We start from the raw sequence: 72,089 nt of genomic DNA, 5'->3' as shown, positions 1-72,089 counted from the left end.
CATGTCAAAGTATGTTCAAACTGGAAGGGCTTGGCAGGTCTGATATTCGTCAGCTCCCATTCGTTGCCCATGGAAGAGTATCTAGAATTTCTTAAGAGCTGAAAACCTGGTTGTTTTTCATACTCTAATTACTGGAGTGTTAAGTTGATATTTTAAGAAAAATTGCCCTTAACACATCTGAAAAAAATAAGCATGCTGGAACCCCTGTTGGTATTGTATGACCTATAAAACAAGCACTAAGATAACACATTTTAATGCTTTTCTTGTTTGTGTCACTGTAAATACCATACATATTCAGTAATACTTTCAGAAACTGTCTGTTTGTGGGTAGGAACAGAATCAGCTCTAGCCTGGGTCCTCAATCTTTCACAGAAGTGATCAGATTCAGACTGATTAGCTCCTGCCTTTACAAGAAGAAAGTATCTCTTCTATGGCACTTTGGGTGGCCTATGATTCCCGGTACATTGACTGCCAAGCACCCCACACAGTGTTACCAGTCAAGTCCCTGGACCAAATATGCTATTTAGAAATACATTTGCATTTTTTGTGCCTTTGCTGAGCAAGTACAGGGCACGATTTATAAACAAAATTACTCTGATCAGAGAAAGATCATGTTATGGACACTCAGAACAGGAATCACAAAGTTACCAGGCTGAGATATTAGCCAGGATATTGGTGCCAAATTCCTTTTCAAAGACTGAACAACCAAGTGCCTCATCAGTGCCAGAAGTTAGTGTTGCAGGATGTTCCATGTGAAAGGAACATGGAAACTTTTTTAACCAAAAGAAAAAAAAAAAGGGAAAAAAAAAAAGGCAGGCTTTGAAATTGAGGCTCTATCTGGCTTTTTATTTATGTACTTAGTCTGTAGCGTATATATTTTGTTCGTTGTCTCTAAAAGTAGTCCTGTCATTGTGACAAGATGATTTGCCAAATTAATGTTACACAAAGAACATTGTCTTGTCCTGCCATTCCCTGTTTTTCCTTTTGTGTCTGCCTCTCTGTAGCTGGGCTCTTTCAGTTACCCAAATACTTGTGGTTCTGTTGAAAACCGGCCAGTGGGCTGTGCTGGCAATTAGCCTGGGGAAAGGCAGACTAATGGCCCAGTGATCATTAGAAAGGCAGCTGAGGAAAATTGGGACTAGCAGCTATTTGGAAGGCAATGTGTAAAAAGTGGCTTTTCAGATTTTAGCGGGGTGGTTCAGTGTGAAAGGAAGCAAAGGGGAATGGATTGATATCTTGAGGGCCAGGGAAACTATTCATATTAGGCTTTTGGGTGGGGTTGTTTTGGGGTTTTTTTTGAACTCTTTAAAGTTATGCTTGAAACAAAGCCAAATGCTGCTCTTTAATGGGAAAAAAAACCATAATGTTTTAATTAAATTAGACCCACTGCTCATGTCAGTCTGATGACAGGGATGTAAATATTAAGTAGCAAACTGACAACCTACTAGTATTAGTGTTTGTACTACAAGCAAACTGTAGGGTTTGGTGAAATGCTGACATGTTGATCTCCCCCAGTATGTATATAGGCTATGGTAATTTAATGCCTGAAAATGTAAGAAAGAGAAGGGTAGGAGAAAAGACTGAAGCATCCTGATACTTCCAAAAATGTATATCTGCGGTACCTCCTACCTAACCACTGGTCCTCTACAGGACATAAAAATGAATAGAACATAATTCACTTATTAAAAGTAGAAGACCTGTATTTTCTGATTAGAGAGATATTTTCTTTTAAAAAAACAATCTAATGATACAAGTCAAGAATTTCTATTTCATTAAGTCACCTATTACCTTTGAAGAATAGTCCTTAGCCACTAGGAAAGATACTCATAGGTGCACATGGATAGGATGCTCATTATTTTTATACATTATCTACAGTTTTTCCAGACTCTACAAAGCCTCAATAATACCTTTTCAGCAGGGCTGACTGGGATAGTGCACAATCTGTTAAGCAATTTGTAGACCAGATTTATTAGTCTCAAGATAAAACAAACATGCCTAAGCAACATATTACAAAAAAAAAAGTAGGATGTTGCATGTAAGTGAAAAATAGAAACTAGAATTCTAAAGATCATCGGTAGTAGATCCATTTCTATGGGAGCCAGCATATCTATTCCCATACAGCACCATAAAGCTTGAGCCATATAAAGCACTAAAAAGGTAACCAACAATCAAATATCTAATTCCAAAGTTGCTCCCTCTTTAACCCTTACTGTACGCGTGGTTCCAGAACTACCTCACTGGAGACAAAATTAGGCTTTGAGATATTTTCTGAAAAGATAAGATCAAATTTAGGGACACTCACTAGTTAGAAACTCAACACTTAAGGAGTCAGATGGAAAGCATGCAGGAAAGACCTTGATGCTTAAGGCAGTCAGCTGAAGCATGGAAAACGGGGTTTATGACTAACAATATTTTTCTTTAGACCACTTTTATTTTACCCAGCAACAGTTTATTATAAAACACACAGCCCGGTTCTCCTCCTTTCCAAGTGCAATTAGATTTTCTCTTATTTCCTCAAGACCAGGAAAAACTCTGCAGCTTTTGCTGCCATATTCTTTTATGAAAAGCTTCAGTCCTTTTCCACAGGGCTCGTGTTCTCAACAGGAAGACACACAGGCTTGAACTGTAGTGAAAGTAGCATCTTCTGTTTGTTCTCCTGGTACCAACAAGAAGAGTCAGGCTTGTGTCACTGCAATAACAAATTCCTCTGTGAGTCTCTCAACACTGATTTTATAAGGAACATAGGCACTTGCCTCTGTGAAAGAGACAGTGTGAAAGGTGCAATGACAAACTTTAGTACTTCAGAAGAAAACATAAGGAATTACTTGTATGCCTGCATTAGGAGTTCTTTAATAATCAGATAATGAAATACGAATCATATGAGAAAAAAAACCAAGGAAAATCTTGCTGAAATAAAAACATTACTAAAAACTTCACTAAAACTAAAGACTAAGGAATAGCAAAAGTATATGGGAACAAATAAAGAAAATATAACATGGAAAATGTATTACAATTATAAAAGCCACGGGAAAAGTTCTACAAAAACATTAGATAAAAGAGAAAAATAGAAGCAAGTATAATGAGAAAACCAAGCAATTAATGGACAGTAGTAGGAACCATGAAATGTTTAAAGCTTTCTCTGGTTCAGCCTTCACAAAAAGGCTAACTGTGACCAGATGCTTAACTTAATTATTATTAATGAGGAAATAGGAACACCAGCCTGAGAATGGAATAATCAATTAAATAAGTTGAATATATTCAAGTCATTAGGACTTGACAAGCATCACCCTGAAGTACCTACAGAGTTAGTCAAAGCAATTTGGGACCTTTCATTAGCGGTGCAGGAGAAATGAGGGAGTTTTGTGGAAGGTGGATAAGTTCTAGAAAGTCAGAGAACAAGCCTGGGAGAATAAAAGGGATACAGGGAACTACAGAAGAGTCAGCTTCTCTTTGATAGAAAGATAACTGAAGCAAATTATTAAACTATCAATTTGTATTCACCTAAAGACAAAACACAACCAACATGAATTTGTCAAGAATAACTCATGTCCATGTAATTCAATTTCTTTGACAGGATAACAAGATCTGTGAAAGTAATAGATGTCAGATTCACATGACACTCATAAACCAACTGGGAAAATATGGTCTGAGTGAAGCTACTGTAAAATCTTGCCCAGGAAACTTATTAATAGCTTGTTGGAGAATGGATAGGATATATTACATAATGCCCTTCGCAAGGCTGACTTGATATCATTCGATATTTCAACCAAAAATTTAGGTGTACTTAGAAAGTTTGTGAATGACAGCAACTTGTGAGGGATTTCATTTTGAAAGGCAGGATTGGAATTCAAGCAGATCTTGAGAAAATGGAGAAACCACAAAGACAGATCTGAATACAGAAATACATACAGGCCTAAAGATGGGAAGGACAAATCGAATGCACAAGGAAAGGATAGAAAATAATGTATTGGGCAGAGATATTCAGAAAGATGAGCTGCTGTGTCAAAAAAGGGGAGATATTACTTCTATGAACACTAATGATACATACAGCCACTTGTAAGACTTGAGAGTTAATTATGTCACTGTATTCTGTTATGGCATACTGAAATGGAGTCCACATCTAGTGTTGGTGCACCCAGTATAAGATGGATTCAGCACACTGGGATGCAGAAGAGAACTCCAGACATAGAGGAAAAAAGGCCAAAAAAATTCAAAAATTTATGAAGAATGACTGAAGGAAAGGGGTCTATAAAAGAGGGAACTGAAAGTGGAATATAGTATTAAAGAGGCAAGTAATCAGTCTTATTCACATTGAATCTGAGACAAGAAATAATTGCTTTCCTTCCAAGTAAGGCATATTTAAACTTCAGGTATAAAAAACTCTGCAATAACAGTTATGCAATGGAACAAGTTACATTGGAAGATGTTGAAACCAACATCACAGGAGGATTCTGAAAGATATGTATATCAAGGACGATCAAAAATAATTGTTGATTCCCATGCTCTGAGACAGAATGACTGCTAGATGTCACTTCCCCTCCACATTTCTTGGATTTCTTTAACCATATCAGGTGCTGCCCAGAGTCTAAGTTTCTTACTTTTTCAGTACTTATTTGTGATTTTATTTTCAGACAAGCAATGTAGCCAATTAGTCAACTAGCTGCCTGTGCAACCGGAGGTTATTAATAAGCATTCAGAAAACCTTGCCTACTTTTCAGACAATAGTCTGTTAATATATATGGCTAAGAAATGCTTACCTACAGGTTAGGTAATGCTGTGTTTTAAAATTTATGAAGTGCCATAGACGTAGAAGTGACATATATGTTGCATTCCTGAAGAGACTGCAATTTAACAACTCCATTGTACAGACAACAAAGAGGTTCTGAAGCTTGATTAAAGTGTATTCTGTGTCTTGAGTTCATCAATAATTTCCTATTATGTGCATGCAACAGGCCTCTAGTTCACTTATAACTGCACAAATTTTTAGGGAACGGTAAAAAACTTAAATTTAGCAAAATAAAACAAAAATCTTCACGTATCACAATAAAAAAGGAAATTAAACTGTCAAAACCTATTAAAAAGGTATAACCAAGATCAGCCAAAGCCAGTATATATAAAGTTAATGCTGAAACAACTTCCAATGGAGTAACGCCTAATAATATTTTAAAAACATTTGTGTGTGGTTTAATATATTTCACGTTTTTGTCAGATTTATGTGGTCTAAAATACGTTAGTTCAGGGTGGTCTGTAGATTTCAAGGAAATCAGTGTAGGAATAAGCACTACCCTCCTTATAATTCCCCAAATCTGGATTGAGCTGTTTTTGCTCTAAATGCCACTGGTCACTGTGCAGGGAAAGGAAAACATCTCAAAAAGGTGAATATAATCTCTCAGAAAGTTTTTGTCCTAGACCAATATCAACTCCATGAGTCACAACTATCATGCCTGTAATTCATCTTTATACAGAAGTCAATCACAGATTAAGTCAGACAGAAACTATCCAAATCAAGATTTTGTGGGGCTTTGCTCTAAAAGCCCTAGGATGCACTTCCAAAGAAAACAGATGAATTTAACCTGGATGAATTCTGGGTGAACAGATGAATTTCACCTGAAACCCTATGAAATGCACAACCTATCTAAAATACTACTTTTTCTCGTGTTTATCAGGCTACAGACTGTGCCTCACAGTCGTGTGCAGAGATACCATACAAAATGGTGCTGATCTGATGCCATACACAGTGCACATCCAGGCCTCCTGGAAAAACGGAATACTTCTGACTGGTAAGGAGCTATTTATGCAAGTGTAAATGAGATTTGCATTTTCATCGTTTGTGTGAGATTGCAAGGAATGCTGCAGGGAATAGTGAGTCAAATCCTACCCCTGTAACAGGCAGAATCTATTTATTCTCTATTTTTCTTTTATTCTCTATCTATTATTCTTCACAGGCAAGACTTCACCCTACAAATTAGTGACTTCAGTGACCTGTGTAAATTTAAGAGTGCCTTCAGGTCAGTAACCCTGCAAGTAGTAGACATATGTAAAGCACTGTTCATTCATGCCTAAAACTTGCAGTCTAAACCCGGATCCAATTAGTAATAGCTAAGAGGATTTACTTCTCCAGCATGTAAGGAAACCGGAACTGAATTTAAAAAATTAAGAGTAACAAGAGTAGTAAAAACACAAAATAAAACCCTCAGTTAATACTGTTCTTCAGGGTACAAATCAAGTAGGCAAAAAAATCAGGAAATTAGAAACATTTGGTGCAAATTCAGTTCAGCCCCCTTTTACATAAATCATGAATTATATACTGAGAGATTACTTTACTCAAAGGATTGCTGCCTCCAACAGTGGACCAGACTGGGGATCCTCACTTAATAAGTACTCTTTTAATATTTTGTTTTACTCTGATGCTGACTTATGGCCTATGATCTTCCTGTGTCCTATCCTGAATATAACAGTATTGAAGTATTAATGCTGTATTTCTTCCCCTACATAGCTCATCTATGTAATAGCAAGTAGCACTCTCTCCAAAAAGCAGGAATAGAGTGGATTCCCTTTTGCAACTATGTACATAAAGTACAGGGATATTATGATGTAAAGTATCAGCATAATCAGAAAATCTAGCATGCAGCACCTTGCTTGCACTCAGGGTGACCATAAAGAGGTTTGAAAACTTGCAGTCTACAGCAGTAGATTTCTGCAACTTAAATTAACTGTTAATCTGAATATACTAGGAAAATTAGCATGAAATATCACTCATACTTTGTCTGTTGGTGTAAGGTACATTTGGTGGCCATAGAGAAGGAGGCTTAGGAATTTCAGGTCCTCTTCCAAATTTCTCAAGACCTTGACCTCCAGGTTTCTACAAAGGAACACTAAAGATCCAGTCCCTTTACTCTAGGGAAATTGTTGTAATCAAAATGGACCAGACTTCACTCCATAGGAAGCTGCCCAACTCTTTTATCTGAATTTGTTGCTAGTGTTAATAATAATGAGGAAAATTAGCCTGAAGCAGACACCTGGTGTGGAAAATTCAAGTCCACGTTCTAGTTTGAACAAAAAATGATAAGCTATGAAAAACGGGATTTTATTGTAGGAAGAATCAGACTCTCTTAATAATTCTACCTTTTAAATATAACCAATGGAAAATAAGGTATTTAGGATGCAGTTATTATTGGACAAAATTTGGACCAGTTAGAAAAAAATCCCAGCTGAGTTTTCCTGTCTTTCTGCACCAAAGGTTTTTAAACCAAGAAGAGTGGATTCTATTTTAAATGTGAATGGGGGAAGCAGTTAGGTAAATATCTTTAGACCAACGGATCACAAACTGATTCAGTCTAAATTGAAGCATAAGTACAACTAGTCCTACAAGAAGCTTCACAATATGAAGGGGAAAACTCTAACGGGACATCACTAAGAAAGTAGGAATTTTGTTAGTAAAGTCAGCTAAAGATCTTGGGAGGAGACACTGTTATCTCTCAAAAACCAGGGTGCAAATGATCCCCAAATCATGGTTTCTATGCTGATTAAAGTTTTGCTGAAGGGCTCCAGGCCTACATGGATTAATTTATACTCCCAGTATATTTTTAGAATAGGGGGAAATTCTAGGAGAAATGGTAAAAAGGGGTTAACCAGCAAAGAAAGCTACATCTTGGGAGGCCAGAAAGTGAAGGGATAAAGAGAGAATTTCCAAAAGTCAAGCTGAGTTAGACCTTGCAAAGGAAATGAGAACAAGCAGTAAAAGGTTATTTAGCAATATAAATAAAACAAAAGAAGTTGAACTAGTAAGCAGTGCAAATGGATTTGAGCTTTAAGATTTAATAGGTACAGAACAGAAGCTAAATGAATATTTGACTTCAGGTTTCAGGAGGGTATCTATGACAAAACCAACATGGATAAGAGCTAAGAGAATTGGAAAAAGAAATTAACGTGAACTTGGAAGCAAAAATCAAATCAGAACATCAGATTATTTCTGTCACTAAATACTGAACACTGAAAAACCTCAAATCTGAAAACGCAAATATGATAACAAAACTATTGTCTTCAGTGGGAACAGAAATTTTACCCTGTCCTGTAGCAACTAAATTGAGGCATCAATTTTCAATTTATTTAGTTCAGGTCTCCAAAAAACTGTTAAAACATAAGACCTTTTCTTCTAACAAAACCCAAATGACTCAGTGTGGTGGAACAATATATTACAAATGTAGATTAGAAATTCTTTGTCTTTTTGTGCTTTACTGGACTGTATTATTCTTGAAATACAGCTTTAAGATGTGTTGAATTGAAATAAAATCAGATTCTTGTCTTGTTTCTTATTCATGGGAATTCTTTTTTAATGCTAGTGTCACTAATAGTACTTGAAAAGAATTATAACAAGGAATTGTAGCTGTGAAATATCAATGTCAAATGTTTTATTTTTTGAAACGAGTTGCATTTTCAATAGATATGAATTTGCCAAACCACTTGTAACACTACCAGTCATAATCTTTTGCTGGTGACCTTGGTGCCATGGGGACATTAATTAACCTAAGAAATTTGGAAAAAGTGACAGCTAATGATTACTAGTGGGTTTCATATTTGGAAGTGCAGAGAAGAATTATAATACTTCAAGTCCTATTGGTGTTGACAATGAGTCTTGGTGGTGAAAATGAAATGGTAGCAAAATGAATTTTCTACTGGAACCTAACAAAGATGAGACAGACTGAGAAGTGAGCCATATTTCATTGAAAAGTAGCTGAACATCAATACCATGAAATATAAAAAACAAAACCAGAACTTCTTACAGCACAGATCTACAAACAAGCAAACATTGGATGATGCTGCTGGAGTATTTTGTTTGAGAAACTTTCTCAATTCTCTTTTCCCAAACATCTTTTCTACAATCCCTCTTCTACAGAAAAAGATATTAAGTAAATTTTATAGCAAAACAAAAGAACGCCCAGAAACCACTATACTAGAGTTTAAGTAGAAAAAACAAAAGTAACCAGTAAAATTGCAGCTACAGGGAATTGTCTTGCTGTACAAAGGACTGTATTTAAAAGATAGTGAAAGGCAAGTTAAGCACATGTTGGTAGGCAAACTAGAAATGTAAAACTGCTTTCTGATGGAGACTTAGTTGCATGAAAGGTACAGTTAGTTCACTGAATTCCAACATCACACACCCCTGGTCAGGAATATATACACTTTCTCAGAAAAAAATACAACCAAAATCTTCTGGGAAGAGGAAGGAGTAATTACCACAATTTTCATTGACAAAATATCTCAAGTTCTTACAATGAACTGTAAGAAAGATAACACATTTCTGTTTATACTGGTATAAACAGAATGAAGTTACACTAGGCTAGAGTTGGAATAAGATTAAATCTATCCAGGAGTATATCTCAGCCTTACTCCAGCCATCTACTTCGCAAAATCAAAAAACGTGTACACACACAAACACACAAATGAATAAAAGTGTTTGATAAAAGAGTTGAAACCTCTATACTGTTCTGGAATATATTTGAGTCATTTTCAGGATCTAATTGGAGTCTCCTAGAATCAAAAAAAATTATTTTTATCTCAAATGAATCAGATACGACTATGCAAAATGGAGCACTGAATCTGCTGCTGCGTCAGATAAGAAAGATGCAGACGTGAATTCTGCTGGAGACAAACTGTTGTTGGTTTCAGACTGCCCCAGCTCCTAGAAATGAGGTGCATAAATGTTTGTAGGATCAGTGCCTCAGATAATGAGGTGAAAGATGTACAAACAAATCATTTGCAAATGTTACAGTAAACATGAAGCCAGAGCTAAACAAGCTTGTATGCTCCTCAATCGAACAGTATACACTGGCTGTTGAGAAGTCATTTCTTTCAGAAATTAGGATCTAAGCTCAGTAAAACTGGTTTATTGTTGTTGTTAAATACAGACCTGTTTGTTAAACAGTACACTTAATGCAGAAGTAATAACTCAGAAGCCAAGTATCTTTCTGTTACTAAGAAAGTAATAAATAAATCTAGATTGGCATAACTCTGTTGCCAGTCAAGGTTGTCTTTATTGCTGTGCCCAGGATGAAAAAGCATCTACAGCCCATATTTTGGCTTTCTTAAGACTTATCAGTGTAGTGTGAGTTCCAGAGAGAAACAGAGAAACAGTGTTGTGAAGCCTCCCCAAAGAGGACAAGTTTTCAAAGTAAAACCCTAAGGCAAAGCTTTTAGGGTAATGTTATGTAAATAAGCAATAAGACTTACTGAGGTTTCATCTGTAGTGCTCTGTGATTTTGCTTCAAAAGTTTTTGCTTTTTGGAGTTCACTGTAACATCATTATGTTTTGCTGGCACTTTCTCTAGGAGAAGCAACAGCTGCATAACACTGATAAACCTTAGGAAGGCTGAAATGTGTGACTGTGGTTGGTGCTCCAGTCTAAGTCGACCATATGTAAAAGCTCTCACCTGGCACCATTTGCTGTGGTTAAATCTCAAATTCTATCTTGCAATGTAAAATGTAGTTAAATAAGAGTCGTCCATAACAGTAAATCTCTAAAGAAAAAAAAATAATTATTTAAAAAGTGTATTATTCTTCAATTTGTTATACCACTATTATTATCATTACCTCTATCAATATTGACTGAATGTGAAATCATTGCAAGGAAGTTGAAAATCAAGCTCAGAAATATCTTTATGCGTTAATTATTATTTTTAACAGCCACAGAAATAAACAGATGGTGCTTCTAAAACTCCTTTGAATATGTAGCAATATATAAAAAATATATTGTGAAATGAAATATTTAATCATTGATTAAATCATTGGTAATCTTGATAACATTCAATTTTGAAATATACTATGCTTTTGCCAAATATATCATTCCAGGCCACAGTAGTCTTCTCTTACTTGAATGACTTAAACTAAAACACAAAAGATTTCTTTCTTGCTGATTCTGCAGATTATAAAAATCATCTTTTCCAATTGCTTTATCTTCCTAAATTTCTATGGAAAGAGAAGGAAGTCAAAAAGTCCAGTCATGCACTAGCATTGTCCTGTTAAAAATGCTTGGGTAGGTCCAGAATTTCTCCTAGTCTCAAGATAGAAGAATGTCCTGATTTTGTCTGGGATAGAGTTAATTTTCTTCCTAGTAGCTGGTACAGTACTGTGTTTTGGATTTAGTGTGAGAATAGTGTTGATAACACACTGATGTTTTAGTTGTTGCTAAGTAGCGCTTATCCTAAATTAAGGACTTTTCATTTTCCCATGCTCTGCCAGCAAGCAGGTGTGCAAGAAGCTGGGAGCGAGCACAGCCAGGACAGCTGACTCGAACTAGCCAAAGGGGTATTCCATACCATAGAACATCATGCTCAGTATATAAATGAGGGGGAGCTGGCCGGGAGGTGTGGATCGCGGCTGTGGCATCGGTCAGCGGGTGGTGAGCAATTGCATTGTGCATCACTTGTCTTTTCCTGGGTCTAATTTCTCTCTTTTTGCTATATTCCTTTTCATTACAATTATTATTATTAGATAGTATTGTATTTTATTTTACTTTAGTTATTAAACTGCTCTTATCTCAACCCACAAGTTTTACTTTTTTTCCCGACTCTCCTCCCCATCCCACTGGGAGGGAGGGAGGAGTGAGCGAGCGGCTGCATGGTGCTTAGTTTCTGGCTGGGGTTAAACCACGACAAAGAAAAATAAAAAAGGATGTGGAAAGAAATACAAAATTGAGAGACACAAAGTGATAAAATACCAAGCTTTCTCCGTATATGATTGGTCTGTGGAATTATTACACCATGCAACTCATTGGTTCTAAGAATTTAACAAAAGTGAAAGAGGGATTTTTCACATTGAATGATCATACAGAACTATGACTACAGAAAATAAATGTATAGGAAGGGACATGAAGCTCTGTGCCTCCAAATATAAACTAATTTCTAACTGAAAAAGACCACTTGCCTGTAGTTACAGTCCTGTCTGTAATCCTGCACCCACTATGAGAAGTATCCTTGTGAATAATATCAATAAGAGTAGGTGATTTTCAGAGGCACTCTTCACCTTTGAATAGAATCCACAGCAGCTGGGACCTTTGGACCTTTGCAAGATAGATCCTAATTGTACAAAAGTTTTGTACAGAAAAACTGGTGCCCATGTTATTTCATGTCAGCAAGAATGCCAGTTCTCAGACAGGACTGCTAAAGCTTTGTATTTGGATCATAAGAAGACATCCATAAAGACTTACTTTTACAGATCATGGATCTAGTTATGATTCTTAAAAATCTTGTGATAAAACCAGAAAAATTGATAAAAGTCTCAAGAGTATCTGCAAACATGTACTGAAGGCAGAGCTTGAAGGTGACCTTAACCCAAGTAAACTTGAGTTAGAAAAGATATTTGACCTACTGCAAAGAAAGCTTTCTTTAATTTCAGTTGAACTCAATAGGTCTTTTCTTTAAGTTAATTTCATTGCAGGGTTGCTGTCAAGTATTTCAGGTTTAGTGAATGCTTAACCTAAACTCTGGATGAAAAGGATAATTCCTATGTCATCAAGGTTTTGCTCTATGGTAGACAAGTGTGATATATAATTCCTTCCATACTCTGATCTCTTTTCCCGTTGTGTGAATCTTTTTTACTTTGTATTCATGGGCAAGCCTGGGGAAGCACAGTCACATAGTGCAGCATCTTGATTCCAGTAATCAATTCCAAATGCTCCAGAGAAGTCTTAGTTGGGAGATGCAGGAAGGCTCCCAAATTATGTGTTTTCAATTTCTCTGCAGCTTAGATATCAATCTAGAGCCAGAAAAAAACAAAATTTAACAAGTGTTACAAAATGTTGATCAGTCTCATGACCAATTTGGGTAGTTCTGAAATCCATACAAAGGCTCTCACTAAGTCTTTGGCCTAGCTAATAAACTGTCCGTAGCAGGGAATTCACCACTTAATTGCACGTTTTATATGAAAAAAAGCACTTCCTTTATCAGTCTTAAATGTCCAACTTCTTTAGTTTCAGTAAATGTCCCATTGATTTTAGGTTTCAGAACACAGTTTGCTACGCTTTACTGTATTTTTTTATCCCATTAGTTATTGAATTTCTTTCTAAAGTGTACAATTCCAACCATTTTATTTTCTTCCTTCTTCTGTGAAACCTGCTTATACTGCATACACAGGTTTTAGGACAGCTGTGTCTCCAGTCTTTCCTTCAGTCTTAGAGAGCCAACGCAGTACGAATTAGCAATAGTTTTATTTTCATAGAAAATAAACATGTGCTTTAATTCCGATAAAAGAATAAACTTAAGATATGAACTATTGTCATCCATGGGAACAAAATTTCTAAAACAATAAGAAGGTAGATGCTGGAAGTTCTGAATCTCATTTCCTTCCAAGAAAATATCCCAGAGACATATGTCTCTCCCTCGATGTCCTTTGCTAGTCACAGAACTGGCCTCCTGCATACTTCTGTTGCTTTTGAGACACTGAGTTCAGATATATTACAGACTTTAATTATTTAATGGTGCTAAAGTTTTCTGAAGATACAATTCTTTTACAAATTGCTAACTTTGAACATGAAAGAGACTTGTCCTAACCACTGTTAGATAGTGCACAATGAGATATCTACATACGCAATGATCTTCAAAGGATAAACATCCATCTCAAGGAAAATCTGATTGAGAAGGTTTTTTGGGGTGAATAAAGTGCATGAGGTTAATAAAATATGGAGACTTTCAAGTGGATTTGATTCAACAGAAATTTTTTTCAGTGCTACTAGCATTTTTGGATGTCAGTCTCCATTAAAAGAATGTAACTTGGGAGACAGACAAAGCTCACGTTTGCTAGATTTTTGACTGTAGTTGTTGAGATATTTTTGCTAGAGAAGTGCACTCATACTGAGTCTGAGGGTGTTTACGTGCTGTAATTTAGCATTGTGTAGATATCAGTGCCAGCTGTAAGTCTGCTGCCCATGGAACTGGAAGGAGGCTCCTGCTATGTCCTGGCTAGTTTTCAGATATCTCTACATCGCACTGCATTATGTAGTACAGACACCACTAAGAATACAAATAATGACCTTTTTTTCCTGTCTTTTGTAGCTTACATTTGAAGACTAAGACGAACCCAGGAAGAGGTGATTTAGGGGACTTTTTGATATTTCTGGTCTAATTATAAATAAGAACGGATTGTAGATACACGGGTTACTAGCTTTAATCTGAGTAGTGCTTCCTACACTCATTATGGTTAAAATAATATCACCCAAAGAAACTTTTTAAGGAACAAAAGTTGTTGTGATATTTTTATTTTATCATGGAATTCTCAACAAAATAAGTGGCAGTAAAAATATCAATTATTCAGAAACAAATTATTTACATAAATTGTCCTGCAAAAAAGTAGCATAATTTGTCTACTGTTTATTTGTTCAAATAATATTGTGTGGTCTTACACCTTTCTGTCATAAAAACCAAATTCTTTCATCAAGTTCTAAACTTCCTACAGACATATGTCAGTATTATTTCCTGATACATTTAAACATCATCTGAATACAATAATCAATTGCCTAACAACAGTTGAAAAGACAAGAGCTGGGGAAATGAGAATATGTTTTTATCATTGCAGGTTAAGAAAGTTATAGGTCTCCTACTTCGTAAATGTTGGATTATAATTACAATGATGCATACAACAAAATAACTCATTTCTATAAAAGATTTTAAAGTAATACAATAAATTCTCACTTGGATAGCAACATTTACAGGTATTATCACAAAAGAAAAAATGAAAGAGAAAAACCCACCCATATCTAAGCACAGTTTAGCTGGATAGATATGAATGTTGACTCACAATTGTCTGACAATAGCTGTTACCTGCTCTAGTTCAAGGACAAAAAAAATTAGCCACGGATCTTTTCTTCATTTTGAAAAGACCAGCAAGTAGTCCAAAGGTACCAAAGATTGCTTTTTTTGCATTGTAGCTAGACAGACGTACAGCTGAAAACTAAGGGTAAAAGTAGTAATGAGAGAAGGAAAACCCTTTTCTTTTTCATCAGGGATTTTCAGTTCATTAGAAATTGGATAAGTTTATTAAATCTGTGAACAGGTATGGAGAGCAAAATTTTTTCAAGCAAATCTAGCCTATACCTTATGAATTACTTAAACAATGTATCACAAATATTCTCTGTCATTTCCTGGCAAGTGATTTATATGGGAGGTGAGAGGGAGACAAGAAGGAGGCAAGATTAGTTATGTCATTTATTTAAAATGTTAAGACTGCAATTTAGCATGCAAGCTTCTTCTATAATTTGGAAGAAATATGAAAATCTGTGGTCTTTTCACTCTTGAAACACAACATAGCGGCACAAAGTCAAGCTGGAGGCCAATCAGTAGTAGTGTACCCCAGGGGCTGATACTGGGGCCAGTCCTGTTCAACATCTTCATTAACTATCTGGACAATGAGAGACAGTACACCATGAGCAAGTCCACAGATGATACAGAACTGGGAGGACTGGCTGATATACCAGATGGTTGTGCCACCATTCCAAGAGACCTTGACAGGCTGGAGAATTGAGCCAAGAGAAATCTCATGCAGTTCAGCAAGGGGAAATGCAAAGTCCTCCACCTGGGGAGGAATAATCCCAGGCACCAGTACACGCCAGTTGTCAACTGTCTGGAAAGCAGCTCTGCATAGAAGGACCTTAGGATCCTGGTGGACAAAAAGCTGACCATGAGCCAGCAACACGTTCTAGTAGCAAAGTCCAACAGTATCCAGGGCTGCATTAGGAAAATTGTTGCCAGTAGGTCAAAGAAGGTGATCTCCTCTGCTCACTGATGGGACACATCTGGAGTACTGTGTCCAGTTCTGGGCTTCTCAGTCCAAGAAAGTTATGGACATCCTGAAGCTAGTCCAGGGCAGGTCTACAAAGGATTAAGTGACTGGAACTTCTTATGAGAAGAGCTAGGGCTCTTCAGTCTGGAGAAGATAATGCTCAGGGGGGATCTTACTAATGTGTATCAATGTCTGATGGGAGGCAACGAAGAAGAATGAGTCAGACTCTTCTCAGTAGTGCCCAATGACAGGACAAGAGGCAATGGGCAAAAATTTCAAAATAGGAAATTCACAAGAAACACTAGAAAACACTTGGGCTACATGGCCTCCAGAGGGCCCTTCCAACTAACTTATTCTGCAATTCAGTGATTACAGTAGTGCAGAGTGCAGTAGTACAGAGCATGACAAGAGGATGAGATATACCTGTGAGCTTGTGCATCAGTGCCCTTTTGATAACTGGAAACCCCACCACACTTAGCGTCAAATATAGTCAGATTTGTCTGGTATAGCCCTGTAGAAATCATAATTTGATTTCATGGTAGAATGACTGTCAAGAACAAGACTGAATTACAAGATCTCTTCAAGTTCTTTAGCAGTGTTGCTATGATCATAGGTGGTTTTAGGGGATTTTAAATGGAAGTGGCTGTAGCTACATAGAGCTGTAGCTACCTTCTCTCTCTCAAGCCTTCTCCATATCCAAGCTAACACCACATTAAGTAATTTTAAAGCCAGTTTATTTAAACCACTGCAATGAAAACAGCCTAAGCTAAATCAACATATGCCCCTTCTCCAACTGCTTTAAGAATGTCTACACAAAAGATTACTTATGTGCCTGAGATTTCCACTTTTTACAACTGTATCAGTTAGCCTAATAAGATATTTTATTTCTCCCTAAAAACCTTGCAGGCTACTTAGCAGCAGCTTATATATAAGTTGCTCTGTGACCAATGTAGTTAATGAAGTATGTGTTCTGTACAGTTTGGATTTCAGAGTGATCTCATATGTGGATTCTCTGATATCTAATAAAGGCTGAATTCAAGCTCTGTTTCTTGTATCCAGCAGCCCACCTTTCTCAACACTGCTGGAATTTCATACATTTAAGACCTCTACCTCTTTCTCTAAATTTAGCTGCAATCTACAACCAAGCACAAAAGCTGCTGGCATGTACACACAGGTATGTGTGAAAAAAATGCTACTGAAATGATGTATGTATGGAAGGTGTCTGGTTATAACCTGAGGGCTTTGGTAAGACAAACAGAACATGGCATCCGCTGACAAGATTTTGGTGATTTTAGTCAGTGCTTTCTCTGTGTATATTTCCCAAAGAGGGAGAATCTTTATGAGTTCATGAGCAAGAATAACTGAAAATAAAAGACAATGCAGAGAAAAAAGCAAGGATGGAATATCTGGGGTGGGAATGATTTATTCATGCTGGCATCCTCCAGCATGTTTGGTGTTGTGGTTTAACACCAGTCAGCAACTAGGCACCACACAGCCGCTCACTCACTCCCCGCCCAGCGGGATGGGGGGAAAGAATCAGAATGGTAAAAGTGAGAAAACTTGTGCATTGAGATAAAAACAGTTTAAAAATTGAAATAAAATAAAGTAAAATAATAATAATAATAATAATTATAATAATAATACTAATTTGTAATGGAAAGGAAAACAACAAAGAGAGAGAAATAAAACCCAAGAAAGACAAGTGATGCAAATGAAAACAATTGCTCACCACCAACCGACCGATGCCCAGCCAGTCCCCAAGCAGCGGCCCCCCCCACCAACCTCCCCCCTAGGTTTATTGCTGAGCATGATGTCATATGGTATGGCATATCCCTTTGGTCAGTTGGGGTCAGCTGTCCCAGCTGTGTCCCCTCCCAGCTTCTTGTGCACCCCCAGCCTACTCACTGGTGGGGTGGTGTGAGAATCAGAAAAGGCCTTGATGCTGTGTAAGCACTGCTCAGCAATAATGAAAATATCCCCGTGTTATCAACACTGTTTTCAGCACAAATCCAAAACAGCCCCATACTAGCTACTACGAATATAATTAACTCTATGCCAGCCAAAACCAGCACATTTGGTTTCTGAAATTCTGTGCTGCTCCCCAATAGGCATACAACATGTTTGTTGTAGGATGTTTACCACAGGAGATAATTACTATAGGACAACATATCCCAGACCTGAACCCCAGATGGCAGATATTACAGCAACATTTGCATACTTCTGAGCACTGTCCTGTTACAGAGACTGTATATAATGAAAAATGTCACATTTTTTGTACTTGTCAGAAGTTAGCTAACACATCCATTGAGTTTTACTTGTGTAATCCCTGTACTCTCTCTCCTAGGAAGGTGAGATATTAAGTGACAGAAGACTATCTGCCACTGACTTTCCTCTTTTCCTTTGATGGGTAAAGAAGGGATGAAATACTTTTGTTCTGGTTAATGTGTCTAATCCTTCAAATGCTTTTAATTAGGCTGAACTTTCAGCACTGGTGATTTTCTGAAGTGATAATACAGAAATATACTCCCAAATTCAGGACTGTGCAAATCTCCAGGGTAACACCATGGAAGTCCCTATTCGGACAGGCACAACAAAACTCTTCAGTTTTACTAAACACACTGAAGTGTGGTGAGGGCTGATCAGACTGGATCATTGCCCTCCACTGCCTTTTACACCTGGTGTCTGCTTAACACCCACAAGACAGATATATTTTTCTAACCACCTTGAGAGGATGCAGTGGCCTTTGCCTTAACTTGTTGCCATTCCCTGACAATTAATTATCAGTAATTCTTAGTTGTAATGTCCTTGTCAAAATTCAATGTCCACAGCCCAAACTTTTGACGGGCTAAGGCCACATGACACTTACTAACCCTGAAAGTTGGTTATTTGATTCTGTAAAGTTACTGCAGCACTTTCATATCACAACACACTCAAATAATTAAATTTCTGACACATTCATAAATTCAAATCTGCAATTTAATTACAGTGAATATTTTTAAATATTTCCTGTTTCAAAGAATCTCCTTACCAGTAAACTGACACATTGAAGCACTTTGTGAATTCCAAAAGGGCCCCAATAAAAGAAGAATTCAATTAAAAGTTAGATATTTTAAGGCAGTTTTTGTACTACTTTATCATATGTTTTAGGAGCAGAGACAGGCAAGGAATTACCTGCGCAGCCACATTACAGGCCATATAAAGTTTTGATAGAAATATGAAATGGGGGCAAAGAATGATGGTCACAGTTACTACAGGGAGAGGTGAAAGGAGTGGTGGTGAAGACCAGGGAAGGATTAACAGATTCCCAGCAGAGACATACAGGCAACAAACAAGAGATTACAGCTATTGAACACTCATGCCAATGTCATGCATACAAGCTTCATTCTCATGGCTTAAAATTTCAAAGTTGTTCTTTGAAAATGTCTTTGACCCTTAATTCAGTTTCCTAAGTTGTTTTCATACTTGCCAAGTACCTAGTTACTTTTGTTTCTGAATAAACTAAAGTTAAGAGGCTATAGTCACATACTCACATATTCTGGATGCTATTTTACAATGAAAAAAATCTGATGTTTGTTTTTTCTTTCTGTTCCTCTGTTCTTTGTGCCTCTTCCCCTCCTCCTGTCTGTTGTTTGGGTTCCACCTTTACTTCTAATTTGTGATAAAGCTATTTATCATGATCATACACTGCTTTTCAGCAACGTGTTTCAAGCAATACTGAAAATATTCATTCTATATGGTCAAAATGTTAGAATATTAAACAAGAGCAACCTGGACAGAAGAGACAGATTAGCCCATTTAAATACACTAAATGCCAAAGGCTAGGCTTACAGTGCATGTTATGCTGAGGTTTAGCCCTAGACTTTTGCTAGTACCAGCTACTGACCCAGTGCTGTCACATCCGCCCCTAAACTCAGATCTTAGCTGGAATTAGTAGCATTATCACCTTGTTAAGTCAAACCACACAGCTGTGGGTTTTTGTCTCTTCCATTTTTGTGAGGTAGATTTATCTAGTCAGTGGAGGCAAAAGCACCTTCAGGTGACAGTAGACAGCCCACCTCGAGTGAACCGAGGGGAGGAGGAGGGCTCTGATCAACTCTGCTGCTGGCTGAGAAGCTGACATCAGCCCCCTGGGTGCACCTTCTCACCTTTACAGAGAGGAAGCTGGTGGCCATTTCAGACGTGAAGTGTTGCTGTTAATATCTCTGCTTTGAAATGGCAAGAAGCACTTAAGCACATTTTAGGGGCAGCTTCAAAACATCTCCTCCTAGATGTGACACACTGCACACAGTGAAGAAGAGCCTGTCCGAAGAAGTGCCCACTGCATGGCCCAAGGCAGGGGACTCATTAGCTCAGCATCAGCACTTTCCCAGTTTGAACCTCAGGTGGGTAATGACACAATCCTGCCACTCACTACAGCATGACATGGTAGGTAGACTTAAAAAAAAAATTCAGGCTGCCTATTTTCATGCATCACCCTCCCCCCGACCACCCCTAAAATTGATATATATGTCCTTAGAAATGTTTTGAGAACTGACCCAAAAAAGGGGAACACCTACAATTACTTCTGATTTTATTCAGCGGTTATCTGATGAAAAACCAGGAGCGTCCCAAAGAGGTAACGCTTGAACAGCAGCTCTTAAACCTCCCAGGTGAAGATCCTAAGAGGAAGGTGAAATATTTTGAACCTATATCTTCCACTTTTTATATTATCTTACCATATCTACACTCCTTACTCTCTATATAGAGGGGCTTTTTCCTCATTGTCGTGGTTTAACCCCAGCCGGCAGCTAAGCACCACGCAGCCGCTCGCTCACTGCCCCCCCACCCCTGGGATGGGGGAGAGAATCAGGAAAAAAAACTCGTGAGTTGAGATAAAGACAGTTTAATAGGACAGAAAGGAATGAAAAACAATGATAATGATAATAATAATAATATGACAATAGCAATACTAAAAGAATTAAACTATACAAAGCAAGTGGTGCACAATGCAATTGCTCACCACTCGTTGACCGATGCCCAGTTAGTTCCCGAGCCGCGATCCCCCTCCCAGTTAACTCCCCCCAGTTTATATACTGGGCATGATGTCATATGGTATGGAATAGCTCTTTGGCCAGTTTGGGTCAGCTGTCCTGATGGTGTCCCCTCCCAGCTTCTTGTGCCCCTCCAGCCTTCTTGCTGGCTGGGCATGAGAAGCTGAAAAATCCTTGACTTAGTATAAACACTACTTAGCAACAACTAAAAACATCAGTGTGTTATCAACATTCTTTTCCTACTAAATCCAAAACACAGCACTATACCAGCTACTAGGAAGAAAATTAACTCTGTCCTAGCTGAAACCAGGACACTCATACAGCTTTCCCAAGTGACTCTGATTCCTTGTGGAAGTGTCTGCCTACTGAGGATATGAGGTCTGGGTGGACTACTTGGATAGTATGAGTTAAATCTGATGGAGTAGGCACCACATTTTTTAAAGGGAAAAAAAGCATTTGGGACACCGAGACTGGAGGTTTGAGTAGCTTGAAAGTGCCTGCATAAGTCAAAATCTCAATCACCCAGACCAAACGATGGAATCAATCACTAGATGGCCTCAAGAAATAAAACTGTATAGACAAGGAAAATAAGTCTCACATTGTACTTCAGATGCACTTCAGAGTGTAGTATGATAGTATCATGATGGACTGCAGACTTCGTTATTGCAGACATTATATTCGTCACAATTACTTTATGCTTATTTGTAGGCTTTAATACCTTAGTGCATCTTTTATTCATAAGGGGATAAATTGTTATGGAATTAGTCAATCTATCTTGACAGTTATCTGGTAGAATTACTCAGTTTCAGGATTCTTTATTAGAATAGTTTCTCACAAGTCCCAATAACATCTGCATAAGTATGCAACTGCAGTTGTCCAGCAGTGAAGGTTTTGAGGTGGCTTTTTTAATTATTTATTTTTCCCCTGTCAATTCTGTTAAAAACTTCACAAACAAAATACATGTTTGTGAATGTTCTGATAATATACCTAGTGAACACTCGTTCTCCTGCAAGATACATCTCAACAGTGATCCAGTGAGAAATACCTTAATATAAGACAAAAAGAGTTCTCTGCGTCTGTACCCTCTAATGAGAAAAAGATTCAGGAGGGATTTGCTATGGATCTGTGCCATCACCAAATGCACAAAACATTCTCAGCAAGTTGTAGTGACCCCACTGCCTGCTCAGTAACCTCTACTCCATCCTATAGCAAAGTTGTGTCAAATTTACTAATAAAAGATAACAGCAGAGAGGGTGGCAGTGAGTAACCCTTTGAAACAGCTACCGACAGGTGATTTCTCTCCATTGCAAATCTCTCTCCAACCTTTTTTCCCAGTTTCACTGATGTTACAATGGTAAGTGCTGTAAGACTGATAAGGAAGCCAACTTGTTTTAGAACTGAGAATCTCACTGAGGTCTGTTTTGAGGCTGCTGAAGTCTTCAAGGAAGTCACTTAAGTATTCCTAAAGTTAAGGACATTTCAACCTGAATGAACCTGACTTGAAGTCCTGATTTTTGTTCTGTTAGGTACTACCTACGTACATCCATCCATTCATCCATCCATAAATATATATATCTATGTACACAATATCCATATATATGGATGCATATGTGTGTTTTGTGTGTGTATGTACACATATATGACCTGAAACAGAAATAACTTAAGAGAATGAAAAATTAGGAAAATAAAAGTTCAGTATAATAATAATAACTGATGGACAGTGTTCTTGGAAACTGTTAGGCAGCAGGCCACAATGCATTAATTAATACTCCTGATGGACGTTAAAAATGCTCCAGGATGAGTGAAAGTTTTCAGGGATAACATCAGTGAACCATTTATCTGAGATCTTCGCAACTACAGGGAATTACGAGTTCCATGCTAAAATAATATGGAGTGAAACACTGAAATAAAAAAAGGATAAGCAGACAACCCAGTTACAGTTAAAAGAATCAAGATGACTGTACACTGTGCATGTAGCTTCTGGAAAATCCTATTCTCTATATGTAAAAAGTATCATTAAATGCTTATGTAATTAGGTAGTCATTATAAATTCAGTAAAAGGAAATTTTGCTTTTTTCAGACTAAGACATATACCCAGAAAGCTTCTTCAAAAGTCACAATGAGAACAGTGCCAGACACACTTAGTGTGTGTGACAGCCACATGATGAGGACTGTGGTCAGAAATACAATTTATTGCTGTGAATTTAGCATTTCAGCAAAAACTTTGCATGGAACTAGCTAGAAACTTTTTTTTTTTAAATAATTAAATTTTGTAGTGTCATCAGAAATGTAAACCATAGTTACTGTAATAAAAAGAAAGTTATAAGAATTAGAAATACTGTATCATATATAACACCAATTTATTTCACTAGAAAAATATTATTTAAAAGATTTGGTGTAAATAAACAAAGACCAGGAAAAATAAGTCTTTGTTTTCCAGTGCTGATTTAGTGGAGTAATCTGGTAGTTCTGTACTTCACCAAAATAGGACAACTTCAGTACTATTTACTAACCTGGATGTGGATAATCATTAGTGAGCTTTTAGTACATGTATTGTACTATTACTTCAGAGTTCCTGTCACTGATCACTGCCCCATTAAGCAAATTGCTACTGCTGAGTACAACAGCAAAATTAAATAAGGTTCCTGTCAAAAGTCATTTATCTGTCACGCATGCTTCATAACTGGTTTTGCAATTGCTACAGCCATGAAGTCAAGGTTTCTTTTTCAATCTGGTATGTACCCTTGATGCTGCTGTAATTAGACTATTGATTTTACACCATTGAGGAATGTACCATGGCTCTTATTGATTTAAATGAGTAAATCAAAAAGACGTTTCCTGTTGTAGTAAGTCTCTGAAATGAGTAAAAATACAGCAAAATTCTTGATATAAAAAACATGTGGCAGCTATAAACAGCTATAAAATCAGTCTAACATATTAACTATTAGTTTAAAGAGGCTGAAGGATTACCTAGTAGTGCCCAGGAATTATTTTTTTCTCCTTCCCTTCTCCTTTCTTCTAAAAACAGGTTTCTTATTTTAAATATAGACAAGCACACACAGAAAAGGTGTAATCTAAAGAAAAAAAGTAGTGACTACCTCTCAGGTAGTCAAAACCAGGTTTAAACCAACTTCTAACTATTAAACATAAGGCAAAGGCTTTTCCTGGGAGCATGTCCTACCATAAGGGCCTTTCTTGAATCTTTTTCTGGATTATAGGTTTCATCCGGTATAACAATTCCTGTAAATAATACTGCAACACTTGGTTTTAAAATATATTTCAACATGATTGAGTTGAAGAAGACACACCCAACCTGGACTTCTTCATGTATTACAGTTCGTACTAGTAGTTCAGAAAAAAATTATGTGCTTTAATGGTTGTACAGGTACCACCACCATTATAATTCCTTATTTCTTCCCCTTTATAAGGAATTTCATCATATTGTTCAAGGTACTAATACTACTTTCTCTCCAGCAGTGAATGCTGGAGAGAAACTTCCTCACTCATGAACCAAGCCTAGGATCAGACACTTCACAAACAGGCACTCTGTATTCAGGAGTCCTAATGAATTCAGGAGTCCTAATAAACTCAGGAGTTCTGTATTCAGGAGTCCTGTTGAGGAACCCTAAAGAAATAAATGAAGCTCTGTGTGTCTGTGTGCATGAACAGAGGGAGCTGCTTACGTGGACATCTTTCATTCTTTCACTCATGCCAGCTGTGTACACACCAAACAATTCCAAATTTAATTTATATTATTTCCTGTGATAGTCCTAGGAATATTCCAGGTAAAATTGATTTCATAGTCAGTTCTTCACTAAAGTGGGCCATCTGTTCCTCGTAAACAAAACTCACAAGAATAAATTTCCTCCAAATTTTAATTTATGCCTTTCAAAATGTCAGGATCTCCTAGTTCTGGGAATGAATATAATGTGGTCTCTTTAGGAAGAAAACTACTGCAGAGCCTTTACCTGCTTAGGGTAAAGAACTCAAGAACAAGTACTGCTACTGAAGGCAATAACATGAGTTCTTATAGGAATAAGAACCAATTTAGGGGCTGAATTCACTAATACTACATAAGTTCCTCCCTGAAAATGTGCAAAAATGATGCTCCGGGATCTTTAGTCAGAATTTGGCTTGTCTTTGAACCCTGTTTGAAAAAGAACAGTATTTAATCATTGACTGTATCATGTATCACTGGTAAATGAAACATTTCAAAACTGTGTCATGCATCTTTTGTTATTACTTTTACATTTGCAGAAATACTGGCCTGTTTTCCTCCTCCCTATATGTCTCCCAAGTCTTCTTAGTACTCTACCTTCTTGATATATTAGGAGTAAAAAATCCTTTATTTATTTGCTATGCAATCTGGTTGTGAGTGTGGTGACTGACAGATCGCCTTAGTAGACTAGAAGACTTTGCTGGGTTGCTGCCTCAAACAATGAATCTCAATCTTTCTCTTCAATTTTTTTTTCCATTTCTCATTATATATTACTGCACTCATGTTACTATTAAAAGTAATGTTAATGTGGTAGAAATAAAAAAGCTTGTGATTTTCTGCCTCCAGAACAACTAGATATAATTATAGGCTTATAATTCATGGTTACTGATATATTATCTTTCCATTTTCATGTTGTCTTCATGCATGCAGATTTGTATTTGGGAGACTTATACTCACAGTTTCAATAGCCATGGGGAGTTTTTGAAGCAGAAGGTGGATATCAGTTTTACATAAATATAATTATTCCTCGTATTATGTACTAAAACAAATTTCCAGCTGTTAGCATTATGTGAATTCTTGGACTCTCTCATGCAATTGTATCACGCTGAATTTCTTTTTGAAAGCATTTCTACTTTAGGCTCTTCTTGGTGTACAAAAAGACTAAGAAGTAATGCTAACAGAAATTTTGCTGTAGTGAAATATTTTCCTAAGTTACAGGTAAAGGATATCATATAATTTGTAATGATAACCACAGTAATGAATGCATATAGTAGTCAGCTATTACCAGCAGTAATTGGCACACCTTTCATCTCCTGTCAAGCAGAGTGGTGTGGATTAAGACCAAAAGGCAGCTATCAGCTCTCTGATTTCTGGACTCAAACAAAAGGAAAAGAGGTGCCTGTCTGAGCTGATAGCTTTTGGCCCTTTGATCAGGCTCTATCAGAAGTCATGCAGACGTAGTAACCTGATTTCTCATCAATGGGCTACTGTCTTTGATGTAGGTAAAGTCCTACTGCAAATCACATTTATGAAAGGAAAACACCAGGACATAATCAAGAAGGAGTATAGTTACCGATTCACATGGAAAGGTTGCTTTGGCATCCTACTGTCTTTGAGGGAGGTAGTAAATAAGTTCTGCTAAGATTATTGAAAAGATACTTCTATAAACAACCTGCAACACAGTACTTCGGAAGGTTGTGTTTGCCCTCCCCAGTGTAACAGGAACTTAGGCATAGTTCAGTGTTAATGAAAGGTCCAAACAAAATAACAGAAAATCAAATTTACTCTTGAAGGAGGGGGAAAAATTCCCTGCTTGGAAAGAAAGTGGTTTTGGAAAATTTTACTTCTAAGTAGTTAGGCAAAAGAAGTACATTTCAGAGCAAGACTTCTCAAGTTTTACATTCTTCCACCATAAATCTAGGATATCAAGTACAGACATTTAAAATGTATATCAATCATTTCTCATTTTATTAAAAGTTTTGCTAGGAATTATTCTTCAATGTTGATATTACTGTTATGGTGGGCTACTGTCCTGGTTTTGGCTGGGACAGAGTTAACTTTCTTTTTAGTAGCTGGTACAGTACTGTGTTTTGGATTTAGTGTGAGAATGATGTTGATAACACTCTGATGTTTTAGTTGTTGCTAAGTAGCACTTATCTTAAGCCAAGGACTTTTCAGTCTCCCATGCTCTGCCAGCAAGCAGGTGTGCAAGAAGCTGGGAGGGAGCAGAGCCGGGGCAGCTGACCTGAACTAGCCAAAGGGTATTCCATACCATGGAACGTCATGCCCAGTATATAAACAGGGGGGAGTTGGCCGGGAGGCGCGGATCGCGGCTCGGGAACTAACTGGGCATCGGTCAGCGGGTGGTGAGCAATTGCATTGTGCGTCACTGTTTTTTTTTCCTCCCCCCCCGTTCCTTTTTTTGTTGTATTCCTTTTCATTACTATTATTATTATTATATTTCATTATTACTATTGTTAGTATTATATTTTACTTTAGTTATTAAACTGTTCTTATCTCAACCCACGAGTTTTACTTTTTTTCCTTTGCTTTCCTCCTCCTCACCCCACTGGGAGGGGGAGGGGGAAGCGGCTGCGTGGTGCTGAGTTGCTGACTGGGGTTAAACCACGATAGCCACAGAAACAACTTCATCACACATTCAGGAAGATGCTAAGCAACATTTTAGATGATGTAAATAACAATTGGAGTAAGTACAATGAACCCACCTATGTACCATTATTGTAAGGAAACTTTTGATATAAACGTTCCAAAGTCTTCCTCTCAATTTCACAGACTTACACTATAAATTTAATATAATAGCTGATATTCCTCTCATGACAAACAGATACTCTGTATTTTCTGAAAAAAATCCTGTTTCAGAGTGGAAGAGTACTGCACTGTATTTCATTCTGTGCCCAGTGCTTTTTTTCTAATCCAACCTCAAAAGACCTTGGTCTGTGACATCATAAATAAAAACCTTTTTGAAGTGTCTAAATACTTAGAGAGGTAAATAATATCCAGCTCAGTCTAAACTGTTGAATAAGACATCTATCACAGTTGAGGAAATGTGATAGAGGTACTTTTGCAGTCTAGCATCCTAAATCTAATTATTATTTGTTCGTTTTCATGGTTACATTACAGTGTGATGTATGGCAAGTTGTATAGAACAGAACAGCCTTTGTGGCATTAAGAAAACATTTCTCTGCTAGGGAAAAAGTTAGCCTGCACAAAATTCCTAAATTTTAAATAATTATATAACCATGTAAATATGAACAATCTAAAGTAAAAGAGCAGAACTTTAACTCTGTCAAAGGAGAACAGAATTTTGAATTGATTTTGAAAGGGCTCAGATTTCAGTCATGGTAGTAAAAGTGAAATTCACTTTTGGATTATTTTTAAAATGTATTAAATGTTAATCTAAATTAATTGATTGAAATCTTCATGAGTTCACTGAATATTCATGAATTGTTCAATTTTCCTACTTCAGATATTCATAAGGTAAAAATAGAAGATTAAAAAAATAGAGTAGATTTTTTTGCATTAGAGGCTTTTTCTTAGTCCTCATTTTTTTCAAATCAGTGAGAATGGAAAAAATTTTACATTTGTCTTATTAAGTTCAAGAGCAGATCATCTATTTGAATATGGCCCTAATTTGTTTGAAGAATTGGAAAGAGTTCACAGCTCAACATTGTGTGTGCCTGTTTTTGAGGCTCCTGCTCCTTGTGGTACCCTTGTGCTGACAGATGGGAGATACGTAGCTGAAGGGGAGGAGCAGAGTTTCTCCAAATGTATCACCTGCAGAAAGGAGACATTGGCAGAGGACACATACAGTGAGCTCGGCATTTGGTATAGAGGGTTCCTGGCCCCCGTGAGTAGTATGACTTCTCGAAAACAACTTGTTGTATGTGCTGAGGCTTAGAAAGAGGACAGCCTACAGCTGAATACTGCCCTGAGTGATTTTCTTTAATTTGTTCTCACTAAAGAAAAAACAAAGGGACATGAATATAAATAATGGATGCTGACGATCCAACTAACAGTGGCAAAAGCAGTGATATTTACGGTTAAGTACAGGATAATTTTAACAGTGTTTGAAATTGATTTTAAAGGTGTTCATGTATGTATCTAGGTATTTATAAAGATATTTAAAGATATACAAGCCTAGAAGATTAGTATCCTCTTCTTCCAAAAAACCAATTCTCTTCTCTGAATACAAGTCAAATATTTAAATTAATCTATTAACATATGAGACATTTCTTTTCTAAAAGACAATAATATTCTATCCATTGAGCTCAGAGGACAAAATTATACTGACTTCAAGCTCTTATATAGCTAAACTCATTTCCAGTAAATAGTATGGCTGAGGCTTAGCCAGGTTTGCCTCCCTCTGTATGTAGCTCTCTAACGGTGCCCCAGCAGGCTCTGCACTGATTAACACCCAGACATGTAATTCATACCTTGAGTTTCATGCTATAAAAACACATGTTCTGCAACATCATCTTCATGTTATTTTAGATGCATTAAACTGAAAAATACTCCAGAAAGTCATATTTTTATCTAGGGGCCAAAAGGGTGCAACACAGAGCCCAGTAGGAACTTACAGCCAGGTGCTGTGCTATGTGGTGTCTGCTTTAGGACAGGCTTTTCCTAAGCAGTGTGGACGGGAGCCAGTTGATGAACGCTAACTGTGTTGCAAGTGGTGTTCCTTTCGTCTGGAGGCATTTTTGGATCACAGGATGCCTGTAAGTAAGAAACGCCCAAGACATACAGCACTTGAATTTTGAAAAGATGCAGTCACATTCTTTTCGAGTAATGAGAACATTAACATGGTGATGGTTAGGATTTTGGGAGAACCTCTGTATTATTTACTATCACAGTTTAAGAAGCTGTATGGAAACAACAGAATGACAGGGACAATTTAGTTACACTTTTGCAAGATCCCAAACAACCTACATCCCCATATAACAAGTGACACATAGAATATTTTGTCATACAGTGTCTCATATGTTTTGGTTTTTTTAAAAGACAGAGTTATTTTTCATGTGGAATGGACCGGAGATACCCATCAGTCCTTATCTGACTTGCTCAGATCCCATTAGAGAATACAGGGCTGGAGAATAAGAACAGCACGTTTGCTTACAGTCCTGCCATTTTGGGGATTTAAAGGGCTAGCTTAGATGCTTAACTGCTGTTTTGAGGATGGTGGACTACCAGTGAACACTTTGCATTTATTTGTAACAGAGATTTAAAAATGTTTGCTCTTTGTTTTAATTCTGATTTAAGAAGAATGCTAGTCCATATGAAGTATCTACAGCCTGATTAATATAATGAATTCTTTTGAGTAATATTGATTTACTTATTGAATTAGATATGCATTAGATATATGTATTTAATTGAAAATCTCAGTATATGCTAGAGCATATGCAAGGGGTGTTATTTTTTTTGCTGATATAGATTGCTTGCTGACTTTCCTTAAATACTTAAATAAAAACTTTAGACATAGTTTCAGCTTCTCATTTCCTTGGGTTTGCTGCAAGTTCATCTTCCCCAAAAGCCAGCCAAGGACATTGAGAAGGACGAGATAAAGGGTAAGGATGGGATAAGCTCTCACTTTCTGACTTGTTCTACACAGAGATCGAAAGGTGTTAGTTTTCCTTTTCATTTGCCTCCTACTATCCAGTTGTTCTGAAAGAGGAGGGAATGGCTTCAGGATCTGAAGCACTAGTGTGATTTCTGTATAGAGGGACCAACTAGCTGGAGATTATTCTAAACTTCTGGCTTGTATTTTTTGTTTCAGGTGTCAGCACTGCAGCTGTATCCTGTCCTCTTTCCGGCTAAGTAAGATGGTTTTAAAATTCACTCCTGCTACAGCCAAAATCACCGGACTGGTATACACACTTCATTAACTGAGTAAGAGTATGCTTTTTTAAACAGCTAGCATAACTTCAGGACCCCGAGACTGACAGAGTAAGTACTAACTAAAGAGAAAAAAACACCAAAGAGTTATAGCTATTGTCAGATATGCAAAATGGTTGAGAGATAAAGGGTTAGCATACTGGAGAAATGCCAGTGCAGAAGTTTGACTTTTTATAACACGTGCTGGCACACAAATTGTAAATAGACCATATAAAGAAGCAGACACCAACAGAGATGGATACATACCTTATGCATGGACTCTGGTCTGCTCATGTTGTGGTCCCCCTGGGAAACAGAGTTGAGGCTTTCAGGAATAGGACATAGCCAGAATGTAGTCTCCTTGGAGTATATCTATCAACTTCAGTGAGCTAAGGCATTTCTTAGCATGTATAAACAAGATAATTCTGTGGTAAAGCCCCTTGTTTAAATTCTATACCTCAAAGGAACCATTTATTGTGCAGATCTCATCAATTACCTTCAAAACCAGTGCCAGTCTTTTTATTGTTTTCTACTAGGGCTAGATGACTGTGTCATCCCATATTCCTCTATTTTTCTCATCTAAAATCAGTTTGTCAGTAGAACACAAGCAGTTTGAAGTCTAGGCTTTAAAACCAGGAAAAATCATAGTAGGGATATGACCTATACACAAATACCCTGCCAACTTTCTGTTTTTTCTAGTAAGACCTGTTTTAAAGATATTTATTTTACCAGTTAACAGATGTGCAGAATAAGAGTAGGAGCAGTGACTATACTGTTAAATACTTAAACTGATTCTATCTAGAGTACTCACAGACTCTCAGAGTGAACAGACTGAGAGTTTTTTTAAAAAGTAATTAGAAATAGCCTTCTCTAAGTAATAGCAGACTTTGGTAGTGTTTGTAACCCCAGCAGATTTCAAAAACATTCTGCCAGATGTGATTTTGACAGGATGACACTTAGCTCTAACAGAACCCTCGTGGCTTTAACCCTAAATCTGTATGTTAAAGGTATAATGAGACTATGAAAGGCCAGAGGAAGTTAGGAGCCTGTTTCTGATCTCATTTAACACTACTTGTATCCTGTATAACTGTTGACTTTAGTGGAATTGTTCCCAACTTGCAATTGCGTAAACAGAAGTACAATCAGACTCTTAATAGCTGGGCTTTGCAGAAGCATACAAGGTGTGTTTTATCTCTCCTCTATTAAACCTCCTATGTTAGCTAAGTAACACATTCCCAGGGCCATGCCAGTCTCACTGATGATACTCGTGCATAAACAAAGTAGATGTTTTGGCAGAAAATCTTAAAAACTGGAAAAAGAAAATTTTGAGTCCTATCCAGCCAAAAACATCCGTGGTCTTTGAGGTTATGCAAGGCCCTGAAGACTACAGATGCTGGCTGTTCAACAGGCCAAAATATTCAGAGACAGGCTGGCCTCCAGTGTAAGGTCAAATAAAAGTGTCTCTGTGTGTGGTGGAGAAAGTTTAGTAAATGTGATGGAAAGAAATCTCAGAAAACTTCTATTTGTTGTCTGGTGACCCAGCTGAAATTAGAGACTCTTTGTGCTGGTCACTGTAAGAGAGAGTATCACCATATCTTGGGTCATTATACAGTTAACATATATAATAACATAGCCAAGAACTTCAAAACTTGTAAAAGTATTTATTCTCACAACATCCCCATTAGGCATAGGAACCCAAAAGAAGGCTCCAAAGCCCAAACTCATCACACCTACCTTGAGGCATTTGTCTGGGGTGATGAAGACAGAAACCTTAACACCCAATAAATAGTCAGTGGTTCAACTCATCTAAATTTCACTGGCCCTGTGGAGGTGGGTTTTTCTCCATTGACAATCTAATCTTCTTTTAGGAAGGTTACACTAAGCTTTTAAATTCAGGCTCATAATTGAAGTGCCTAAATTTAATGGGAGGAATCCAGACATCAGTGACTTTTCCCTGACTTAACCAGCTATGGGAGAGACTACAGTAGAGCAGGAGTGACAGTCAGATCTCCTAGGTCTCAGGCCTTAATTACTGAAATGTTCTGCCATTCATCTTCCATCTAGACACAATGAGGGTCAAATGAGAACAGAAATGTTGAGCAACAATCCTAAGATGACCCACATCCTATATGTCTCCTATATGTATTCTGCTGGTTTTCCTGTTTCCCAGCAGTTCCCCATATATGAATCGGTATTTCTCATATTTTGTCCAGTGGTTGAAGCTTACTTGTTCTTTTTACTTCTTATTGCCCAACCAAGGCCACATAGTCCGGTGGGAGCCACAGCATCTCTGTCAGGGAGATGCTAGAATCTTCTTTCACAGGTGATCGCTGTGTCCAGAGTTTCCTTCAGGTTCTAAGGAGTCTCTCTGGCTTCTTGAAGCAGTAGCACAAATGTGAAATATTCCCATGACTCTCTCTGTGGGATGAGAGTTTGTTTTGATGTGCGTAATAAAACAGTTTTGTAAGTATTTTTAATATAAGAGCATAAGTGCCATGGATAGCGAAGAAATGCATTTTAATTGTAAGAAACATAGAAAAGAGTTTGGTGTCAACACTTATTCTCTATGCTCCATACTCCCATGCTGGTAGCCACCTAGTCATAGCAGAACAGAATTTGCAAAGGGAGCATTTATTCTTTCATTCCAGGCTGCCATGAGCTCTCTGTTGGTTGTAGAGATAGCTTACATGACTTCCTTACATTTTTCCAGATAAACGGTATTTATGTCATCTAACTTAGGCTTCTAAAATTCAGCTCATCAAGTCTAAACTAGTCACTCTATATGCTGCACTTACTGGCCAAGAACGGACATTTGTAGGTGGCCATGCATCATTGCCTTGTCTTTAAATCTATGTTGGGATGTTGTCTACAAATGTCTGTGTCTTTTTAGGTGTATATAGGGAATCCCAGGGTAGAGTGCAATCTGCCCCAGTACATCAGAATCTGGACCTCAGGCATCTGTACAAAGCAGAGGAGACATAAGGAAACATAAGCAGAGCACCACAGATCATCGTTATTTGGATAATTGACTTAGTTGAGCCGCCTCATCTGTATCTGCTGAGGACTTACAGATTGTCTCAAGTGTCTAGCTGAACAAAACTGGAAAGGAACAAAGGCAACACAGGACTGATCAGAGTATACTGTCAGATATGTCAGGTATTTTGATATTTCAAACATACTGAGACCTTTTTCCTTGGAAAAATATAATTAGAACATTGAATCTCAAAACCCAAGATGGAGGAGTCAGGAAGTGAAGGAAGGATGCCAATCCTTTTACCAGATTCTTGTCCACTGACTTGAACAAAATGAAGATCTGTGTTGATTCCTAATGCATTTTTAATATGCACATTTCTTCGCAAAAAAAATATGCTGGTCAACTGCGTGTTATGTAAGACATACACACATCACAACTAAAGATTTGTTTGTCCTAAAAGCAGGATCTGGATCAGCTGAGAGCTGAAAAGTGTAAAAACAGTCAATAGTTTTCTAATTAACATATTTATGGAATTACTGGAGCCCAGAAAAACTACTGGGAATTTGAATAGTGCAGATCTGATCAGGGAAATAAAGTTTCATTGTTTGTGTGGCTGTAGTTATTTACAAAAACCTTTAAAGACAGATTTCTCTATTTCTTCTGAAGCTGCCTATCCTCATAATATTTATAACTAGTTTCATGTTTATTTGATATTGTACTTCTGATTAGTCAGGACAGAATTCTTAACTATCCTAAAACTTCTTACTGTCAGTGATCTCTTCTAGCAAATCTTTTTCTTTAAAGCTATGTTTACTACAGCTAGAAATGATAGAAATGTAGTTATGCTTGACAGTCATTTATTTGCTACTATAAAGGGTCATTGTATTTTAAATATTACTGTCATGAATTTCAAACAAAGTATCTTGAATCAGAAACCTTGAAAGATCTTACCTACTACTCTTCATTTATGGCAGACTGTCAGCTTATATTCAACCATACAATCTAAACAGTAGAGCTCTTAGTTTATTATTCGGCTGTAGAAAAACAGAGATGTTGAACAGTTGAGTCATAGGATAGGAACTCACTTCTCTAGAAATCTAACCTGTGCCTAAAGTATAGGAACTTCATGACAAAACTCAGAAAAAAAAGTGGTTTATGTCCACATGTGGATCCTTAAAGAGCCCTGATATTCTCCTAAAGCAATGTTATAATGCAGATTGAGTTTCTGAAAGGGATTCAAGTTCTGTACTTCAGTTCTGATGCAACAAAGCAAGTCAAACTGCTTTCAGGCAAAAACAAAAAAGAAATGGAAGGTCAGACTTCTGAATTAACATAATTTTTAACATCATGATTAACATCATGTTTATTAATATGAAAGGGAATAGAGTATCATTCTTTTCAAAGTCAACAGTTCCTGTAATCTTTTTACTGAAATGATAGCTATACCACCCAGAAGCTATGAAAGTGTATGGTAATACTCAGAGTGTCTCAAATCTGCTAAAACACAGCTTTGAAGGTCATTGAAGGAAATTGTTCTTTTGCCAAGATGGGGGCAGAGAGAAAGAAAGAGAATCTGGATTATGGTCTCTTCTCTTAGAGTCTCCTTGTGCATTTTCTGTTTAACAGCCACTGGTAAGACACATAAACAGCTTTAGGAACTGGGATAGAGGCTAGAATTCCTCCACCACTTCAGTACAGTCAGAGGTTTAAACACAGGTGTGGGGAGGGGTGTCACCTAAATTTTATAATCTCTTCCGTATAATGGCCCAGATTCAGTAAGAACAATGAAAACATCACACAGCTTGCTTTAATCTTTTGTTTAGAGAAGGTTTTGGAAGACTGGACATCATGTTCAAACCACTTTGGGGGAAAAAATGAGGAAAGGCTAAAATCCAGATCTTCTTTTTCCCAAGCATTGTTTTAACTTTTTATATTTGCACCATCTCTTTTGTGGTTTCTGAGAAAATGAATGGGTGTTCTGGAAGCTAAGAGAACAAATGTTTATTACATCTCATTTCTAGACCTAACAGTTTTTACTAGCTGCATGTTGGGTGTCTGCTCCCCAGGAGCTCTGCAAAAGATAGATAACACTAAGGAAGCCCTCATTCGATCTGGGCCCTCTAACTTCAGAGGCACCTGCTTTTTTCCATGGATTGCCATTGACTGTAAAGACTGGTCACCTAACTCAGGCTGAATGACCAGAACTGGTTGTCTATTTTTAGACAGAGAAATAAGCTACCTTCTAAACACAAATGATCTGAATCAAGCCCAATAACAAGTAATGAAAAGATGCTTTTAAAGTTTCTCCTGGCCAGAAGACCAGATGAGAAGTATCTCATCCTAATATGCTTTGACTTAGGCATTTTGACCCCACAAATTCATCACTTACTTAAAGACTCAACCACGGGAGCTCTTATGTAAGAATGAAGCCACCCACACCAAAAGGTTCCAGCTAATGCAAGCAGTGACTCATAGATATAGTAGTACACCATGGACAGCATACACAAAGCTTATTTTAACCCGGGAAAGCTGACTTCCCATGGCTCACCTTGGACTCAACAGAGACACAGATATAACCTGAAATCCCTCCCACTGTGATTTTCCAATTCTCCATCCATTCTCCAGAACTCAGCTGCCCTTTCACTTCATATCCCAATTCACAGTCTCTATCGTGAAGTCCTGAAACTTCCATAGTATCTGTGCTAATATGAGTCTAACCAGATACATTTCTCCAAAAGCTGGGTAGCTCTTATAGGAATGAGTGAATCACCTGTCTGAAATTTGAGAGACATAAAAACCTATTGAAAGCCAGATTTGAAGGATACTTCACAGACTTTATAGTGAGCGCACTCCATTGCGACCCTTTCTAGCTTATCTTCTGTAACTCATAGAAGATTTCCCATCAATTGCTTCATCAAGTCTGAAACTGAGGTGAGGTGTAGGGAGGGAAATATACTGAAATACATTATATCCAACACAGTGAAGGATCATATCCTGCTAATTCAAAAAGTACCATAAAGTTAGTGACGGTTCTGATTTTTACATCTCATTCAAAAGGCAGAGTGAAAATCTCAGCAGGAGTCTCAACCAAATTAAAAGTTCCTGTTCCACAAATAGAACTGGTTAGATTTCAGGTTAGTTTTTGTTAATATGCTATGCTGTGATGAAAGTTAATGTAAAAGTCCCTGTATCATCATATCATAGTAGATTCCACAAATAAAACGTGACAGAAAAGAACACGAATGCTTCAAATATAGATTAACAAAATGGGAAAATACCACCAACTGGGCTTCAATATTCATCAGATTAGAAAAAATCAGTTGTTTCCTCCTCAAAACAATTTTTTCCAAAAGTATTTTTTCTGAAAGAACTTATAGTAAGCATGAAGGATGTTTAAAATTTTAGTCTGTTATTTCACCTAATCCCTAGTATTCTTGTAACTCTGTTTAGAAAGCTAAACTGTCTCTACCAGCATTCCTGAGAACAGAATCAATAAAAACACTTTCTGGCTTTCATATTTCAGTAACTTCTGAAAATCCTTTTTTTTAAAGCCCTTTGTATTGCACAAGTGGGAAAAGTTTGTTGGTGCTACTGCACCTTTTAAAATACTATTTCAAACTTGTTTATCATTTATGTGCAGGGTTAACTGTGTGTTGGCCTCTTTTATATCAGCAAAGCTGAGTTACTGAATAACCAGCAAGCAACATGCATGGAAACAGTCCCTTGAAATCATACTCATGGAGCACTGGTACCCAATAGTATCTCAGTTTCCCTTCTTTCCCATTAGTGATGGGATTTCACTTCTGATATTGTACAGAAAAGTTCATTATTTCCAAGGCATCAAAAAAACCCCACAAAGTAAACAGCGTATGGCCTTTGACCTGTGCTGTTTTGAGGAATAAGATGGATGAGTTGCCCTGTGAGGTTTCACAGACGTCACCCCAATTCTCATTCCACAGCAGAGCAAAGAAGTTACTTCTCATTGTATGAGAATTTGAGCTTGGGAATGAGCCTCATGCCCCTTTTCCTACTGCTAGGCTGGACTGTCCTCTTTCCATCTTTCAATACAATGTTAATCTACAATGTTCACTCCTTCTTTGTTCTAGCCCATAGAAGCTCTTTCCTCTCTTTTGCTTTACAGTCCCCCTCCCTGACATTCAGCCAAAATAACTTCTTTTAGCTACTTGCCTTGCTCAACTTTTACCCCTTAGAAAGACCAACAACAGTTGAGAATTTGTCTTGCTTTTTTTTTCCCTAGCATGTTTTGCTGAAGTCTACAGTTCCTGAGTCTATTTAGGAACTATCACTCACGAACACCCTTGTCCTGAACTGAAACCAGGAAATATTTTGAGTTGGCATATCTAATTCATTTACTGATAGATAAAAAAATGGATAGAAAATTGATAGAAAATTGAAATATCAAACAACATTTCATAGAGTTTAATAATGACATTTTCCTGACACCAAGTTTAAGATACTGTGAAAAAAAACATGAATTGAAAAAAAAACCACAACAAAATGGTCTGACACTGATCATGAAGCCACAATATTTACCAGACTGGTTGACAAATCAACTATTTTCCATCTATTTGATTAATCTTTTAAATGATATGTGTGGTCTATTTAATATAAGTATTAACAAATGATCCTGTATTCAACTAGTAATTAAAACAATAGTCCACAGCTTGGGGAAATCGCTGTTAAAAATGTATTAACAGGAAATAAATTAAAGCAATTAATGGTACAATGACACAAGAAAACATGCTTAAAGAAAGTTAAAGATTAAGAACATGGGCACTATTTTGGATATCCAGCATTTTGCAGAGGCTATTTTATTAATTAGCAAAACTTTAAATTTCCTTCATTGTGAATCTTCACAATGGGGAAACACTGTGTTGAAATATTTCAGGCAGATACACATGGGACAGGAAAATAATTTGATTTTTTATAAAATAGGCTGGTTTTTCTGGATTGTTATGCATGCTGATTATACAATAAGGTTCAGTTCTACTCCTTTCAAAACTAAAGTTAATCTGAGATTTCTACATTAATTGTCTGCCATAATGTGAACTGAGCTCTTTTGCTTTGCTTCACATGGAAGCAGAGTTTTTTGGGGCCATGGTATCAAACTGTCAGCTGGTGAGTTTCAGAAAAACAACACAGCCTTTGAAGTGCTAAAAAGTATTCCTGGAGAACATAACACATAATCCCACCTTCACTTTTCCCAAAAGTAGTTTCCCTGCTGTGCCTTTCTACCACAAATCAATTTTCTCTAGATATCTGGATCCAGAATAGTACAGACACAGAACTGTACAGACCCAGCAAGGAGAGGAAAAAAAATGACTTGAAATGGTGTGAAATATCGTCTGTGAGCAGCATGGAGAAGGAGAATGAGTAGTAAGTGTTTGTTTGAATTAGAACTGAGATGCACCAAGATAAATTGACGGCTGAAAAATTAACAAGGAGAAAATCCCCAAACAAAAATGGATATTTCTTTATACGCTTAAGAGTCCAACTGCAAGTCATTGTGAGTTTTGGTAATTTACATACACTCACAGCATGATTAGGCAAATTCATGGATGAAGAGGAGTCCACTATGGATATCTCTGGTGGCCAAGAAATCCTAAAGACACAAATGATGAAGGCTGGGACAGTGCACCTGGGAAGTAATCAGATAGTCCTGCTACATTTTTATACTTTTCCCTAAGGATCTGCTTTCAGCCACTGTTGGTGACAGAATATGGGCTGGGTGGAGGCTGGTCATGTCCTACTCTGACTGCTGAGATCCTTCTGTTCTAATCAGACTTGGCTGACCACCCCTTTAGGCCAGAAGGGCAAAGTCATTCTCCTTCCACAATTCCATTGCAGGTGTACAAAATGATTAGATATTTGTGGAATATTCTAGAGGTAACACAAATACTTCTGCCTTTAATTCTCCTATGGCATATAGCCATCTTCTTCATCCTAGCTAGTATAAACAACTTCTATGCAAAAGTTTCAGCCAAATGTATTCATGGCCTCTTTTTGAACATAAGCCTCAGCTGGCTCATTGAGTCACTTTCCTAACAGAAGGCATTTCCCTACTTTTCTGCAGTTTTAATCATGTGTTATTTCTTTCATCTCAGTTTATTGTTGGAGGAGCCAGAGATATGGTAGCTCGTATTCCAGATCCAGCTATAAAGTTAAGACCTTCATTACCATGGACTTGTCCTTAACTTTCCTTTAGTATCTAATATTTCGGAAAACAAAACTATAAATTTGCAAAACACACTACAATAGCTACATCTCCCATGTGATACTGTAAAAAGATTACATTATTTCAGCACCTATTATGTTGAAGTATCCTTCTATGTGTTTAATATTCCTAGCACATAAATGTTATTATAATGTTAAACTTGACCCAGTATGTCCCAAGTTGGCCAATAATTTTACATAACTCTCACTGGTATTACTTATGCTGGAAATGAATTATAAAACTGGGGACGTGATAAAGGTATGTAAAATAATGAGCAGTCTGCAGGAGGCAGAAGGGAAGATTATGTTCTCCTTGTCTCAGAACACATGTAACAGGGCACATTCAATGCAGATGGAAGAAGAGAAAATAATATCATAAAAGAAAAATACTTTTTCTCTTAGTAGCAACTAAGATGTGAATTCTTTACTACAGAAAGACATTAAGGAGTGCAACTGAACAATATTCAGTATGTAATAGGACATGCATATAGATACCAGAATCCCAAGAATTATTATTTTAATTACAATGAACATTTTAGAATGGATACTAAAATGAGTGTGTCGTGGTTTAACCCCAGCCAGCAACTAAGCACCATGCAGCAAGCTCCCCCTCCCTCCTCCCAGTGGGATGGGGAGGAGGAAAAAAAAAAGGTAAAACTCATGGGTTGAGATAAGAACAGTTTAATAACTAAAGTAAAATAAAATATACTACTAACTAAGAATAATAATAATATTATAATAATAATAATTGTAATGAAAAGGAATATAACAAAAAAAAAGAAAGAAATAAAACCCAAGAAAAGACAAGTGATGCACAATGCAATTGCTCGCCACCCACTGACCAATGCCCCAGCAGTGATCCGCCCCTCCCAGCCAACTCCCCCCTGTTTATATACTGGGCATGACATTCTATGGTATGGAATACCCCTTTGGCTAGTTCAAGTCAGCTGCCCCGGCTCTGCTCCCTCCCAGCTTCTTGCACACCTGCTTGCTGGCAGAGCATGGGAAACTGAAAAGCCCTTAACTTAGGATAAGCGCTACTTAGCAACAACTAAAATATCAGCATGTTATCAACATTATTCTCACACTAAATCCAAAACACAGCACTGTACCAGCTACTAAGAAGAAAATTAACTCTATCCCGGCTGAAACCAGGACAGTGTTGTTTCAGGGCTTCAGTCATCTTCTAAACTATTAAAGTTCAGAATGTGCCTGTGTAGAGCAGATAGTTCTTCCGCTGTCTACTAAAGTGTTCTGACATTATCTTCTAAATCTGGCTCAAGACAGCAAAAAGATCCAGATGGGACAGATTACTCTTACTATGTAATATAACAAGACCTGTCATAGAATCATAGAATCATAGAATCATAGAATCATAGAATCATTTCGGTTGGAAAAGACCTTTAAGATCATTGAGTCCAACTGTAAACCTAACACCGCCAAGTCCACCACTAAACCGTATCCCTAAACGCCACGTCTACATGTTTTATAATACCTCTAGGGATGGTGATTCAACCACTTCCCTGGGCAGCCTGTTCCAGTGCTTGACAACCCTTTCAGTGAAGAAATTTTTCCTAATATCCAATCTAAACCTCCCCTGGCGCAACTTGAGACCGTTTCCTCTCATCCTATCACTTGTTACTTCAGAAAAGAGACCAACACCCACCTTGCTACAACCTCCTTTCAGGTAGTTACAGAGAGAGATAAGGTCTCCCCTCAGCCTTCTTTTCTGCAGACTAAACAACCCCAGTCCCCTCAGCCACTCCTTGTAGGACTTGTGCTCTAGACCCTTCACCAGCTTTGTTGCCCTTCTTTGGACACGCTCCAGCACCTCAATGTCTTTCTTGTAGTGAGGGGCCCAAAACTGAACACAGTATTCAAGGTGCGGCTTCACCAGTGCCGAGTACAGGTAAACACCATCCACAGCATTTCCCTCGTCCACTAAGCAGGTCACCTTGCCATAGAAGGAGATCAGATTAGTCAAGCAGGACCTGCCTTTCATAAACCCATGCTAACTGGGCCTGATCATCTGGTTGTCCTGTACATGCCATGTGATGGCACTCAAGATGATCAAATCCATGACCTTCCCTGGCACTGAGGTCAGACTGACAGGCCTGTAGTTCCCCGGATCCTCCTTCCAACCCTTTTTGTAGGTGGGCATCACATTTGCTAACCTCCAGTTAACTGGGACTTCCCCGGTTAGACAGGACTGCTGATAAATGATTGAAAGTGGCTTGGTGAGCACTTCTGCCAGCTCCCTCAGTACCCTTGGGTGGATCTCATCCGGCCCCAGAGACTTGTATGTGTCTAAGTGGTGTAGCAGGTCACTAACCATTTCTCCTTGGATTATGGGAGCTTCATTCTGCTCCCAGTCCCTGTCTTCCAGCTCAGGGGGCTGGGTACCTGGAGAGCAATTGGTCTTACTGTTAAAGACTGAGGCAAAGAAGGCATTAAGTACCTCAGCCTTTTCCTCACCCTTTGTCACTATGTTTTCCCACGCATCCAATAAAGGATGGAGATTCTCCTTAGCCCTCCTTTTGTTGCTAATGTATTTATAGAAACATTTTTTATTGTCTTTTACAGCAGTAGCCAGATTAAGCTCTAGGTGGGCTTTGGCCCTTCTAATTTTCTCCCTGCCTAACCTCACGACATCCTTGTAGTCCTCCTGAGTTGCCTACCCCTTCTGTCAAAGGTCATAAGCTCTCCTTTTTTTCCTGAGTTCCAGCCAAAGCTCTCCGTTCAGCCAGGCCAGTCTTCTTCCCTGCCGGCTCGTCTTTCAGCACATGGGGACGGCCTGCTCCTGCGCCTTTAAGATTTCCTTCTCGAAGAATGTCCAGCCTTCCTGGACTCCTTTGCCCTTCAGGACTGCCTCCCAAAGGACTCTTGTCAACCAGGCTCCTAACCAAGCCAAAGTCTGCCCTCCAGAAATCTAAGGTGGCAGTTGTGCTAACCCCCCTCCTTACTTCTCCGAGAATCAAAAACTCTATCATTTCATGATCCCTATGCCCAAGATGGCTTCCAACCATCACATCACCCACAAGTCCTTCTCTGTTCACGAACAACAGGTCCAGAGGGGCCCCTTCTCTAGTTGGCTCACTCACTAGCTGTGTCAGGAAGTTGTCTTCCACACACTCCAGGAACCTCCTAGACTGTTTTCTCTCTGCTGTATTGTATTCCCAGCAGACATCTCATAAGTTGAAGTCCCCCACAAGAGCAAGGGCTAGCGATTGTGAGACTTCTGCCAGCTGCTTATAGAATATTGCAGCTGTCTCTTCATCCTGGTTGGGTGGTCTATAACAGACTCCGACCATGATATCTGCCTTGTTGACCTTCCCCCTGATTCTTACCAATAAACACTGAACCCTATCGTCGCCATCATCAAGCTCTAGACAGTCAAAACACTCCCTAACATACAAGGCTACCGCACTGCCTCTCCTTCCTGCCGCCCCCAGGATTATCTCTAGCGAGCCTGGTTTTGTCCCTTTCCCCCTTCAAATCTAGTTTAAAGTTCTTTCAATGAGCCCTGCTAACTCCTGCACAAAGATACTTCCCCCCAGGTGTATCCCATCCGTCGCCAGCAGGCCTGGTGTCGTGTAGATAGACCCATGATCAAAAAACCCAAAATTCTGCTGGTGACACCAGGCTCAGAGCCAGGTATTGATCTGCTGGCTCTTCCTGTTTCTTCCCTCATCATTCCGTGCAACTGGAAGGATAAAGACTACTTGTGCTCCTGATCCCTTAACCAGTCGTCCCAGGGCCCTGAAGACTCTTTTGATTGCCCTCGGATTTCTTGTTGCAACTTCATCGCTGCCTACCTGAAAAATCAATAATGGATAATAATCCAAGGGCCGTACCAGGGTAGGAAGTTTTCTCTTCACATCTTTAACCCAGGCCCCAGGGAGGCAGCAGACTTCCCTAAGAAGTGGGTCTGATCTGCACATTGGGCTTTCTGTTCCTGTCAGGAGAGAGTCTCCTATGACAATAAGCCATCTTTTTTTCTTTATAGAAGTGGTTATGATGTAGGGCGTAGGCCAATTTAACCTCGGTGACACCTCCAAGCTAGATGAACCATCATCCTCATCATTGTTTGGTTCGACTTGCAGAGCCTCGTACCTATTATGCAAGGGCACCTGGGAAGGTGGGGTGGTCACGGAGGAGATATTCCTGCTGCACCAGGCAGGAATATGTTGCCATTGCCCCCTATCCCTTAAGTCACCGCATTCAGCCAGGTGGAGAGAGGATAGGGAATCCTCTGTGTCATGTGCTCTGTTTGCCTGACAGGCCTGTCCCAGGGAAAGTAGGGTGCAATTCCAGTAATCTGTATCTCTCTCCCACTCCCTGATACTCCTCAATGTAGTCACCTCCTCCCAGAGCTCTGCCACTAAGCAAAGGAGTTCCTCTACCTGGGCGCACCTCCCACAGGTGTGCTCACTGCTGCTGTCCGATACTGGCACACCTTGCAGCCTGACACCTGGGTGGCAACGTGTTCCCATCGGAGCTCTCTCTGGGAAGCTGCGTCTGTTGTGGTGGGTGCAGAGCTTAGAGAGGCCATGGCTTTCTGCCTGGTGGATACCACTGCTCCCCAATCGAACCAGCAGAGCTACAGTGCCCTGCTGCGCAAACTGCTGCGCCATGCCCTCTTTGCCCGCCCTGGTCACAGCCCACCTGGTCACTAGTGCTCCTCAGGGGCTTCTTTTATATCTGCGGGGGGCTTGGCTGCCGTCACTCAGGTCTCGTCAGCTGCTGCCGCGTGAGCTGCGGGCTCCTGGTGGCTCTTTCAGCTCCCCCTGAGGTTCCCCGGTTCAGGAAACCTCCCTGTGCACCACGCTGGAGCACTCCGCTGCGGATCGTGCCGGCACCAGAGCTACTCGCCTCAGCGACTGAGTGGCAGTCAGACAGAAAAAATGTCAAATTTGTTCCAACATATTTAATTCTTAATGATGTATCCATAGTACAGATCTATCTGAGTTAGTTTAGCTACTTCTAATTCTATTCTCTGACTTCAAACCAGCCTCTGCTTATATTTTTATATAAGCTTCCCAGTATATTAATGCGGGAGGTTTGGTGAAATGGTTATATTCCCTGCTACCATCCTCCTCCCAGCCATATTCAGGCTCTTAGTGCCAGGGACTTACATCAGTACTTTGACCTATGGCAGGTCTTTACTGAAGGACGTCAACCAACAAGATGTAGCACACAAATTTCCAAGAGCATGGGCAGATACATGAGTGAGGAAACGAAGAGCAAGCAGAGAAGTTTTGAGAGACTCCAGAGGATTTGTTAAGATAAAATGCACCCTGATACAGCATTATAGTTTTGATTTTCATTGTGAACCTCAAGGCATCCCTACGTGTAAGAACATGCTTTCCTGGCCATGTGGGTAGGAGGTAAGGCAGTGATATTTAGATACTCTCCAAGAACATGATCCTTGCCAGTGAGGAAATGCCTAAAATGAATCCCTGACACAGTCCTTCCTTTCAAAAGCCTCATTCCTGGTGGAGCAGTGGGGGAAGAATAGGAAGAAGTCTGCAAACCTTGTCTTGGGTAGTTTTTGTTCCTTTCCAGAACTACATCATACCCACCTATAATGTGAACAGAATTTTTATTTTATCCTTAATAGAAAGAAAGGTCAGAAAGACATACATCTCTTGCACACAAATAGGTTGTTAGGCACCTGTGGCTAGAAGGTTTTTTTGTCTGTCCATGTCATTTGCCACAGCTACATTAGTATAATACAGGCAGGATTCAATGTTATATTTATATACAAGCTCTTCTTCCCCCTTCTTACACCAGGTATTGCTAAGTAATTCCTGATGGGTAATAAGAGCTGAAAAAATACATTTGCAACAGGACATTGCTGCAGTTTTCAGAAAAGGAAAATATAAGAATCTTATTTCTGTGTGCACAGGTGTACTGAGATATACAAGAAATTGAAAACCAATTTAAAAGGCAATATTGGAAACAATCTGAGCAGGTTTCAGATGTTGCTATGGCTAAAATAACTCACAAAATGACCTGGGAGTCTGTGTTTCATTTCTCAGTCCAGTCTATATGACCGAAGTCCATCAGTACACATTGAAGTGGAAAGCAGAAATTAAATTCATTGTTTGTGTCATTTCAACCATAGCACATGTAGAATTTTTTTTCAACAAGGCCATTCAAACAAAGCACCATAGTTTAAAAAAGAAAAATCAAGAAAAAAGAAACCTGCTTTATAAATATATCATTAAAAAAGCATAAACATGATCTGCATTGACTATAACTACATCGACTTTAATGGAGTTACACAGCAACAGTGTATTTTTTCGCTTGTGTCCTAGTTCTTCCATTGCTAAATTTATAGAGTAGATCTGTTTTTCAGTAAGAGCAGAAGGGACATCCTATATAATCTGCTATATTTTTATAGAGGCACATTTTCGCTTTTGTATGTATATTTTGCTCTGATTTGAAGAGAGTATTCTTGTGTCAGAAAATGAAGAGAACACATATAAATGCATAGAACCATAGAGAATGATGTATTTAAGTGGAATCTACTGAATATACTTCATGGCAGATGAAGACATGTAATCCAAACCATATGACACTATCTCATGAATACTAACTTTATAAAAAAGGAAAACATTTGGAGTGATATTTTACTATATTTTTAGTGGGACGGTATAGTATATGCATCAATACAGAGTTGCAGCTATTCTGAATACAAACTTCATCATTCTAATTTCAATCATATTTGTGCATTGTGAAAAACCACAAAAAAACCAACCAAACAAAAAACGCCATACCTGCTTACATGAAGCCAAAGATCCGTTACAACTGGTTATTTCTAGACAAAGAGTGAATTATCTTTTCTTTCCACATAGCAACAGGAAAAAGTGACTACTCAAAGGTGTAAAATAAATTTGGATTATAGCATTCAGTCCAACCAGAACAGCCCACTAAGAAGCCTGAATAATAGAAATAATTTATTTATACTTATGTATAATTTTATTCTGAAGAATTCTTCATCTATGCTGTTACTGATTAAAGTCTTACTTTTGGTGGTGTTCATTCTGTGGCACTAACAACAGCTTGTTGAAAATGAGGACAGTTGAAATTGCTTATAAAAATGCAAAACATTATTCTCCTTTTATGTCTTTGTTTCATTGAACTCTATAGGTGAGCTGCCTCAGCTAAACAGGATTCTTTATGCATTAATCAAAAATAATTCATCTGAGTCTAGGCAGACTTCGAGCTTTCTCTTTTCATTGGGATATAAATATTGAAATCCTAGGGCTTAGGATAAATTGGAATTTGAAGAATCAGCTCCAAGCTGAAACTTGTTGAGGTGAGGTAGACTATGCCCCAGTTCTACCACTGCAACTTTCATCATGTCTCATCATTATCTTTCTTCTCAGAGTTCTGGAAAGGAGTTGAACTGGTATCCAGCCAGGAGGTGGAGAGTCTTTGCAGGAAGTCAGCACATACTCTAAAGCTAACCTCTTGGAGTGAAAGAATAGCCTTATTCTTCAGGGACTAGGTATTAGGTTATTCAGCAAGCTCTGTTTAATTTAACTTGTCTTTTTATGTATTATTCAGTTGAAAAAATTCCCATGACAGAGCAATAAAGAAGGTCAGGATGGTAGCCTGGGTCAAAATAAAGGTAATTTTTTGCTGGGTTATGTAGCAAAAAGATTCAAGGAGACTTGAAAACATGGAAAGATGAATAATCAGTATGATACAAAAGAAACAGGTGTATAAAGATGAAGTACAGTGAACAAGTTATTGTTAACTAGTAATGACAGAAGTTATAATCATCACGTAAGGACAGACTTCTGGTATTCCAGTATACAGTCTTATGATTTAATGAGTATTAAAAAGCAAAACATCTGCTAGACAATACTGAATATACCTCTTATTCCTTTTAAATATGATGTTTGCACATAGGGCAAGTGATTCTGGAGATTTTTAGACAGCTTCTGTTTCCTAATATGAGTGTATAGCTCTCTTTTTATTATTAATAATTTTCAAGTTTTCAACTTTGCAAGTTTTGAGATTTCAGAGGGGGAAAAAAAGAGTGTTACTGATGCTAGCAGTATATGCATAGTAATTAATTGCTAGTTATATCAGTAAAATAGTAGGTCTATAATCGCATCTTCAAAACAGTGTATTGTTGTCTCAATATTTTATGGTATTTTTCTATTTGTACTTGTATTTGAGCAGAGTATGGGTCAGTTCTTTCTGAATTTGCTTAAGTGACTCTTTACATCTCCTAAATAAATCAGGAGCTGTATTTCTCAAAAAGTGGAAGTTAGTCAAAGATTAAGAGATCAGGAGAGATTTAGATCAAGAGAACAGGATATGCTTATTTTGCTGAAAAGTATTTACCTTCCATTTTATTTGAACCAATTTTGCCTACTTACTTCAGAAGAGATTATTAGACATTTACTTTTATCTCTTGTTCCTTTTAAAAAAAGGAATAAATTTCCATACATTACTAAAAGTTGTCTTAATTTGATTTCATTATTTATCAAAATAAAAGTTAGTTATTCCACAGGATGACCTTTCCTATTAATAAAGTGATAGAATTTCTCATCATTCATTATGATCCAGCTAAAGAGCCTTTGATTATGTGTGAATTTTTTCTTGCCTCCAGTTAAAGAGAAACTCCTGCAGCCTGTAAAGTCTCTTTAGTAATATGGATTCTTCTTACACATTATGTATTGGCAGGCAGGAAGGGTTTCAACTGAACCTCAGTGTGGCTCTTTATCTCCAAAGAAAACTGATCTACCTAAAGAGTATTCTTCAAAAAACACTGACAAAAATGCACATAGCAAACGAAGAGAAGGAAACACTTTATGCATGTTCTTCCACTTACATCCTTAAACAGTACACATCAGAAGAAGCGCTAGTTTCAATACTGTGAGGACAATATTGGGGAAACTCTTATGCAAACAATTTAAACACATGCTCAGGCAATCTGTACAGGTTATCAAACAGAACCCAAAGCATCTGTCCTTGAAACTAAAGCAAATTGGAAACATTGCCTGAATAAGGACAGCAGCATCCAAATCCTTGTTTTCCAGTTCAGTATCATCTTGTGTAGTACCTGGGTACACAGAGAAAACAAGCAAACAAAAACCTGATGGTCTTAGTATTCAAGAGGAATAAATATAATTGGAAATGGAATCAAAGGGAGAGACATCTCTGTTCTAAACAAAAATACAGCCTCCTTTCTCAACAAGAGTCAGAATTTCTAAGAAAGTCTACATGAGCCTGGGACAGGGGAACAGGGAGACAACAGAGTCTCTGATTTGTATTTCTGCTCGATTTACTTGAGCAGGACAAAATCCACCACTGGCAGACCAAACTGTGGACACTTTTAGTTCCCACCTAAATCCTGTTTGCAAGACTTAAGTGAAGCATAGACCTTTACTGGCTGTCGAAACAAAGATGAATTTCATCGTTTATGAGTAAACCAGCAAGAAATGCAGCAAAAGACATAAATAATTTTTCTAAGGTCTAGTTTCAAGTGCAGGATTGTTTTTCCTGATGCAGAAACTATTGGAGGAGACAAGAAGTTCAATTGACCTGATGTTTCTTAAAAATCAAAAGATAACAGTTTTTTCCCTTCTGATTCTGCTGTGCAAATATTGGTCTCCTTCCATTGCTTCTGCAGACTTTTGAAAACTGATTTGAGTGGCTTACAAATACAAAATAACTGCAATGTGGAAATGGAATAAAGTGGTTTTTTGGAATTAGTTTTTTGACTACCAGGAATAAGGCTGAATAGTAACAACAGTATCAATACTAATTATGTTAGTATAAGATTCCAGTCTTATAACTTTTCATAAGCATACACAGAGTTATCTGTCATTTCACAGAATCAAGTGGCAATGCATGCCCTGCCCTAAGAATTTATAAACTGGTGCCCCAATATTTCAGAAGTAATAAGCAATCCGACAAACAGCAGAGGTAAGTCTAGTGTGGTATGCAAATGCATGCTTTAACATTTCGGTGTTAGCAGCCTGGCACCTGCGTGTGTAACTTGTGCGCTTACACTACCACTTCTATTTTGTTCTTATTTTGTAGCTTTGTGTGTGCAAAGGAAGGGGGAGAGGGGATATGGGTACGATAGGAAACATGAATTTCTGTGTAATCTTCCATGTTTATGCAAACACATAGAAAACAGGGCAAGTGGATTTTTGTAGAAGAGCCCCATGATCTCTACATGTGTAGTAAAGAAGTAAAAAAAAAAAACCTCACAAAAAATCTTAAACTAGACCGAGGTTTTCTTCTCTTAACTTGACAACTCACGACAATCAAAGATCAGCAACACACACACACACACACACATCCCCCCAGATTACAAAATGGGATTTAGAGACAGTCTTGCAGATGTCTAGTCATGCAACAGAGGTTGGGGGTGAACATCAAATCCCAGTACTTACCATCTCTTTTAGTAAAGGCTACAATGCTCCACATTTTAACGGAAACTAAAGCTTCATGAAGCTACTAGCTCAGTGGACTATATCTCTGTCAAGGGCCACTGAAGACACAACACAGCAAATCTAAAAGCTTATGTTTCTCACCAGGGTCAAACACATGTGCACAGACAGAGACTGAAGCTGTATTACCAAAGCTGAGGACATACCTTGGGGGGGATTGACCCTGGCCAACAGCCAGACACTGACACAGCCGTTCACTCATGCCCTTCTCACACAGGTTGGGGAAAAAATAGAAAGAAGGCAAAAAGACTTGTGGATCAAGATAATGACAGTTCGATAGTGAAAGCAAAAGCTGCGCATATAAGCAAAGCAATAAGAGGAATTTGTTCACTATTTCCTATTAGCTACTTTCTGGAAAGCAGGGCCTCAGTACACATAACAGTTGCTTGGGAACACAAATGCCATAACCAGACTTTCCCCCTTCCTTCTCCTTTCCCACAACATCATATGGTACAGAATATCCCTGTGGTCAGTTTGGGTCAGCTGTCCCCTCCCAACCTCTTGCGCACCTCCTCTCTGAGAGGAAAAAGCGAGGAGGTGTCAGAGAGGGAAAGAGAGAAAGCCTTGACTTTGTGCAAGCACTATTTAGCAACAGCCAAAACATGGGTACGTTAGCAACACTGTTTTAGCCGCTAGTCCAAAGCACAGCACTATAAGGGCTGCTATGAAGAAAGTTAACTCCATCTCAGCCAGACCCAGCACATACTCTATGAAACCAGAGGGTAGGAGGTTCTCCTGTGTGTCCTAACACGGGAAAAACTTGAGTGCTCTGGTATAACCATGCTGCCATACACTTAACAGCAGAAAGAAGGAAAGAACTAAGTGTAAAGAACTCCCAGAGGCCTCTTGCTTTGTTGATTGGTTTTAAAAAGTTCTTTAAAAGTATGCCTGATACTATGTGCAAATGTTGTGCTAATGTTCAGTGACTGCTAGTGTAGAAAATTGTACAGTCTTCTGTCCAAGAAACTTATTGGCAGCTCTTATAACTGCCCACATTTGTGATAGATCATGCGGCTATTAAATATAACACTGTAGAGCACTTTTCCTCCAAAAAGTATGACAGGTGTAAGATTCTGGTCTTAAATTAAAGTTGAGATGCAGAAAAAGAAGGTTGAAATGGATTTCTGTTTTTTTAAAGAAGTCCTCCCAGCCTAACAGCTGGTGATGTGTGCATGCATTCCTGAGCATTGCTATCACCTAGCTGGGCTCCTACCAGGACATAAACCTGCTGCTCCCATTCCTCACATGCACTGCACAGTCCTGGAAACAATTCTGCTCGTACATTACTTCAAACTGAAGAACAGCCTCAATGAATTCAGGAAGCTCAGACTTATACAGATCAGGGCTCTAGTGAGATATCAAGGAGAGATAATACAGGAAAGGAATGACACTGGCATAAAAGCAAGGAAGCAAAAAGGACTGTTAGGGAAAAAAAAAAGAAAAGACAAGCTATTTAATTGTTATTTATTACTGTTGCTTAAAGGAATATTCTAACTAGCACTTAAGGCAGACAAGAAGCTGCCTGAGACAAGGACAAAAATGCCTGAAATACCAAGTATGCATTCATGTGCAACAAAGAGTTCAGTAGTTTCATTTATAATTAGCTCAACGGTGGATGCCATCTTCAAATTAAGCCCTTCACATTTTATAATTCACATTTTATACACTTATATTTAATTTAGAAAGTGCACTGGTTAACCTCCGATCTTTCCTTCATCAAGGCTTTCTTAAAGTATCAAGATTTTCTTAAAGTTTAGCAATCACTGTGAATTCAAGTTACCTTCTGAAAGTTTTTAAAAGCAGAAACTACAAAGAAATATTTAAACTAGACTGTCCTCCTGCTGCTCTGTATATTTTGATTACAAACTCAGACTGTATTCATCCTGTTTTGGAGTTCAAGCTTTTTATATTGTAACATTGATGTCTTTTCACTGATGTCAATGGCAGGTGTCATTCTAGGCTTTAGGAGCTACAGCTCCATTTGTACAGCTAGGATTGGCACGTGCTGCAGGTTCCTAGAGTTTATTTAGTTTTAATATAAATAATTGTTTAAGTTGTGCTCAATTAACTGCTTACAGAATCACCACTCTTCTGTGGAGTAGGAATTTTTACAAAAGGAAATATATATGTCCTATTAATGTGAAGACAAGTAAGTAACCATATTAAGATCACAATTTTAGTTATGACAAATTTTTCACATATCATAAAGAATAACAGATCACTGTGGGGAGACAGTCTCATCTAATAGCTACAGGATTTTCCACAATTTAGTCCTATTTGAACCAGAGCATATCTTTAAAAAAAACTACCTAATTATATCATACAAATTTCCAGCGATGAAGAATCCACATGCAGAAGCCTTGGTAAATTGTTCCAGAAGGCAATTGTCCTCTGACTGTCAGAAAGTTACAATTCCTTTCTAGTGCAAATTTATCTCATTTCTTCCAATAGGGAGGTCTTACTATACATTGGCCTCCTAAGTTAAAAGATGGCCTGATAAGTTCTATGTTAAAATCATTTCCTTTGAAAATCTTCACTGGCTGTGATTGTGTCATACTTCAGACATCTTTCTTCTAGTGAAAACAGTGAATTTTGAACTATTTTTAAAAAAAAACCCAACACTCATTTCCTCCAGATAAACAAATGCCAATCTGAATGGTGGGAACGGAGACAAGTGAATGCTACTGACTGTGCCACACAGAAAAGTAACAACTCATACTGATGGATGCAGATACTTTTGTTTGTTTCAGCCATGACTGATCCACGCTGGCAGTTCTGCTCACAAATCAGAAGATAAAAGAAGATAAAAACATTAGAGCTGCACCTTGCTTTGGATGACGATCCCTCACGTAGGTCTTAGCTACCACTGACTTATCTGGAGTGCTCAGAACATGGACAAAACCAAGCATCTGATGGAGAAGTGTCAGTATATTTTATTGAAACCACAGGATCAAATTAATATAAATATGCTAACCATTAATATGTTTCACAGCAACTCTATGGATTTAATTCAATGAACAATAAAAAGGAATATGGGAAAAGATTAACGTAATCAGTCTCTCGATTTGAATGGTGATGGCATCATAAAATACTGAAATGGATGATAAATACCACATATCATTGAAAAAGAGAAATAATTTTATTACTGTCCCCACTCCGTAGGTACATAAACATCATGAAGAGAAGCTATGTTTCTATATATTGTGAATTCTCCCTGTTTAAAGTAAATTGTATGGAAAGAAGATGACGACAATTAAGTCTTGATCTAACCCCAAACTTTGTCCAGGACCCGCTGGGTCCTTAAAGCTATAACTAAAAAGAGATTTCCTACAAGGCATTTCCTTTAATAGTGATCATAATGTACCCAAATTCAACATTGTCTCTTAGAAATAGATAAAAAACAGACCAAAACAAACAAGCAAAGAAACAAGACCCTTAGTATAATATCGTCTCTCTTGAAAAAGTGAAACTAAATAAAAATGAGAAAGAGAGAAAGAAGTTTGTTGGTTATAGGCCATCTTGAGTACTTTGACTTGTGCTTTTTAACATATTAATAAATTGTATGGCAAGAATAAGGTAAACAGTGAGATGTTGAAAATCTTCTGCTAACAAAGCATTTTTCGTAAACGGTTTAGGTTTCAGTGACCATCCTCCCAACGTTCACACTTTTTGTAACTCCTGCTTGGCCTTTTACAGGAGGTTACAACTTACTTTTGCTCTGCCCCCTGAGGAGGCCATGCCACCACACACAACCATCTCAGAAAGCATAACCTGACAAGGCTTAAGGGGAACCTGTCATCTACCATGAAGTCTCAATATCTGAAAACAGCAACAAAGCAGGAAGATTAAATTCATGATTGATAAATGCAAATAGGAAATGACCTGCTGATTAACAACCTTACAGCAATGGGCTCTAAATTAGTTTTTACCAGTCTGGAGAGGGATTTTGAAGTCACTGTGAGTAGCTTTCTGAAAACACAGAAGCAATACCTAATGGCAACAGGAAAGAATTATGCAAAAGGGAGTAGAGTCAGACCAAAAATATAACTATCCTGCTGCTGAAAGTGCACCCACACCTTGAATGGTGTTTGTAATTCTGATCACTTTAGTTAAGATAAGGAAGTGACACAGACAAGGCCTGAACGGATGACCAGAGATACTAGAAAGGATGTTTACTCTCAGAAGACAAATGACTGAGGAGGAGCATGTTATACAGATTTATAAAATCATGAATGGAAAAGGTGGACATGGAGTGAATATTTACTCTCAGCTAGGAAATATCAATAAAACTGTGAGGCAAAAGATGTAAAGAAGAAAAAATTAAGTTTGGGCTTGTGGGTTTTTTTAATATAACACTGAACTTGAGATGCTATGAAAACTAAAACTGCAGAATTAAGTCCTTCAAAGAAACCAGAATAGACTCAGTTGTGTAGTACAGATTCTTTTTTGGCCATTTTTGACATCATCGGTTGCTGGAAGATGGAAGGGACAATTGCTACTCAGCATATGCCATGCTTTTAAAGATTACTGCATTCAGCTTTGGGAACCCTGAACTAGAAGAATTATTGACAAAGTAGAGCAAATCCAAGAGGGCCACTAAGATGGTTGGGGGATGAAGCACTTGTCCTGTGAAGAGAAGTTGAGGGAGCCTGGAGAAGAGACAGCTTTGAGAGGATTTAACAGCAGTCCCCCCGTATTTACAGGGAGAGCATGGAGAAGACAGAACCAGGCTCTTCACAGTGGTGAATGGCAGGAGATGAGAGGAACTGGACATAAGCTGGAATAAAAGAGGTTCAGGCTGGATATAAGGGGAAACTTCTTCACCACGAGAACAGCCAAGCAGTGGAGCAAGCTGTTCAAAGTAGTTGTACAGTCTCCATTCTTGGAGATTTCAAGATCCAAATGGATAAAGCCCTCAGCACCCTAGTCTGATATCACAGCCAACTCTGCTTTGAGCAGAAGGTTAGAGACCTTCTATATTGAATTATCTTTTAAATTTGTAATCTCATGATCTTCTTCAGTTTCCACAGTGTTGACACAATACTTCCTCTATCATCTTGGTAGTTAAATGAGAGAATGACAATCCTGATGTGAACATAGTTAAATCTTTTGAACTAATAGAGAAGAAGTAAAAGCTTGACTTCCCTGAAATAACAGCAAAATGCCCAAAATTTTGTGGCACTGATATTCTACTGATTTCATTAAGTAGCATTGATCTGCTTGTTTCAGTGGTAATTTGTCAGACAATACATTTTTCCAAATTGCAGCCCCAAATTAATGAAGCTTATAACTCTTCCTTATTTGAAGGAAGATTAAACATAAGCTATCTAAGTCCCAATTAGATTTTCCTGGGAGATCATAAATGGGATTTAAGTTGTAAACACAGATCTATGGACTTCTTGCACAGGCAAAATTTCATCCGTATGTAGTTTTTCACTGACATTGCTCATAAAGAAAAGGTTTTCAGGACTGATAATGAAGCTAATAATGAAGAAAGAGTGAGTACTAGATAATTTAACCTCACAAACACACTGCCAAAGCAAGTCCATATATATTATTCTTGTCACAAGAAAGCTGCAATCTTTTGGTTTTCTGTTTAGTTTAACATCAACTTGAAGAAGAGTGCTAGTTGATAAAAAATGCTTTAGAAATGAAAACTGAAATCAGAAAACTAGACATGATAAGAATGGTACTTGATTAGCTATTGTACTAAAAAGGATTTAAATCACTTTTAACAAAACTGTAGTAGAATGATCTGCCTGGGTAAAACTATGTGACCTGCCTGGGTTTTCCAATGGGCTATGACTCTATTCAAAATATGTTGCAATTATAATTTACCCATCTTCATCTCTGTGCTCAAATGCTCCCTGTAAGGTTGGTTAAGCTGTAACAAATGATGAAAGCAAATTAATTGAATTTCTAGATTATCTGCTGCTCCATCAGTAAGGAGAAAATCACAAACATAAGAGATGAAATGAGCAATGTGATTAAAATGCTATCCGTGTGCTTGAAAAAATCCTCATGATTTTAGGAATGTTAGAAGTTTTAAGATTGTCTCTATCCTCAGACTAAGGTGGTAAATCCACGATAGCTGTAAAAGCAGAATGAGCATCCTCAGACTGCTCGGTGTATAACAGTACCACTAGCATTTTTATCCACTTTTCAATGAAAGTGCTCCAAGCATTTTAAACAGGACACTATGTTTCATTAGCCTTATTTTACAGTTCATGGAACAAACATACTGAGAAAGTGGCAAAAAAATGATGGGAACAAGATCACTACTGAGGTCTTAGAATTCCAAAGTCCTAAACAGCTACCCTAACAGTAACAGTCCTAAACAGCCTACTGTTCCTAGGCTGCCCTTCAGCTGTCCTGAAGATATAGAATGTCCAGAAAGGAGAGACATACAACTTTATGAGCTTGTCTCATGACTTTAAGAGGATGTGTATGCAGTAGGTTCAGTACAAGTGTGTGCATGTATATGGGAATCCATAACAAAATTGCTGCAGTGATAAGAAGTGGATTCAGTATTAGCTGATGTTCCCACCTACTTCCATTCTGACTCCCTCCCACACTAGCCCTGTAGTTCAGCACTCCGTAGGCCACAGCCAGCATACTGCATCTAGCTTTGGGACCCCATTGTGAGAAGGAAATCAATAAACAGGAGTGAGTTCAGTGGAGGACTACCAGGATGGTCAGGGATGAGAGCACTTGCCCTGTGAGGAGAGGCTGAGGGAGCTGGGCTTGTTCGGCTGTGATTTTGTAATGGGAAATATTCTGGTTTTATTCAGGACAATATTACCGTATATACAGGCTGTGTGGAATGTGAAGAGCTTGTTACTATCATGATACCATTAATTAATAAAAATATGCATTCCTTTACCTACTCTGCTCATAGTGTGTAAACTACTATGTCAGCAATTTTAGCTACTAATGACTGTGGAGTTATAAAAAGGAATTTAATGACACTTAGAAAATCAGAACCTAGAGCCTAAAGTAGATTGTCTGTTAGCCTGGAAGCAGTGGTTTTCATTGTAAGGAAAAAAAAGCATGAAATTTTTCATATAAGTGTATTGTTTATAGTAGAAATTACAAAAGAAAAATAAAGTACAGGACTTAAAGTACAGAATGAATAAATGAATATCTGTTCAGTGTTCAAGACTGTATTTCAGCACTATTGAAATTACAAATTCTAAAATAAAACAAACAAAAAACCCCAAACAAACACATCTACTCCTAAATGCTTCATTATTACAAATGTATGAATGATAAATATAACATGCAGTAAGTAATTGACAGGTAGCATTTAAAATTACATGCTCTAAAGCAAAGTGTTTAGAAAGCTATTTATGCAAATCTTGTCTAGACCTTAACCTTGAAAATACTTAAGCACGTGTTTACTTGTAGCTTTGAAAAATTGCTCAAATAAGTCAAGCTATTAAGCCTACAAGAATGGATTAAAAACAATATAGAGAGGAGCATTTCTATTTAACAGAAATCAGAGGATAAAGCAATGATGTCTTTAGACTAAACTGACTTAGATACCACACTCCATTAATTTCCATGAAAGTCTGCAGAAGTAGAATACCTGCATATGGGTGCAGTTTCATGCCTGAAGCCTCAGTGCTTCATAAGAAAAGTCTACACAATTAGCAATTAATAAAAACTTGATAAATCACATACTTCTAATGGAAATTATGTGATTTCTGAGAAGAAATGGAAACTTAAAATGGGCCCTCAGTGTGAAGGGGACTGTGAAAGTCCAATATCAGATATATTGGACTTACTGAATGTGTGCAGTGTAACTTTTCTGAGTATATGCAACATTGCTGAAGAATCAGACTTCTATGCATGTGTACAGACACTCCATATTGCATGTGTGCTATTTCAGTTTCTATATCTATCCACATTTGCACCCCCAGCCTGTGGCTCCCTCAAGATAGCTCTGCTTGTGAAGATGTCAGTCTTGACTCCTGGGTAACTCAGTGACTTCATTTCATTACAGACAATTGTTTTAGAGAAATAACTAACACTGTGGTTTAGACCCAAACCACAATCCTATTGGCATACAATGCTAATGTAAAAAAAATTAAACATGTAAATGCAGTTTATTAGAGTGTGAAATGGAGTATTGAATAAGAATTTTTCTTGGTATTGTTTGAATTATATAGGCTGTTAAAACTTATGATTAGTCACGTACTTAAACAATAGGTAAACCATTAAGTAGATAAAGGGGACCAACACATGCACCATATAATTATTACTGCACAGTGGATGTAAGTTAAGAACCACAGTCTCAGAAACTCTATTTGCATCATTTGCAAATGAAAGGATCCTGTAACCCAAAACTGGATCAGCCACCTGACCTACGGGAGCCATTGCATGGTATGGCAATCATTTGGTTAATTATGGTACTGGTTGCCCAGATTTTTCATATGCTCTGTTAAAAAAAATCTTTTATCAGATGCTATAGTCTCATTTATCTAGAATCTGATAGAATCCTATTTGAACTCCTGATTGGAGATAATAAGAGGAAACAACCTAACCTCAATTCCCTGTAAAGTAACAGAACAAATAATTAGAAGGAAGAACATACAACCGCCAAGAAGAATTTATAATAAACAAGAAAGAATACTTTATTAAAGAAAAACAAGCTGTCTAAGATTATGAAGACTAGAAGAGACAGGTTTTGGGTTTTGGGGGTTTTTTGGTGTTACAAAGCTACTGGATAGAGGAAGAGATCTGATAGGTGCATTAGTTAGATTCAGCAACTGCCAGCTCATGTCTTGGAAAACTTCTTAGAAAATTCATATTGAATTGTGTACACATTCAAACCAATGATCAAAAACCGTTCAAGAAATTTCATAACATTTCAGATAAACTGGAATCCTTCTGAATATGGGGGCGTCCCTGCTGAAATGATAATCTTGTAAAAGTTCTGCTATCCATCCTCCCATCCATGCAGACCTAAAGCATGTTTACACACTTGCAGGAACAAGGCTGTACCCATTCAGTTGTCTTGGTTGCTGTTTGGTTGAGTTTTTTGAGACCTTTTTTGAAAAGTTGTGCTCACAGAGTCTATTAGTCAAAGTTTTCCCTGTTTTTCCTGATTATATCTATGCTTACCAAATTATCTGTTGAGGCATACATGTGTGTCTTCTATTGTGGTGAGCTAATAGGATCCTGCCCTCAAGTGACAAGTATTCTAGCATCAGGAATGGTAAACAAAGAAGATACCCAAAGGTAAATTTTCATCACCATTGGGAATAGGCAGAAACTCACTATTTACCAGCTGAGCATGTACTTCCTGATATTTGAGTTAAAAGCATAGCTGCAAGCTGCCCACATATGGTACGTTGTCAAAAATTTTGTTATAAAAATGTGGTTTTCGATGGTTTTGCATGTCATTCTGTGACATATGACACAGGGAAGTGATATGTTTTTAGCAAGAAATACTTTGTAGAACACTCTCACTTGGATTCAGTGGATTATAAGTTACCTGTGAAAGCAGCTATCCTATTTTGTACCTGAAACCAATATACAACTAAAAGGATTTCAAACCCTGTCAGGCATTCAGAAGTGCGTGGCTCTGATTTTATTGCCAGTATAGAATAGTTATGGAAACATGAATTAGTTATAGCTTGAAACTTGTATTTCATATGAATAGAACTGTAACTTTTAAATGTGATACTGCTGAAGTATGACTGATCATCCCAAAAGACTGTCAAAACATGATATGTCAGATTCAGCTTCCTTCCACAAACATATCACAATCTGTTTTGATAGGGAAGGGATTAGTTCAATTATTTGTTTTTAATCTGACTCCAGACCTGACATATGGCAACTCATTAAGTTCTCTTCACTTGTTCTGTTAAAAACAACAATCCACAGAGGAGGCATGCAATTTCTGGCACAAAAGATAAACTCGGAAAACTTTGTGCCATCCTACAAGGTCAGCCAACCTGAACTGAACACCTGACTTCTGGTTTTGAAGGATAACTGACACTTAGTACCACAGCACATGTAACAGCCTGTTAGCAAAGAAACTTTTCATTTATACCCCAGAACTTTTCCTCTGCCACAGAGTCCAATAATCTACCAAAATCAAATAATAAATTCATAATCCACTAAAAAAATGCAGGTCAATACCAAAAAATTTGAAATCAAATCAGAAAGAAAAGGACATGGCTAAGTTGTTTTCCAACTTAGACAGTACCTCATTATCAGACAGTGAGGCTTTTGAATCCCAGAAATCCATTCTACAGCATGTAGAAATTCAAGGCAGATACAGCAGCTGTGACATTATTTGAAATGGAGAGAATATGATAGTACTTTGTCAGCCTCTCCATAACACAGCTAGTCATTCAGCATTTAGGCTAAGGCTTTCAGGGGGATGAAAGTCACCAATAAAGTCCAACATCCTCTGCAAGAATGCTACACAAAGCACAGAGTTACCATCAGGTACACCATGGAGCGTTAGGGTACAATAATGGTATCTTGAACTTGCATAGCACATTTCATTTGGGGAACCAAAAGTACTTCACAGGCATGTGTTTTAGGGCCTGCAAAGATGTTCTGCCTATGGGTCTCTAAAAGGTGTATGTTCTCTTGCTGATTTCCCATTTATGTTGTTCTTGGTGACCCCCTTTCCCCACGGAAGGAAGCAAGATCTCAGTCCCTGAAGTACACAACAGTCCAGGGAAATAATATTTTATCCCTAAACCTTTCTGCCTAATACAGTATCTCCCCAGCCTGAGCAAGAACTTGGGTTTTCTAGCAGCCATGTTCCTATCACCTCCAACCTGGAACCATACCCAGAGGAGTATCACAAGAAAAGCATCCTGGTTAAACCACTTTCTGGCAGCGGGAAACCAGTTTGAGGCATTCTTCGGCTTAAGGAAGGATCTTCCATCTCCCACCCCTCTTACTACTTTGACACAGGTGAAGCACCACTCTCTAGCCTCCTCTGGAAGCTGCGCAACAGAGAAACAGGTGTTTCGGATGTCAAGGTAGAGCTTGGATCTGTTTTGCAGTGAGTCAGATATTGTGTTTACAGTGATATTTAAGCCCTTATGTATGTGCTGGAAAGTCAGTTTACAGCAGCAGAAAACCCTATCCTGCTACAGTTTCCCAACTCTGTTTGGGAAAGAATATTTTTAATGGAATGTTCTTGCTGTTACTTGAGAACAAAGCATGTTTAGCTTTCCTTAGGAAGTATGTTGCATATTATCAGACAAAAGTTCCTTTATACTAGATGAAGGAGCATGATAGATATAATTGTCAACTCGAAACAAAGAGTCAAAGGGTTTAAGTAGCTCTTCAGACATCTAGAAATCTCTCTGTCATGTCTTTAATATACCAAATGCTCCGAGTCCTCTGCTGGTGATGTTAAAGCTCTGAAGATACCGATAAATGTGGGAGGAATGTGTTATAATTTAACACAGAGAGATTCTTGTAACTTGGAGTCTTCAACCCAGAAAACTAACATGTTTTGCCATAGGGTGAATATCCTCCTTGCTGTTTCTGTAGTCCAGCTACACAATTCCTTGTTTCATTAAAAAAAAAAAAAGGATTTTGTTTTCCCCAAGGCTGTTTTGCTTCCATTTTTTGAAATACCTTCTTAGTGTTGACAGATACTCAGCATAACTTCTGCTTGTGCTGAGAACATTGTCATTCCTCCCTAAAGCATGAGGACACTTTTCAACAAATTTTGTGGCCCTCTGAAAATTTTCTAGCACTGACAATACCCCATATGGCAATCTACTGTGCTGGCTTAAGTGGCAAATTTCTTACATTCCCACTCCAGACTCGGTGGTTACTACTCCTTTAGCTTACTATAGGTTTTACAGCCATCTCACACAACCCTGCAAAACCTGCTATGCAGAAAAGGGATAACCAATCTAGAAAACTGAGCTGCAGTAACTTTGCAGTCTTCTCAGGGGCAGACAGCCATGTCCCAGGAAACCACAGGCACTGGGAAAATGCATTCAGAAAACTGCAGTGATAATCCAGTGTTCTCTTCTTTTAATTCATCTACCTTAGTCACAATTTCTTCCATCATTTATATCTTAGAGGGCCAAATATAGAGCTTGCCATCTGGACGGGTTACACTGTCCTGTCCAAGTAACCAGAGTCACTCTTGCACTCGTTAGTGCATTTGTACTGCTGATAGTTACAGTCACAGATTACAGCCACTAAAGGCCATGCTTTGTGTTCCTTTTGACCCTACATGATTACTTGCAAGGTCCTGCTTTCCTCCAGACTGAATGTGATATTTACATGATCCTCCAAATAGGTTCTTCCTGTGTAACCTACAACTTCACGTTATTGAAATGATGGCCAAAACTACCATCAAATTTACATTTTGCACTTTTCGTCTACCACACACTTATCAGTGGGTACAGAATTCTTCCTCTGATTGGAATTTCTAGTCCTTAATAAAGGAGGCAGCCGGGGTAAGGTGCTTTATAGTCACTGGCCTGAATATTAGTCATACTGCACCAAATACCAACGCATGATGCCTGCAAAGAGGGTAGCCTTTCGGGGGACTTGCAGGGTGGTGAAGTACTCACAAGCAACAGTTGCGTTTTGGGTAAAAATATAGAACCTCTGAGTGATGACTTGGTGCCTAACGCTCTTACCTGTGACTTTGCTTTTCCCCACTAGGAAACTACTTCAGCCCTCAAAATCAATAGTTACTGACTTGGCTGAAGGAAAAGCAAATTAGATGGAGTTTAGTCTTAGACAAAGCACCCAAATAAACAAGCTGGGGCCATGGGATTTGCTGAAATACTAACTGTAACCACTGTTGCATGATTTTGTGTTGGTATTTTGAAGCAATACAGTGAACTGAAATCCTGGCCTCATGCAAGAAATCATTAGAAGAGTGGATGAAATGGTACTTCCACTGAAGTCAGCATATGTCGTTTGATCCCCAGTGTGCAGACCTTTGGAAAAAAATTAGTTGGAAATACTTATTCTTTGAAGTCCATTTTCATTACAACTGTCTTAAGACATGCAAACAGCTATATATGTTATTAAAAATGCAGTGCAAAGCTACCTGGCTTTGCTGACACTATATTTTGTGCTAAGACTTCTGCTTAAGGCTTGAAATGCGCTGAAATATTTCAGGTGAAGCATTAAGCAAGAATATTAAGACTAAGCAAGCTTCCTCCCAGTGAAAGTCACAAGAACCACATGTCCACATGACCAGCTTTATCTGGTCCCATGAGAACTTTTAAACCTAAACCTTAAAAAAAAAAAGAAAAAGAAAAAAGATTGTGTACCTGTAGTATTTGAAATTGTTATGATGCCACATGAACATAATGAAGAGTACAATATAGTATTGCTATCGTATTGCAGCACGGCTCTTTATCGTGATTCTTCTCCATGTGGGTGATATTACAGTCTTGTACAGACAACCTTACTATTAGCAGGACATATGTCACAGAATCACAGATGGGTAGAGGCTGGAAGGTATCTATGGAGGAGGTTTAGGACAAACACCCCTCATCAAAGCAGCATCAATGACAGCAGGCTACTCAGGATCATGTCCAGTCAGACATCAAATATCTCCAAGGATGGAGACTCCACAGGCTGTTTAGGCAACTTGTGCCAGTGTTTGACCACCTTCACTATAAAAAAGTGTTTTCTTATATTTAAGTGGAATTTCCTGTATTTCAATTTGTGCCCATTGCATCTTGTCCTTCCACTGAGCAGCACTGAGAGGAGCCCGGCTTTTTATAAATCTTTATGATTCATTAGGTATATATCCCCTTGAGTCTTCTCTTCTCCAGACTGAAGAGTTCCAGCTCTCTCAGCCCCTCTTTGTAGATCAGATGCTCTGGTCCCTTAATCACCTTTGCAGCTCTTTGCTGGACTCGCTCCAGTATGTCCGTGTCTCTCTTGCACTAGGGAGCCCAGAAGTGGACAGAGTACTCCAGGCGTGTCTCACCAGTGTTGAGTAGAGGGGAAGGGTTACCTCCCTCAATCTGCTGGCAATGCTGCTAGCCTTCCTTGCTACAAGCGCACATTGCTGGCTCGCGGTCAACTTGATGTCCACCAAGACCCCAAGGGCCCTTTCTGCCAAGCTGCTCTCCATCCTGTTGCCCTCCTGTTGATACCAATACCTGGAGTTATTCCTACCCAGCTGCAGAACTTTGCATTTCTTTTTGTTGCACTTTATGTTGGCCCATTTCTCCTGCCTGTTGAGGTTGCTCTAAATGGCAGCACAACAAATATATTTTAACATATACTTGAATATATTTTTGTTAGGATAGCAAAAAAAACCCATGATAAATGATAGAATTCTGCTTACTGTGCAAAGAAGTTGCAATCTAAGTGGATAAAACATACTGAAGGTAGGTAAAGAGGGCTATCCTCAATTTAGAGAGAAGAGTAACTGAAGCACAGAAGTTAAATAATCATCCTGTTGTTAAAAAGGAAGTTTGCAGTAAAGAATCTACATAATATTCCCTAGTCTACTGAAATAACCGGAAGATCATTTCTACCTCCTGAGTACCATAAAATAAACCTACCATGCAGATAATGCTGTGCAATGTGCAACACCAGAAAATTTAGTGAAGCAGACCTCAATTACACAGAAATTAGAAAAAATTATCAAAGACATAAAACATTATTTGTTCTCTTGTAAAAATGGCAAATGAATTAACACAGCGATTCTAAATGTACTTCCTACAACTGTTTGTAATATTTGAAAATCCAAACAGAGTTCAAAAGCTAAACTCTAAATCTCTCTTTCATACAGCAAGCAGCAGTTTCTGTGAACAATTACACAAACAGCTTTTAAGGTCCAAAATAAAACCTATGCTCACAAATCTTCAATTTCATCTCTGATGCCAATTTAATACATTAACCTATAGCTGAGTTCATTATTGTTTAAAAACCATTCAGGGCAAAATTTGTTAGGTATTTTCAGGCACTTCAACTGCCCTTGGAAAATCTCTGTCTGATACTGGATGTATCAAAACTACAATACATATTACTCCTCACTCTGTACTATAGCACTTATATAACACTGGAAAATATTTGTCTCATCCGAATTCTGTATGCAAAGCATGTATATTCAATATTATTTAAATAACAACAAGACTTTCCAGGTATTATCTATTACTTACATGAATTTACAGAAAAAAAATATTCTGAAAGGATTATATATTCATTGTTTCTAATCTTTCAACTGTCACATGAGAATGAGGTTGTTCAGATTTTAAAAGCTGAATATCCTATATCACAAACATTTTTTTTAATCTTGTATCCAAACTGTTCAGAAGCACATTTCTTATCAACTGAACACATGCACTAACAGCACAGGATTTTATATTGTATTATGCATACACATACTTCATCAGTATGCTGAAATCAAATGTCCAAGATTGTTTTGCACCTGAACTACTATTCTCCAGAGTGTGTATACATCCATGTCCATTTTTTTGAGTACCCACATATGTCAATATGAGTGTACTTTATATATATATTTCTATACATATCAGGGAATTTCTTCTTGTATGAATGAAAAACAAAACCCTCTCAGAAGAATGCAGTATGGTGTTTAAATATATATTTGCAAATTTAAAGAAATGCTACATTGTACTGCGGTGCACTGCAAAAAGGGCTTGTGAAAATGATAAGGTTCTTGTTTTCCATAAGCTTTACACTAAAAGGCTGCAGCTGACATGCTTATCAGAAACAAGTTTTGCTCTGCTCTTGCCAGTTAAAACCTAGAGACACTTCAGCCTCTTTGCAACTTATTTTAGTTAGGTATTATCCGGTGGGACATTTCCATTCCTTGTTAAAAAAGACAAACACCCGACAGAAGTTTAATAGGTACAAACTTTGCAGCTGTGGGGTTTCTGCTGGGCACCATCCCCTGCCTTTGGGCAAGGGCACTGTCTCCGGCCACCGACCCAGGCACCTCGAGAAGATAAGAGACCAAGATGCACATAGCAAATCAAAGGAGTGTGTTTGCAACTGGGGAAACAGTCTGCAGGCCATGATGAAATATTTCAATTATTTTTGGAGACATTAAGTGCGACTGTATTACACTACAGTTTACAAGCTGAGGAGTCAGTCAAGTTACATCATATAACTGAAGACATAAGAGGTGGCTGTGTTTAAGTAGTAGAAGTAACAAAATAGGAGACTAAAGACAAGAGAATAAGCCAAGCAAAGGCAGGGTGAAATGAGATGCATTTTTGCACTTTCCCTCCTCTGAAGTCAAGCTACTGTGCTGAGCCATCTGTTGTTACAAAGGTATACCCTGCTGCTAGGCCTCCATACGTAAGACGGGTAGGACACAGCAGAGTAAAAGAGGCAGATAATTCACACCACTGTCTGCTCTCATCAATCAGCATAATTAGTCTAGCTCTGGAACTGGCCTTAATGAAGATAAGGTACCTAAAATTGTTTTGCTGAAGCAAACACGGGCCCAGGAAATGAAACCAATTTTAATCTGAATCAGAGCCCACTACAGTCAAAGTGTATTTGATTATCTCTCAGCAGAAGCCACCAGAACCTCTGGAAGGTGTCAATAGCCACAGGAAAAGTAGGATACCCAGAATCTTGAAGAGCCTGGATATATAAAAATGTTTTGCAGCAGATGATAGATAGTGAAACTTATATTAACCAGGAGAAAAAAAAAATCTTATTCTGTGTTGAAATATATCTCTGTCTTACTACAATCTTTATCTCCCGAATAAAGTTCTCCTGTAGGCAGAATCCTAGTTTCTAATCTGACTGAGTCAGTGACTCAGTCTGTGACCTTGGGCTAATCACTTGACCTTCCTCTGAATCAGTCAAGCCAGCTGGAAAATTGGGTGAAAACATCATGTTGCTGAAAATCAGATTCTGTACCTAAAATGAGTTTTTCTTTAGAAAAGAAATAAACTGCAGAGAAGAAAATAAATTATTATTTATCCTGAACTCTGGGTTAGAAGGCCAAACTAATAATTTCCAGTGTTCACTCTGTAATGATACGATACTTGCCCCATAAATACCATGACACTGTGTAAGACTATCCATATAAATAAATTGTCTGCAGTTACTTTGCAAGTAAAGTTTATTCATATACAAGCAAGTTTTTAAAGAGTGCTGTCAGTTCAACCTTTCAGCATTTAAAAAATCAGTGTTCTCAATGTCTGAAACAACCTTGCAGAAGGAAGGAGAAAAGTTGAAGCTCATTAAAATTTATGTAATTCACAGCAACGTTCCAAATACATTCCCATTTCAAACCAGTGAGGTTCAAATAAGAATAAACTGCTTTTCAAAATTCGCTGAAACCAGAAAAAAATTTAACTTCCCAAAAAATTATTTTAATGTGGTTATTAAAGGCTTGGAAAATAATATGTAATGTATGCAAGATTATCTACCCTTCAGTTGTTATCAATTATTGAACTTTCTGGTTGAAAAAAACCACAAATTTTAACATATTCTGTTCCAAATATGCCCTCAAAGTTTACTATTTTAATTTGTGAATGGAGAATCTAATGTAACCTGATTTTTTTATACATATGTTGTCTGAGATGACTATAGTCAAGTAGATGGGTATAGACATAGTCATAGAAAGCAAATAATATTTCAAATACACATAGCAGACTGAAAAATGGACTGTTCTAGCCAACAATAGCTCTTGATCTTTTATTTTGGTTCCTTCATCTGTCATATTCTTTTCTTTCATTTTGCAGTAATAAAAAGTGGAAACATTGACATTTTCAGCAAATAAACAAAACAGTATTGCTTTGAAAATTCAAATATGAAATGTGTAATACTTCCAAAACAAGAAGACTTATTTTTATATTGTGGGCCTGAAATGAAACACTTCAGTTTCTGACATTTAATTTCTGACAGTATGGCAGTTAAATGCATTTCCAGTTCCTTTATGCTATTATGGATGCAAACACTTGACTAGATTATATTTCTTTTGAACAAGTGCAGTTAAGTCACTAAGATCTACAATAAAAAATATAGGAGGATTGTCCTGGGGGGGGGGGGGAGGGAAAGAAAAAGAAAAAAATTTGCTGCTGAAGAAATAGTCAACATCTTCAACTTGCCTTGGATATACAGAATAGTTGAAAGCAAAACACATGAAAGTTTTAGAAGATAAACCACTATCAACAACATCCCCGAGAGAAATATTTGAGAATTCAACTTATACCACAAACAGAAATTGTGACTCAGAAGTTGTAGAGAGGTGGCCTAAATTCTACCTAAGTCAGAGTAAGTCAAATGTTTATAACATCTCTGGCTAAAATATCTGAAAATTTGCATGGAATTGATGAAAGACAGTAAAGGAACTCAAGTGTAATTTAAGGTGATCTTAGGTGGGATGTAAATATGGCCATTCATCCACTACATTCATTCCAGTAGGGGTTGAAAAGAGAAATGGTTTAGTGAAGCTTTTTAAGCAGACATCCTTATACTCCTGGCTAACGGATACTGGAGTTCTTCATACCTCCAGAAGTTCACTTACACTCTTGTTCAAGAGTAAGATTCTGCTTTCCCTGAAGTTAATGTGTTCAGTCACTATGATATGAGAAGAACCATATCCATGGGGAAAAAAAGAAGATGCTCAGAATCTCCTCACATGAGCTCCATAGGACAGGACTAGAAGTGTGAACATTTAACAATATCTCTCAAATAGTTTGGTTTACAGTTTTAATATTAATCTTACTCCAGAAGTAGTTTGTTGAACTAATGTATAATTTGAAGTATTGGCCACTCTTACTGAGATTTATTGACTGTAACAGTCTAATATTTACAAAGGCTTTGCCTCCCTTAATAATAATCTCTTACTTTCAGCAATAAATCCCTATGCTGGTCTCCTAACAAGTCAATATGTAGTTATTAAACACAGATAAAGTAGTTTGAATTATATACATTTCTACTACCTTCATTTGCTAGCTAAGCAGCCAATTCTGCCCTGATTATATAAAGTGGAAAAGCTATGTTCCTTTAAAAATTTTTTTAAAGAATTTGGAAAACTATTCCAACTACTTTTATCTACCTTTGTATTGAAAGAAACATAACTCAATTTCTACTTTACTTAAAGGAATATGCTTCATTAAATGGGAGAGGTTACTTTAATATTTTATAGAGATGACTTTCATTACAAAGTAGAAATTATTTACAACTTGTCTTGCCCTCTATGCAATATAAAAAAGAGCTGTATTTAATACTGAGAAGCAAAAATTCTTTCATGTGCTCACAGTACTTTAGCAACTGAATACTGAGTTTTATCAGAAAAGTTGATTTTGTACATGTAAAACCACTAAATATTACTTTCCTCCTTTCCTATACATTAAAAAACAGTGATTACATCTCAATTAACCTTTCCATAATTTTGTTCCATCCCTCAGATATATTCACAGGAGCTTAATAAATAGAAAAATGTAAGTTTGACCCCAAGTGACCAAAACCAATTCCAATCACTTAGATGCCTCAAGGCATCTAAAAGACGTCATATGTGTGACCTTTAAGAATTGAAATGCTCTGTGGGGTTTCTTACCAGTGGTTGCTCACCTAACATGCACACACTTGTGTGTGTCTGTCTGTGCGTCTGTCTGTGCTGAAGAGTTATATATCCACTTAGTCCATGCTCTTTGTTGTGATGTTAGGGGAAAAAAAAGAAAAAGAAAATTTTGGCTTATCTGCACAAAAGAGAAATCTAAGAAATGTCTCTTTCAAATCACAGCTGTGGGGGAAGTAGTGCCTCTGGTGTCACTGATGAGAACTACACTGTCCTACCTTGCTCAACAGGTATTTTCTTTCCCTCTGTTCACTTCAGCTCAGGATGTGCTCTCTTCTGGCCTTGATCTGACCTTAGGAAACATGGTATTTGCATATATCTCAGTTTCTTGTACTACTGCACTTACGTAAGACTACTATTCGTTGGCTAGGCTGGGTCCCAAGGCACCAGTGTCACTAGAAGACCCATCATTATCTCGTTCCTGACCCTTTCTTCCGGGTGCTATTTGTAGAGAGAGGGAAGTAGCCCCTAGTCCCTGTGCTATCTAGTGTACATGACTCATGTGGCTTGGTATTTCTTACAAACTGACAAGGTTTGATTGTAAAAAAAGAAAAAAAAAGATGAATATATTCACAACTAATTATGAAAACTAACAGATTAAGCCTTTCATGCTCAAGGAATATGAGAGCAATCATGATTACAGAAAATATATCATTTGATATAACTATTTTGGGGAATACCTTAACTCTGTAGATCAGTCCCTAAGTTCTCCACAAGTATTTGGTATTCCATATCAATAGTTGGTACTTACAAGCCGTGTTTTGTCCTGTGCTTCAGCAAGGTGTTTAAGCAGGTACGTATCTTCAGGTAGGTAAGTTATGTCATTAAATTTAAATGAGAGTTTGCATGTGTTTAAATTCACTTTACAGAATCAGATGACTGTTTAGATACGACTCTTCAGATAGTCAAGTAGTTTGAAGAACTTTTGATAAAAATAAACTGAAATGAAAGAGTGAAATCAATATGGTTAATCCAGCTGAATACAGCAGAAAGAATAGTTTATTGTCCAAGTAACAGAATAACACCTCCTTAGATTCTCATTGTTGTTGTATCTGCCATTCTGCCATAAAACAGTGAACATCAATTAGTTTTTCATTGTTCAAAACTTAGGTCATGGAGCAGCTTTTATTGATGTTACCGTTGTTTATTATTGTAACTTATCTTTCACCACAGAAGACTGTTGCTATCAGCAAATCACTTGGAAGAGGATCATCTGACTAAGGATACCAACTGAAGATGAACAAAAACAGGGCTTGAATTATGTTGATGACAGAGAAAATAGCTTGAGAGTCAGAAGCTATGCTTATCATCATTTACAGTGGGAAGTATACATCTTCAAATTGTCAGGTCAGCCTATACTCCAGGATTGTTCCTCAATTTCTTATTGATAGTGAAGTCTAGGGGACCATCCCTGAGCAATTTTTTCAACACTCTCAAGTCCTGTTGTTTCCACCAGGAACCGGTGATCTAGTGTTCATCATTTAACTTTTATCGTTGTTCAACTGAACTAGAGTAAAGCTGCCCACCCGGGCTTGCGGTCTTTGGCACACACCAGACTCCAGCCATTGCTGAATTGGCAGCGTGTGTCATCACTGACCATGGGCCTGTGAACAAATCCCAGCTCCTGACCCAGTGCACCAGAAGAAAAAAGTTCTAAATGTGCTATAACCCTTATCTTCAAGATCTCAGTTGATCCCCATATTTAGGGGACCAAAACACTGATTTAAGTACAGTGAGAAAGACAACACAAAATCACTTTATTCCTTTGACACTAAGAAATTTTCTGTATCAAAAAGTTATTGGTGCAGACTTCTGTGAGCTTGGTCTAATATTGCAGAATGGTCTCCCAGGGAAATTAAGGACCGTCAGATACCTCACGACCTTCCCCTCAAGACGCATGCTGTGCTCTGCTTCCTCGACTGCACTAGCCCAAACCTATTATTCCTCTGGATATCTTTCACACTAAAACACACCACTCTGCTCATTTTCCCCCAAGGAGAAGACAAGAGGGCAAACACAAGACAGATATTAGTCCTTCTGTTTAATTCAGTACACAGATACATTAAGAGTGTGGTATAAGAACCTACACAAGCGTTACAGACTACACAGTTACTAATGAGTCTAATTTTATGGTACCTTAAAAAAACTGTTTTAAGAAGTGCTCCACAGAATAATAACATACCTCTTATCCATGCCTTTCACTCGATGACTCAAAAAGTCCAGGAAATAAAGTAAATGGAAGTGAGATAACAGAAGTTTCATATTCTCTGTACCAATTTAAATGTTATTGAGAAGTTCATGCATTTTCAGATTATGTCAGGGTGTCATTTGTCTTTGTTTGGCACCAATTCTACAGTAAGCTTGTCTTTTCACCATATAAATGGGTCCGATGCTGTATTAGCACAGGAGACTAAACAGAAGCAGCTGTATAGTATTACCCATG

The sequence above is a fragment of the Gymnogyps californianus genome, chromosome 3 (genome assembly GCF_018139145.2).
Source record: "Gymnogyps californianus isolate 813 chromosome 3, ASM1813914v2, whole genome shotgun sequence".
In the NCBI taxonomy this organism is placed as follows: domain Eukaryota; kingdom Metazoa; phylum Chordata; class Aves; order Accipitriformes; family Cathartidae; genus Gymnogyps; species Gymnogyps californianus.
This window is presented reverse-complemented; position numbering follows the sequence as displayed.